This window comes from Podarcis pityusensis (genome assembly GCF_964106645.2).
Source record: "Podarcis pityusensis genome assembly, chromosome: 13".
In the NCBI taxonomy this organism is placed as follows: Eukaryota; Metazoa; Chordata; class Lepidosauria; order Squamata; family Lacertidae; genus Podarcis; species Podarcis pityusensis.
In genome coordinates this window covers 29,375,775-29,447,863 of record NC_138038.1, presented here as the reverse complement: position 1 = coordinate 29,447,863, position 72,089 = coordinate 29,375,775, and the positions used below count along the sequence as shown (strand labels likewise).

Here is a 72,089-nt window from a genome sequence, read left to right as displayed (position 1 = left end):
CAGGGTTAACTGTAAGCAGGACTTGCTGGTTGCTCTTAAGGGCTTGCTAGAAGCTTCTGTGATGTGAGCCAAAGGTCAAGAACTGAAGGAATGTTGTCCTATCACTCTTTGCGTGAGGCTTGTGCACCCTATGAGGAGAAAGAAAGTCCAGTACACTCTTGCAAAGGGACTGTGGAAAGGAGTCGTCTTAAATATCCCACATGTAAGAAAGACACCATAGACAGTGTGGGTCTTCTATGAAACCTATTGCACCACCACTCCAAACGCAACATAGAAGTAATCAGTTTCTCTCTTTGTGGGTGAAAAACTATGAAATAACTTGCAGCTTGGGAGTGTTTTGTTGAATGAGGAAGCCTCTTCTAAGAGAGAGCATGCCAACCGGCACAGGGCTGGTGTTAAGGAGCTATTCCTGATATTTTGAATCACTATGAGATTGCATTGAATTGCATTGTTTTGATGAATTGTTTTGTTTAAATTATTGTTTTTGATATTATAGTCATCATAGTGATCATTTTTTAACACTCTTGTTACTGTGAGCCACTTTGAGCTTAACCTTTGTTGAAAAGCAGAATAAATATGATGTGGCTGAGTTCTGTGTACACCTATGGGATCCACATAACAATCTCTGCAGGTGTTATTTTCAGGCTGAATGCAACAGAAGCATTGGCTACCATTGTCACAAAACATAGATGTAGCTCAGTGGCAGAGCATGCAGAAAGTCCCATTTTCAATCCCTGGCATACCACCCATTCTGTGATTACTTTATGAATAGGCAACATGTGTTGTGAAAGACCTTTGAGACCCCAGAGAGCTGTTACCAGCTAGAATGAACCATACTCATCTAGATGGATCAGTGGTCTGAGTCAGTATGAGGCAGCTTCATAAGTTTGGAAATTCTGCAAAATTCAATATTTTTTATTCACACCCAGTTACCAAAGTAGCAGGAACCAATAAGGTCCCACAATCAACTAAGTTAGCAAATAATACTATTGCGATTACAAGGTTAATTGATAAAACTACCCTTCATTAGAAGACACTTCCAAGCCAATCTCAACATGTTCATCGAGATATGAACATGCTAAGGTATGCTTTCTCAGATCAACTGATTTTTTTTTGCCCAAATTCTATATATACAGTATGTGAAATATTAAGCTTTATATGAGACTGATAATGTTTATTTTATGGATATATATCCTGTCTTTGAGAAGACATTCTCCCTCTTGAACTCTGCAATGTCTGGCTGACATTACATTGCATGCATAGCCCATCCTCTGCTTCAAAGCTCATTCTCCCAAGAAGGTAGAAGCAAAGTTACAGACCCATGTCAAATAGAACATTTTGGTGGGTCACTCCTGTATTAAAGAGTTAGTTTTGCAACACCTGTGGAATTATTTCATCTAACCTCTTAATTTGCCATGTTTCTTACAGATTTCATCCATCTTTGAACTATTAAAAGATCCATGAACAGATTCGATTTTTTAAGAACTGTGTATATGGTTATCTTCACAAGTGTACTTCTGTTTCTGTTATTCATGCATAGTAAATGCAATGGGAACCCAGAACTGGAGGAACCAGACAGACTTTTCAGAATTCATTCTCTTGGGATTTAGTGATGTTCCTGAACTACAGTTAATTTTCTTTTTGATGTTTCTTCTGGTCTACACTGTGACCATGACTGGAAACCTTCTGATTGTTGTTCTTATCATATGTGACCAGCATCTCCATACCCCCATGTACTTCTTTCTGGGCAACCTTTCATGCCTGGAGACCTTCTACAGCTCAACCATAGTACCCAGGATGCTAGCAAGTTTCTTGACTGGAGAGAGGACAATTCCTATGTGGGGCTGTTTTTTACAATATTATTTCTTCGGCTCTCTTGTGGGTTCAGAATGTTATCTGCTGGCTGCTATGTCTTACGATCGGTATTTAGCAATTTGCAAGCCTCTTCACTATTCAGCCTTAATGAATCATACGTTGTGCATACAGATTATGATGGGATCATGTGCAAGCTGTTTTCTACTTAACACTATAACAACATATTTGATGTCCCAGCTATCATTTTGTGGTCCTCGTATTCTTGATCATTTCTTCTGTGATTTCACCCCGGTTATAAAGCTTGCCTGTGGTGATACACAACAGATGGAATTAATGGCTTTCTTCCTCTCTTCCCTAATAGCTCTAGCCCCATTTCTTTTGATTTTGGTGTCCTATGGTTTGATCATCTCCACTGTCCTAAGAATTCCATCAAACACAGGGAGACGAAAGGCCTTTTCCACTTGTTCATCCCATCTTACGGTGGTTATAGTTTTCTACGGAACCCTTGTCATTGTCTACATGTTTCCCAAAACAAACACATTGAAAGACCTGAACAAAGTCTTCTCCATCTTTTATACAGTTCTAACCCCCATTGTCAATCCCATTGTATATTGCCTGAGAAACAGAGAGATAAAGGAAGCTATGAGTAAGCTTATCTGTCAGTTGTTTAGTTTTGTAAGGAGAAGTACATTTTTCCACAGCAGCTTTGGGTAGAATGAATAAAGAATTTCTGATTGTGAACTGATATAGGATAATGTCTGGGTTAGATCCAATGAATTGTTTGGCAGATTAAGGCACTTCTGACAAAAAACACCTTCTTATGAATAGAAGACATTTCTCCATCGGAGAAAACTTCTTAGAACCACCCCTCTATGTTGAGTGAGTGAATAAATATTTCTGGCCATCTCAAATGATATCCAGCTAACTTCATTATTTCCTTCTGACCCAGCTGAAGTTTAACCAATGTGAAGAAAATATTTTTGCTTAATCTGTTGCATGAACATAGAAGCTTCTCTATGTGTTTCATATCAGTGTCACTGAATTGTTATCTACTATTGGAATAAGAAAAATGATGACGGTCATGTCAGCATATGAGCTCATCGCAGCTGCAGACAGCCAGCTTGTTGACATTATGTGATTTGGCTGACTGTGGGAAACAGTGTTCCAGTCAGTTCACAGGGCAGTTCACCGGAATTTGCTCAGAGTGTAATATGAGACCTTCCTCTTGCGATTGTACAGGAAGTCTTTCTTACTTGTTTGCCGATGTTTGAAGAGAGCAGACATGTTTTCTGTAATGCTGAAGAGTCAGAAATAAAGGATGTAAATAAAGGTTTCTGACTATCTCCTTTCCCTGCCGGGGGAGCAGGAAGGAGTAGGTGTTCTCTTCCTACGCTGGGAAGGGTTGCCTATCAAGACCTAGCCTAAGTTTGCTGGGGAATGCAGCCAGGGAGGTCACCGAAGACCAAACCTGGTGCCTGGGAGAGTTGCCAGCTTCTCCCGATATAGGCTTGATTTCCAACATCTGGTAGCACGAGCCGATGTTTTTGCTACATGTGGTAGCAAAGAGGTCGATGGATCGGATTCATCCTCTGCAAGGAGATGAAAGGAGATGTGGTAGCGAGCGGATGGAAGCTATAAGGACGGCTGAGCACCGGTGGTGATAAGCTACATGCCAAGAAACCCCTGAAGGTATGCTGATTTTGTGGCTGAAAGAGTGAACGCGAATTGAAGCATTCTTCGGTTCACAAAGAAGCTGCTTTTGGATAAAAACAGCACTGAGAGACAGCCGCATACTTCACATTCCTGGGCACTGATAAGCTCTGTTGCCGCTGCCTGCCAAGTCCAGTTGCTAAGCAACAAGACGTGAGTACTTTTGAGCTAAATTCTGAGCTAGTTAGCTTCAAAAGCAGAAAAAGAAACGTAAAGAGGAAAATACAAGCCTAAAATACAAGGCCGGGACTGTGAGAGGCTGGGAACTGTTGGAATACCAGCATTTGTTTGTTATCTCACAGACTCTTGGGAAAGGGACTTTCCAAGCAAGCTAGGCTGGCTGCCAGCTGCACACAAAGCAGTAAACAGCCCAATAGACATTTGGATTTTACAGCTCGCTGCTAGAGAGCTGAGGCTTGGATTTCAAAATGGATACCAAGAAGGGGGGAGGCTTACCTTACCCACCTCCACTGATTAATGACAATTATTCCTCGTGGTCTGTAAAGATGAAGGCCCTGCTTCAGAATCAGAGGATATTTGAAGTGATTGAAAATCCTATCCCTGCTGCGCCCACGCCAGCGTGGAATTCACAGAATGTGAGAGCCAGGACGGCCATTATTCTGTGTGTCTCGGATGAGCAGCTTGTTCATGTCGCAGATGAGGAACACACACACAAAATTTGGTTTATATTGCAAAGAATCCACCAAAGAGATGCTGGTGGTACAGCGTTGCTGCATTTTGAAAAGCTGACAAATATGAGGCTAGCGCCTGATGCGGATGTGCAAGCGCATCTGACAGAGATGAAATTCTTACACCAGCAGATGGCGCAACACAATTTCCCTCTACAGGAAGAGATATTCTGCTTTATGATTATTAACAGCCTTAGTCAGACTTACAAAACCGTTGCAAGTCAACTGGGTTCTCTACCTGCCGCGGTGGAGAGAATTAGGCTTGATTTCCAACAGGTCAACCTGCCTTTTAGGAGACAATGTTCCACAAAAATGTGACCCCGCCCCAAAATAAGAGGAACTGGACACAAAAGCAGTAAGGTGAACAGCAAATGATTTAATAAGCATTTTGGACCCTGCTAGACCTTCCTTGGGGAAAAATAAAATAAGTTTATAAAATAATAATTACAAAACAGAATAGGTTATATAACTACCATAACAGTCTTTTTAGATTTCATTACAAGCTAGGAAAAGAAAACAATGTCCTTTTCATGAAAGCATCACAAATAATATAAGTTGATAAGACAAAAGCAAGGAACAACAAATGATATATACAGGGATAGACTGGACAGGATGGGGGGAAATGAGAAAAAATAAAGGTTTTTTTGTAAGACATGGTCCTCAATGGTGGGGAAGAAGAAAGCTCAGAGACAGCATAATTGTAGGAAGAAGGCAAAGTACATAGTGGATGACTGTAATAAAAGGGAATATGGAACAGGAATGCCAGATTCCTGCATGATATGCATAATATACTCATAATATCACAATACAAATCACCTTATAAAATTCCTACTACAAAGCCTTCGGTTACATCCATTGCCTATTGAATTGTACACTGCATTGACTATATATGCCATTTTAAAATAAAATGATAAACAACAGATAATAAAGTACTCATATTCTCTGTGAGAGCAATCTTATACACAAGAAGCTGGTATAAAGCAAGCCAGCATAAGTTAACCCAGTGTAAAGTTATGTCAAAACCATACTCTGTTAAGGAGCAAGGCAGCTGCCAACCCAAGCCTGTCAGAAGGAAAACAAGCTTTTAAAAAATAACCTGACTTGTATTATCCATCTTTCCATGTCATGCTACTGCCTAGCTCTGTCACCGCCATGCCCCCAGAAAGCCCCTTTTGGTGGGAATTACACTGGTCTCAGCCCAGCTGAGTTGGGAATCAACTGGCTGAACTGAAGATCCACCACATCCTAACTCACTCATCCCAGTGAATCTTGCCATAAGATTGCCTCCATCCTTTCTATTTTATATACTTTAATATATCCCAAATACAGATTCACTAAATCCTGCTTTTTATTATTTCTCCACTCTATTTCTCCACTTATTTGTCTTCACATTGTTGTCCATCTCTGGTTCTGATTAAATTCAATAGATTAACCATATATATTAGTTAACCAACAGTCTGTTGAGATTTTGGCATTCAATCCTTCTTCCTGCAGTTAACAATTTCCAATGTTATCCCTCTGAACTCTATCCTTAAGATATTGAAACAATATCACTAGTGGGTCATTGGGAAGATCATAACCCAAAATATCCTTTGTTTCACTCAGAAGTAAACTCAAATATATCTGAATTTTCCTGCATGACCACATGATCTGAAATATGTCAATCACAGGAATTTTGTACTTCCAGCAATTATTTGATGTTCCTATTTAATCTGTTTGGTGCCATCCCAGTCATCACAGAAATAAAGGACCAGCAAATATCAGTATGTAACTCCATCCATTAAAAAGCCCCCTTAAGCAGCTGCTGCTACAGCAACAGCAATCACCTAAGCATGCCTTTAATGAAAAACATGGGATTCTTGTTAGGTAGGTTTGCCATATATTGAACAGCAAAAAAGAGGCCAGCCCAAGCTGCTGCCAGACGGAGCGGGAAAAAGAGGTGCACAGGTCTGAGGGGCTGCCACTGCCATGCCCATGTGCCTCTTTCCCTGGTTCAGGCTGGCAGTGGCCATGGTGTGCAGAGAAACCCGTGCCCAAGCCCAAGCTGGCTCCCAGAGAGGAATTCATACCTGCTATATAACAACAGTGTGGCATGGCAGTTAAACTAAGGATTGTGCTTCAGTTTGTCATCCAAACTGGGAACAGTAGTTAAGATCTCTCCTTAACCATGGTGTATAGCCAATAGGCTATGATTAGTAACATTAACCATAAACCCTAGCATAGATGTGCATATTCACAATGTCACGGTAAAGAATATCTTGGCTTACACGGATGTGAGGACAAAGCTTCTGCAGATTATTCTAAAAGCCTGCATTTGCTTATGACCCTCCGTAAAGATTCCTTCACCTCTTTGTTCCTTAGGCTGTAGATAAGTGGATTGATTAGAGGGGTTAAGACTGTGTAGAAGACTGAAAAGATTTTGTCCACTTCCCGCAGAGCTTTCCTTTTTGGAAGTGCATATACAAATATTAAGGATCCATAAAATATAGAAACCACAATAAGGTGGGAAGAACAGGTTGAAAAGGCCTTTTTCCTCCCTGTTGAAGATGGGATCCGTAAGATGGTGGCTATTATACACACATAAGACATCAGTGTCAAGAGACAAGAAGGAATAGTGTCTATGGCTGAGACTGTAAGGCCCACCAGTGTCACCAAAGTGGTGTCACTGCAAGATAGATTAATCACCGGTGTCAATTCACAAAAGAAATGATCAATTTCACTGGGACCACAGTAATATAGTTGTGACATTAAACTTATTACTATTGTCATAACTGTAATCCCACAAAGCCAGGACCCAGCCGACAAGAGAAAGCAGAGTTTCCCATTCATAAGAGTGGCATAGTGGAGGGGCTTACATATGGCTAAATAGCGATCATAGGACATAGCAGCCAACAGGTAGCATTCAGCAACAACTAGGAATCCAAACCAATATAGCTGAGTGAAACAGCCACCAAGAGATATAGTTCTATCCCCTGTCAGGAAGCTGGCTAACATCCTGGGAAGGAGAGTTGATGTATAGCAAGTTTCCAAACAGGACAAGTTTCCAAGGAAGTAGTACATAGGAGTGTGAAGGTGATGATCAGAGATTACCAGAGTGATGATTATGATGTTTCCAACCACAGTCACAGTGTAGATGATTATGAACACCATGAAGAATGGAATTTGTAATTTGGGGTCATTTCCAAATCCCAGAAGGGTAAATGTGGTTATTGCTGTTCCATTGCTTATTTCAAAATTCTCCATAGGTTCACTGGAGGTTAATTGCTAAAATTGTTGTTTCCCCAGAATTTTAATATTTCAGATTTCAATGATTGCAATCATTCGAATGAAATTTGGAAGAATTTTGCCTGTAGTTAATGATCATGAAGTGATACATCTATTTAAACGATGAATCGTGGATATAGTTTGAACTGGAGATCAACTGAAAATTACAACTCGGTTGTGCAGCTCTTTGCGTCACCATTGACATCTCATCATCAGTATTTTGCAGACCAGCGAATGCTTATTGATGGCACGCTATATATACTATAAAAAACCTTTACAGTTTAAACAGCACAGTAAAAATATAGAACAACAAACTGTTGGTGGTGGGTCTGGTTCTCTGACTCCAATCAAGCAGGACTATGCAAAATATGAGCTCCGGTGCTTCTAATACATCTTCATTCACTACAATGAAAGGAACACTTTTCAGTGCACTGCCCATTTTACTCAGAAGATTGGATACAGACCATGATAGCTACCTTTAGCTCCCTTGGAAATAAATGAGAGATTTCAGTCATGACTAGCATGTCTCATTGATTTCATAGGGACCAAATTCAACTAACTTAGCCTGAATCCATCTCACAGGTACCCCATATTCACTTTCCACAACATGGAATAACTTCCCAGTGATGTGCTCCTACACTGCAAAGCAGGGGTGAGCTGAAGATAATGGCTTTTGATTCCCAATTGTTTGGCATCAACATTAAATTCACCTGCTGAGAGATAGAAAACTTGAGACAACCTGAAGTATACTCTTATATGAATGGACTGCAAACTCATTTATTTTTTGGTAATGAAAACAGCTTAGACTTGTTCCTTCATTCTATCTGTACACATTTAAAACTAACTGTGGTTGGTATATTCTTTAGTTCTTGTTTTAAGTAGATTATGATTCTGGCCATGCTTCATGTAGGGAGAAAATATGACTAAACATTGCCACAGAGGAAGGGCTGTTTATGTTGGGGTTTTTATGCCTGCATGCCATTTGATGCAGCTTCTCACAAAAGCAGTTAAGAAGTTGACTGAAGGCCAAGAAGACTGAGCAGAGGGGGTTATTCTGCCTAGAGATATGGGAGCTTGGATACAACTCTGCTATTGGTCGAGGTCTCCACATAGGCATGATGACTCATGACCTTCCTTGGCTGGATAGTTGGTTGGTCAGTGTATGTTCTGAGAGCCATCTGGAGTATGTTAAGTGAGAGAGTTAAGATCCGTGTCTGTATCCTTTATATAGTAACTTGTGAGTCTGCTGTAAATAATAAAACACCTATAAGTTACTGGTAGCAGCATCTTGTTCCTGCTTCATCCTTCCTACCCACAACTGATTGCTTCTGGAAGTCCGCGTATGCTCTGCTATACAGTGGTACCTCAGGTTAAGTACTTAATTCGTTCCGGAGGTCCGTTCTTAACCTAAAACTGTTCTTAACCTGAAGCACCACTTTAGCTAATGGGGCCTCCTGCTGCCGCCCTGCCGCCGGAGCTTGCTTATCCTGAAGCAAAGTTCTTAACCTGAAGCACTATTTCTGTTCTTAACCTGAAACACTATTTCTGGGTTAGCGGAGTCTGTAACCTGAAGCGTATGTAACTTGAGGTACCACTGTATTCAACTGCAATCCTGCAACAGGTTAAAGTTGTGAAATACCAATAGTTTACAAGGGTCTTTCCTCCTTACTGGCACCCTCTCTCTCAATTGAATAACAGTTTGTAAAGAGGGACACACACCAAAGAGTAAAATCCAAGGAAGCAGAAGACCATCAGTTGCTGCAGATGTTTGAAGCTAAGCAAGATAATTCAGAAGTGATGAAGTGATAGATAAGTAATTGCAAGGAGAACAAATGTAAGAAGTATCAAATAACAGCATATTATTATTATTATTATTATTATTATTATTATTATTATTATTTGTCAGAGCTGCTTCCAGATCCTAGCTCACAGAGGATCACGCTAGCCAGCGATCATTAAATAAAAGTCTTTATTGAGTTACAGTTTCCATTCTCAAGCTGCTGCGTGCAACTCTACGTCTCATGGTTAGATCGGCGAAGCTCCATCTGAGTCTCCGCCCCTTGTACACCAACTTAATATCCTAGCCTTGCTCCACCTTTTCCGCCTGACTGTTCTTCTCTGGGTCCCTCTGCCCCCCGGGGTCTCTTCCTTCCGGGATTCCTCTGACGCTGACGCTGACCCCCCTGACTCTTCTCCCTCCTTTCGGCGGGCTTTAGGACCTGGCTCCCTTTCCGGGCTGCCTACTGCGCCACCTTCCTGTGCATTTGAACTTGGTACGCGCGCCCAACCTTCCACCTTCCGTCTGACCGTTTCTTCGCTCCCCGATGGAGGTGTGGCCACTCCTGACTCGTGCCCTCCCCCCTGTTGTGAGCTGCCAGCGCTTGATCCCTGGCGCCCTTCCTCTTCCCTGCTCTCTGGCGGTGACGCTGGTCCTGATTTCCAACTGCTCCCCTCTGAGTCCCCTCTGGCTCTATCTTCCTGGGGTGTCCCCCTAGGCTCCCCCCTTGCCCTGGCCACTGGTGCTCCTTTCTGTGAATCTTCTGATTCACTGGAAAGACTCGGAGATCTCGGGTCGTCGTCATCACTCATCTTTTCTTCTGCCTCCTCTCCCTCGCTCTCTGTTTCCTCCCTTGCCCTTGCCTCTGCTCCTGAACCCCTGACATCCATCCCCCCCTCGAAGCCCCCTCTTCCCCCCTCCCCTCCTTCCGGTGCGGGATCTGGGTGCTGCCGTGTCAGGGGGACGAATGTCGGATACAGTTCGCTTCCCGTGGCGGGCCGCCATCCGAAGTCTTCCGGTTCTTCCTCCCTGCTCTCGTTGACGACGGTCACCTCCGCTTCCATCTCTGTGCCGCCGTGCTCAAAACCCGGGTCGTCCCCGAAAACGTCCATGTCCGTCTCTCCCTCGTTGCCTTCTGGAGACGTTGCTCGTCCTGGACCCTCCAGCCACCTTCTGCGGAACTGCTCCTCTGGTCGATCATCCCACCAATACGAGGGTTCTGAAGCAGATCCCGAGGGTGACCCCTCCGGGGAACGGGCGTCTCGTGTCGGTTCCTCGTCCGAGTCGAACCCCCGGAACGTGCTGGCTGAAAGCGTGGGCGTGAAAAGCCAGTCGTCGAAAAAGTCTGCTGGCATTGGCCTATGTGGGAAGAGGGCATGAAACTCTTCTTTGAGCAGAGGTTCGTCTAAAGCGTAGCCCGGCACCCAGCTGTTGGCACTGGCCGGGGTGCCCTCCTTGGCGAGAAGGTATTCTACCCCCTCTTCCCCCCATCTGGAGTCCAAAATCTCCGTGACTTCGTTGATGCGCTCCTCCTGTGCCACTCCCCTTTGCCCGGTTCTCTCTCGGAGCGGACCCGGTGCCGTTCCTGGTTCCTGAAACCTGTGAGGTGCCTTGTAGGGAGTGAGCACCGATCTGTGGAACACCGGATGCATTCTGGAACCCTCCGGAAGAGCCAGCCTGAAAGCCACCGGGTTGACCTGTTCGTCGACTTGGTAGGGCCCCAGTTGTTTATGCCCTAGTTTCTTCTTCACCAACGACCTGGCCGGCACTGCGTGGGCTGCTAACCAGACCCAGTCTCCCACATGGATCTCTTCGCCAACCCTTCTGTGTTTGTCCGCTTGTACCTTGTATGCGTGTTTAGCCAGCTCCAGGTGCCGCCGCAGCTGATCGTGGACCTCCTGCAACTCCGACGCGAACGCATCTGCTGTCTGCGGCTCCCCCTCCCCCATTCTTTCCAGTCCCGGGAAGGTTCTAGGGTGCCTCCCGTTGTTGGCGAAGAACGGCGTGACCCCCGTGGACACGTGCTTCGTGTTGTTGTAGGCGAACTCGGCGAGAGGCAGGTAATCCACCCACGTCGCAGGCTGTTGATTCGCATAACATCTCAGGTACTGCTGCATGATGGCATTGACCCGCTCCGCTTGCCCGTTGGTCTGCGGGTGTCTAGCCGACGCCAGGTTGATCTTGACGTTCAGGAAGCCCATCAGCCTCTGCCAGAAGTTTGAGATGAACTGTCGCCCTCGGTCGGACAGAATAGACCGCGGCAGACCGTGAACCTTGAACACGTGGTCTATGAACAGTTTGGCGGTTTGTTCCGCCGTGGCCACCTTCGCACACGGAATGAAATGTGCCATCTTGGAGAACAAATCCACCACCACCAGCACAGCCGTCTTGCCCCTCGAGCTGGGCAGATCCGTGACAAAGTCCAGGGCCACTCTCTCCCATGGCTCGAACGGAGTTTGCAGCGGTTCCAGCAGTCCGGCCGGCGGTCTGTGCACTGGTTTGGACCTCTGGCAGGTGTCACACCTCGCCACGTAGTCCGCGACTTCCCCTCTCATTCCGGGCCACCAGAAGTCTCTGGCTACTAATTCCACCGTCTTCTCCTTGCCAAAGTGCCCGGCAGTGGGCGCGTCGTGCAGCTGCTGCAGTACCTTGGCGCGAAGTTCGTCTCCCGGCACGTAGATGGCCCCTTTACGGATGAGCAAACCATCTCGCAGCTGGAACTCGTCGGTCGCTGCCGTGCCCCTGTGCACCTCTGCCATCTTTGCTTGCGCGAAGGAGTCATCCTGCAACGCTCGTCGCACCGCATCCAGGTCAACTGTCGCCGCCGCGCACGCCCACACTGTCGGTGCGAAGATGTGCATGGCGGCCGCTGGCGTTGCCTCCTCCAGATACTGTGGCTTACGGGAGAGAGCATCCGCCATGATGTTGGTGTCCCCCGGGACATACTCTATTCGGAAGTCGAAATTCGCAAAGAACTCAGCCCAACGTATCTGCCTCTGGTTCAGGAACTGTGCCGTGCGCCAGTGCTCTAGATTCTTGTGGTCCGTGCAGACCTGCACCGTGTGCTTGGCGCCGATCAGGAAGTGCCTCCACGCTTTGAACGCTGCATGAATGGCCAGCAACTCCCTGTCCCAGATGGTGTAGTTCTGTTCGGACTTGCTGAGCTTCCTTGAGTAAAACGCTCCCGGCCTCCAAACCCCCTGCGGGTCTTTCTGCAGCAGGACTGCTCCCACGGCTCTGTCCGAAGCGTCTGTCTCCACCCTCATCGGCCTGCTGGGGTTGACATGAAGCAGCTGCTCTTCCGACGCGAAGAGACGCTTGAGTGCCTGAAAGGACTGCTCCGCCTGCTCTGTCCAGATGAACTTCTTTTTCTTGGAGCTGAGCGTGTCCGTGATGGCCGCTGTCTGCATCGCAAAGCCTTTGATAAACTTGCGATAGAAGTTCGCGAAGCCGACAAACCGTTGGACCTCCTTCCGGTTGCGTGGGCTTTTCCAATCCAACACTGCTCGGACCTTGGCGCTGTCCATGGCGAGCCCTTTATCAGACAACTTGTAGCCCAGGAAATCCACCTCCGTCACGTCGAATTGGCACTTCTCCAGCTTGGCGTAAAGCCTATGTTGCTGTAGCCTGCTCAGCACTTCCTTGACGTGTCTGTCATGCTCCTGCTGCGATTCCGAAAAGATCAGGATGTCATCCAAGAAACAGACGCACGTCTTGTAGAGGAGCCCCGCCAACACGTGATGCATGAAAGCTTGAAAAACGTGGGAGCCATTTTGCAATCCAAAAGGCATAACTCTATATTCGTAGGTGCCCAGGGGCGTGAACATGGCTGTCTTCCACTCATCTCCCTCCCGCATGCGAATGAGGTTGTATGCCCCTCGCAGGTCCAACTTGGTGAACACTCTGCCCTTCCGTACCTTTGCGAGGAGGTCGTCGATTCGGGGCATGGGGAAGTCCGATGGCTTGGTCACACTGTTCAAGATGCGAAAGTCCACTACAAGTCTTTTTTGGGGCGTGTCCCGCTTCTTAACAAAGAATACCGGACTGCCCCCCGCTGCCTTGGACTCTCGGATGAAACCGCGCTCCAAATTATGATCTATGAACTCTTTGAGTTCCTGCAGTTCGTCCTCAGACATGGAATACAGCTTCCCTTTGGGCAGCGCCGCCCCCGGCAGCAGGTCAATTTTGCAGTCATATGGTCTGTGGGGGGGTAGCCTGTCTGCCTCTTTCTCGCAGAAAACCTCCAAAAATTCTGCGTACTTGTGGGGAACCGCTTGCAGCGTGCCTAGCTGCAACTGTGACTCCTCTTCCCCTCCTTCCTGCCTGGGCACGATGCAGTGTTCAGCGCAAAAGGAAGAGCCGAAGGTCAGCTGCCTCTGGTACCAAGCCAGCGTCGGGCTGTGCTTGTCCAGCCAACTCATGCCCAATACAATGGGCGTGTCCGATAGTTGAGTGACATTGAAGCTGATGATTTCCCTGTGATTCCCAAGTCGCATCACCATTGGTGGCGTCTGCTTCACCACTTGCCCCCCTAGCAGCTCCCTGCCATCCACCGTGACAACCTGCAGGGGCAGCGTGGCAGGCAGCAACTGTATAGCGTGCCGGTCGACAAAGTCCTGCCCTATAAAGTCCGCATTGCTTCCGGAGTCAATGGTGATTGGCACGTCCATGGTGATTCCATTGGGCAGCTGGAGCGACGCGGTGAGCCTCACTACCGGTTTGGGCGGGAGGGGGTCCATGGGCTGTAAAATCTCTGGGGACTGCTTCACTGACACGTCTGGCTGGGCCCCAGTGCCTCTTCCTCCAACCAGACTCCTTCGTTTCCCTGCTGTGGTTGTCCTTGCTGCGTTGCTGCAGTTACCATTGCTGAGGCTGCAGTGTGCTTGTGGAGCCTCTGGGGACACTCTTTCGCCATATGCTGTGGATCATCGCAGATGTAACACTTCCTGTTCCCTCTAGGAGGCTTCGCTTTCACTGCTGCCGGTGCTAGGGCTCTGGCTGCTGACTGAGCCCTTGCACCTCCAACCTCCATAGGTTCCGCTCCTCCTCCTGGCGGAGGCGTGGATTGCGCACGCGCTGCTTCTCTGGGAAGGAAGGAGGAGCCCCTGGCTGGTTCGCGCCCTCCACGCCCTTCGTCCCTGCTCCACGGACGTCCTTCCAGCCGCACCCCCACCGCCAGCGCCCTCTGAACGATCTCCTGCGTGGTCCGGGGTCTCTCCCCCCTCGCAATTTCATCTTTAACCGAGCCGTGCAATCCCTCCCAAAACAGGTCTCTTACAGGAGCCGAATCTCTGTCCCATTCCAGGGCACTGACCAAAGCGAAAAAGCGGGCATGGTACTGCCTTACGCTGGCCCTCCCTTGCTTCAGTCCATGTATCTCCTGCCGAGCAAGATCCACGTCAATGCTTGATAAAAAGCACCCATCCATCGCTTTAATAAAGGCATCCGCATTTTGGAGCGCCGGATCCTTATCTCTCCACAAATTGCGCAGCCATGCTTTAGCATCTCCATGCAAATGGGACATGATGAATCCCACCTTCTCTTGCTCATCTCTAAAGTCTTTGTTCAGCAGTTGCAGTGCACACATTACATCTGCTCTAAAGTTGGGGTACTGTTGCAAATTCCCATCGAAGTGAGAGACCAGACCGCCTGTTCGTCTCCCCAACCCAATCCCCTCCGGTTTGGGTGTCAGTTGCCCTTGCTTCGTAAGCACTTCCAACCTGACCTGGAGATCCCTGTAGGCGGCAGCTGCGTCCTCCTCTCTCTTCCTGGATGCAAGAGCCTCGGCATTCAGTCGCGACACTGCTTCTCTGAGTTCCGCTATCTGCTGTTCGGCCGTCATGTTGTCTGCCGTTCGTGAGCTCGCTAGTAGGCACCCGCTTTCTCTCCTCTCCGCGAGGACGTAGATGCCCACAATCAGTGAGATGGAGCTTACTGTCAGAGCTGCTTCCAGATCCTAGCTCACAGAGGATCACGCTAGCCAGCGATCATTAAATAAAAGTCTTTATTGAGTTACAGTTTCCATTCTCAAGCTGCTGCGTGCAACTCTACGTCTCATGGTTAGATCGGCGAAGCTCCATCTGAGTCTCCGCCCCTTGTACACCAACTTAATATCCTAGCCTTGCTCCACCTTTTCCGCCTGACTGTTCTTCTCTGGGTCCCTCTGCCCCCCGGGGTCTCTTCCTTCCGGGATTCCTCTGACGCTGACGCTGACCCCCCTGACTCTTCTCCCTCCTTTCGGCGGGCTTTAGGACCTGGCTCCCTTTCCGGGCTGCCTACTGCGCCACCTTCCTGTGCATTTGAACTTGGCACGCGCGCCCAACCTTCCACCTTCCGTCTGACCGTTTCTTCGCTCCCCGATGGAGGTGTGGCCACTCCTGACTCGTGCCCTCCCCCCTGTTGTGAGCTGCCAGCGCTTGATCCCTGGCGCCCTTCCTCTTCCCTGCTCTCTGGCGGTGACGCTGGTCCTGATTTCCAACTGCTCCCCTCTGAGTCCCCTCTGGCTCTATCTTCCTGGGGTGTCCCCCTAGGCTCCCCCCTTGCCCTGGCCACTGGTGCTCCTTTCTGTGAATCTTCTGATTCACTGGAAAGACTCGGAGATCTCGGGTCGTCGTCATCACTCATCTTTTCTTCTGCCTCCTCTCCCTCGCTCTCTGTTTCCTCCCTTGCCCTTGCCTCTGCTCCTGAACCCCTGACATTATTATATAAATCTGCCTTCTGGAATGGATTCCTGGATAATTGCAGCTTCTTGAATGCATTTGTATTTCATTTATCAGTGTCCAATACAATGTTCATGAAAATGGTATGCACTGTGATATTTGAGGCCAATTTGGGTGTTTTTCCCAAACAAAAAGGTCTGATGAATTTCAAGGGGAAATCAAAAAAAGGTTAACAAATCTTTAGGGAGAGTCATGTGAGAGCCACAAGAATGCCATTCAGAAAATATATCTCTTTTACTCATGTTCCATGGGCTACAACTCAACACAGTAATGCTAAACTAATTGAAATTAATGCCCATTTCTGTGTTGCCAAAGATTGAAACTATACACCAACTTTCCTGAGAGTGCCATTCAACTTAATGGGACTTAGTTCTGTGTACGCATGTATAGGTCTGTACTGTAAATGTTTGGCAAATAGTGAAATTAATGTCCTGGTTTTTGCATTGCAGACGAAAGACAATTGGAGCGAGCACACACACGGGGAGAGAGAGAGAGAGAGAGAGAGAGAGAGAGAGAGAGAGAACTTTCTCTTTATGTCATTTGCTTTTCCAGCAATGATCTGTAAGGAATGTGAAATTTTAAAATAGGCAGACATCTAGTGAAAATAAGTGATTGGGTGTGAGGAGCATAATAATAATGTTACCATTCCTCTTGACCATCAGATGGAACCAAGGCAGAACAGCTTAGTGATTCATTTCCTCAGCTGTGATGATCACAACTTGTCCAGTCGCTTCACATGACAGCATCTCATGCTAACATGTTTTGCAAGAAGAGGGATTATATAAGAAGTTGGAAATGGTCACAGGGGATCAGTATGAAGATCAACCTCTTGAGTTTTCCAAGAAGAGCTGCACTTAAATTGCTCTTCTGGGAAAAGGAGGCATATTCCCTTTGTAAAATGATGGTTCTACTTTAATTAAGAATGTATTGTAGGTATCAATATTGTGCAGTTTGAAGTGATTGGAAGCTTAATAACGCACTCCGTGTGTGTGTGTGTGTGTTTCTGTAAATGTTTTTTTTATTGATTTTACAATTTTAAGTTCAACAATTATTCTTTGTAAAAAAGAAAACAAAAGCAAAAACACAAAACAGAAACAACAAAAACAACAACAAAAATATAAAAACATAAACATAAAACATCAACACTTTTTCCAATATATAAACATCATCTCTTTCTTTTGGGGAGGTTCTCTTTAACCTCCTGACTTTCCTCCATTCCCTTTTCTGGTTCATTGAATGTATACATTTTCTGCATAATTATAATTAAACCTCTTATTCTTATTCTCATTATTTTATCAACATTTAACTGATTACCATCAAACCTTAATATCTCAATTCGAATTTCCTTTCTTTAACTTTATCTCATTTTTAACTGCTTGCAAATATTTAATCAAAGCCTCCCAATGTTTCTACTTGTTTGCAATATTTTTGTTCATACACAATAAAGGTTTCCCATTTTTTTTTTGAAATTTTTCATTATCAATCTCTCTAAGCTTTTCTGTGAGTTTAGCCATTTCAGCATAGTCCATCAATTTCAGTTCCATTCTTCTATTGTTGGTATCATGTCTTCCTTCCATTTTGGGCTAATAGAATCTGGGCTGTTGTTGTTGCGTACATAAACAATTTATTCTTTTCCTTCAAGATTTGGCTTCCTGTTATTCCTAATTCTGTTTTTTTAATAAAAGTCAATTTAAACATTTTCTTCAATTCGTTATATATCATTTCCCAGTAACTTTTAACCATTTAACGTTTCCACCACATGTGGTAAAAGGTACTCTCTTTTTCTTTGAATTTCTTTGAATTTCCAACATTTATTAGAACTTGTTCTATACATTTAGCAAGTTTTACCGGTGTTATGTACCAACAGTACATCAATTTCATATAGTTCTCTTTCAGTGTTGTACATGCAGTGAATTTCAGATTCACCTTCCAAATTTCCCCCAATCACTCATTTGAATATTATGTCCCAGATCTTTTGCCCATTTAATCATCACACATTGAACCTCTTCATCCTTTGTTTCCCATTCTAGCAGCAAGCTGTACATTTTCTTCAATAATTTTAATTCAATAATCTTTTAAATCTGGATATTGAGTAACTAAAATCTATCTTTTTATCTTCTTTAAAAATCTCATTTAGTTGAAAATATTGTAACTGATCTGTTATCTTTTCTCTTATTTCCTCAAATTTTCTTAATTTTAATTGATTTTTCTATTATTATTATTATTATTATTACTGAGATTTTCAGTTAAACAGAAAACATCATGTTTTAGTTTTTGACTGTTTGTTTTGGTTTGTTTTCTGTTTAATTGATTTTCCATTTCAATTAGGAGCTCTCTATATGTTGACCAATTTGTCCTCATATTTATCTTTTTGAGAGATATTGCTTCCAGATATTGCTTTCAGAGCCATCACCCTTTCCAGATGGTGAATTTGAAACTCAATAGCCTCATCACATGATCAAATGCTACTTTAGTTTAGAGTAACAGAAAACAATCTAGAGGCAATCATTAACCCATTTAGGAGCTAAAAAAACTACAGTGGTAAAACCCTGTGTTAGCAATACACATTTAGACTTTTTTTCATTTTAAAGCTTCATTAATACACAGGAATTTTCCCTTTTTAGTGTCAATTAAACCAATTATACCTAACAGAATGTGTCAGTGGGTGCTGTGAAAGTGTGGCAGTGAGGTAGGAATAATTACACCTCAAAACTTGGTTCATTTGGAGGGCTAAACTGACTTCAGTGTATCATTACTTGATGAATGTGTGGTGCCAGGTGTTGGATGAACAACACTGTGACCATATTGGATTCTGTGGTTTGTAAGAAGTCTATCAAAATTAGCCAAGGACTGGTTCCAATATTATCAATTATTTGAAACCTTCAAATGTGATAAATGTGATAAAGATTTCCAGATTTGAATCAGATCTAGTAAATTCTAAAACTAAAACCCTCTCCAAAACATACCAACTCCTCCTGGACTGGGAAGTCAAGGAGGAGGAGGTTAAGTCCACAATGATCACATGGGTCCAAGACTTTGGTTACAACATAGAGATGAGCCAAAGGGAACACCTATGGAAAGTAAATTGGAACTTTACGGCATGCTACACGTTAAGGGAGAACCTTCAAAAGATGTTATACCACTGGTATCTAACCCCTTCTAAACTCTCCAAAATGTACAAAAGTGTGTCTAATATATGATGGAGATACGGAGAACCAGGTGCTCCATATGTGGTGGGTTTATAAAAAGATCAAAACCTTCTCGAATGACATACATACTCAGCTTCAAATAATGTTAAATGCATCCTCCCCCCAAAAAAACCCAGAATCATTTTTATTGGGTATTACAGGAGCAGGTGTAGTCAGGAAGATAAGGAAAATCTTTCTGTATGCCACCACAGCCACGATAGTACTTATAGCAAAACATTTGAAGAGTGACCAAATCACCATCAGATCAGAATTGGTAGAAATTAGTAAAATTGGTAGAATATGCTGAACTAGATAGTCTCTCAGAAAAGATTAAAGATAAGCAAAAACGGGAGTTCATTGATAACTGGAAACCTCTAAAGAATTACTTAAAAAATAAGTGTTGCAATCTGAATTCAGTGGCAGCTTTTGAATAAGCTCTGTAAATAAAGGTTAAATGGGTTAAAGTAGAGTGATATACATAGATATAAATATATTATAAATATATATGATTATATAAATATAATATAAATATATATGATCTAGAGTAATATACATAGATGCATATTAATATTTTATTATGATTTTGCTGATAAATTTAGGTAATAGGTTGATGGGAGTGAAAAGATGTTGAGAAGGACGGGAAATCAAATTTATGTAGATATATACTTCTTTGTTGGAATTTTTATTTTGATGAGTTTGATCTACAGTCTATAAAATGTCTTTGATGTATGGATGCAACTACAGTTAATAAAGCATAATAAATAAATAAATAATAAACCTACAATTAAATCATCAATTAAAACAGGCAGCTTAGGCAGACAGCTTAATAGGCCAGCTGAATGTTAATATATCAACAAGAAGTGCATTCCATAATACCTATCAGGGACTGGGCAGAGGAGAAATGGTGGAGACCCCCTCCCCAGCTTGACCCTTGTAAGGAGGAGGAAGAGGAAGACAGTTTAGATTTACAACAGGGGTTTTAGGGATGTCATGGCTCAGAGGCAGATGAGGGTGTTAAAGAAATTTGCCCATAAATTGTTGCCTTCCTTAAGTGATTTGCAACTACCAAGAAGGCACGTTTTAGGCTCTTAAATGTTGGGAGTAAAGAACAGAGACCAAACCGGGAAAATTTGTAGCAAGGCGGCTTGTAAGCCTGATCTTTATTGAAAACAAAGAAATGACTGTTGCAACAGGGTTCCTTGCTTCACGAGAAGGAATCCCAAAGGCAAGCCCTGATATTTATACACTTGGTTTTTCATACAGGACAATACAAGTACATGGATTACAGAAGAGACAGACTAGGCATGGCATGAATGGATTTGCAGGTGAGTGACACTTGGGGAAAACATCTGTGTTAACGACAGTTCTTGTGGGTGATTTGCATTGTTTTTCCTGGGTGGTGTCAGTAAGAAGCTTATGCAAACTTGCTTGTGACATATTTACTGATATGTTTTCTTGTTTGCAGAGTGATCGGAGTGACACCTGGAGCGGGCTGATAAGGAGGGAAACAGGATTTGAGCGTTTTGCCTGTGGGCTGTCAAGGATATGCAGGAAGATAGTAATGATCGCTTTTAAATAAAGTTGCATTTTGTGAATGAGAGTACATGTTTTTTATGAATGGATGTATGAGATTCATGCATGGTAGACTCAATAGATGGTGCTGCACCACTGAGGCCACCTCTGACAGGTCTCCGTTACTTTATCTTTCCCTTGCAACATAATAGATACATTTTACATTCGTGGAGTTACAATTTTACACAACTAAAGTTACATTTGGTATAGACACACAAGCTTCTTTAAAATCAAGAGATGTTACAATGTTTCTGTAAAAAGGCAAATTAATATAGTGTGGCAGGAGAGAAGGGGAAGGGAGAAGGGGGAGAGGGACAAGCAGAATACAAGCAGAATACACACATATGTGAAAACATGAGCATGTACAGGCTACAGTACAGTACAAGAACACATGGAAACCTCTTTATTGTGAGCAGGAAGGATCCGTCCTTTATTGATACAGGAACATATACTGTTTTGTTTTAAAATTCTTACAACAAGGGGGAAAGTTGGGAAATAATGGGAGAGTACGAGGAGGAAACACCAGGGGGGTGACAGCTGATAGACACAGTGTCTTTAGAAAGCATTCCAGACCCGGCCCCCTCTCAGAACCCAGCGAGCCTTGAAAGTAGGAGAGCAAAGAGCTCAAAGACAAAGGGCACGTAGCACCACCCACAGGAGAGACAATGAGGATGACAAACGAGGAACTGGGAGAGACAGGGGGTGGAGATTCACTGTGGACAATGCCATTATCCAAGAGGTTGGGTTCTATAGCCTCTTTCTGTAAATACTGAATAAAAAGTGTATGGTAAGAAACATTTCCATGTCTTTGTATGTTCCTGGGCAACTGGCCAGGAGTCACAGGCAGCAGCCTGACAATACCAGTGCTACACTGGAAAAAAAACTTGGATTCAAAGAAATGTTAAATACCACTGGGGGGAAATGGTGCCTTATAGGACCCCGCTGATGATCAGCTGATTGGTGGTGCCTGCAATGTCGTTTTTGACATAGCTAGAACTTTACCTGCCCCACATGTGACATCATGAGTCCCTGTCAGGGGAAAAGGTTGGGTATAACTAAATATATGATGATGACAACGATGATGATGATGGATGGCATCATATTTGCCACATCGTTCAAGTGGGAAATGTGGCTCAAATGAGTAGGCCTTTTAGGTCTAATAAGGCCATGGGCTGGAGTTTCCTCACTCATGTTAATAAGAAAATGCTTGCATATGTGCCATGGGACTACCATACGTTTATCTGCAAAATCAAAACAGTGGCTAAATAAAAGGCATTCTGGCAATCTGGAAAAAAAATAGCTCTACATCTATGTTCACTAATAATAATAATAATAATAATTTATTATTTATACCCCGCCCATCTGGCTGGGTTTCCCCAGCCACTCTGGGCGGCTTCCAAAAGGATATTAAAATACTATGATACATCAAACATTAAAAGCTTCCCTAAACAGGGCTGCCTTCAGATGTCTTCTAAAAGTCTGGTAGTTGTTGTTCTCTTTGACATCTGGTGGGAGGGCGTTCCACAGGGAGGGCGCCACTACCGAGAAGGCCCTCTGCCTGGTTCCCTGTAACTTGGCTTCTCGCAGTGAGGGAACCGCCAGAAGGCCCTCGGTGCTGGACCTCAGTGTCCGGGTAGAACGATGGAGGTGGAGACGCTCCTTCAGGTATACTGGACCGAGGCCATTTAGGGCTTTAAAGGTCAGCACCAACACTTTGAATTGTGCTCGGAAACGTACTGGGAGCCAATGTAGGTCTTTCAAGACCGGTGTTATATGGTCTCGGCGGCTGTTCCCAGTCACCAGTCTGGCTGCTGTATTCTGGATTAGTTGTAGTTTCCGGGTCACCTTCAAAGGTAGCCCCACGTAGAGCGCATTGCAGTAGTCCAAGCGGGAGATAACCAGAGCATGCACCACTCTGGCGAGGCAGTCCGCGGGCAGATAGGGTCTCAACCTACGTACCAGATGGAGCTGGTCCACAGCTGCCCTGGACACGGATTTAACCTGTGCCTCCATGGACAGCTGTGAGTCCAAAATGACTCCCAGGCTGCGCACCTGGTCCTTCAGGGGCACGGTTACCCCATTCAGGACCAGGGAATCCCCCACACCTGCCCGCCTCCTGTCCCCCAGAAACAGTACTTCTGTCTTGTCAGGATTCAACCTCAATCTGTTTGCCGCCATCCATCCTCCAACCGCCTCCAGACACTCACACAGGACCTTCACCGCCTTCACTGGTTCTGATTTAAAGGAGAGGTAGAGCTGGGTGTCATCTGCATACTGATGAACACCCAGTCCAAACCCCCTGATGATCTCTCCCAGCGGCTTCATATAGATATTAAAAAGCATGGGGGAGAGGACAGAACCCTGAGGCACCCCACAAGTGAGAGCCCAAGGGTCTGAACACTCATCCCCCACCACCACTTTCTGAACACGGCCCAGGAGGAAGGAGCGGAACCACTGTATGACAGTGCCCCCAGCTCCCAGCCCCTCAAGACGGTCCAGAAGGATGTTATGGTCGATGGTATCAAACGCCGCTGAGAGATCCAGCAGAACTAGGAAACAGCTCTCACCTTTGTCCCTAGCCCGCCGGAGATCATCAACCAGTGCGACCAAGGCAGTTTCAGTCCCGTGATGAGGCCTGAATCCCGATTGGAAGGGATCCAAATGGTCCGCTTCTTCCAGGCGTGCCTGGAGTTGTTCAGCAACCACTCGCTCAATCACCTTGCCCAAGAATGGAAGATTTGAGACTGGGCGATAGTTGGCCATCGTGGCCGCATCTAAAGATGGTTTTTTAAGAAGCGGTTTAATAACCGCCTCTTTCAGCGGGTCTGGGAAGGCTCCCTCACGGAGGGAAGCATTCACCACCCCACGAAGCCCATCGCCCAGCCCTTCCCGGCTAGCTTTTATAAGCCAGGATGGGCAAGGATCAAGGAGACAGGTGGTTGGTTTCACTCGTCCAAGCAGCCTGTCCACATCCTCGGAGGTAACAGATTGGAATTGATCCCACTCAACTTGACTAGACAAAACTCTAGCACTCCCCCGCCCCGGCCCTGCTCCCACGGTGGCGTCTACCTCTTCCCGAATCTGAGCGACTTTATCTGCAAAAAACTTTGCAAAATCATTGCAGGAGATCATGTGGCCCGTATTGGGCCCCGATGTAGCAGGTGGTTCCGCTAAATTGCGGACCACCTGAAAAAGTCTCCTGCTGCTGTTTTCTGCAGATGCAATAGAGGCGGCGAAGAAAGCCTTCTTCGCCGTCGCTACCGCCACTTGGTAGGCTCGACACTGAGCTCTAACCTGTGTCCGGTCAGCTTCAGAATGGGTCATCCGCCACCGGCGCTCTAGCCGTCTCAACGATTGTTTCATTGCCCTCAGATTCGTGGAAAACCACGGGACACTATACAGTCTTGTAATATATGTATTCTGGGCTGCTTCACATGACACGGCAAATTAAAATGTGGCATGCTGCAAATTGAATAAACATGTTGGATCGCAGCAGCAGGTAACATCAGCTTTACTCTTCCTTATTTACTAACTGCAGAAGGCACAATAGTTAATCTAAAATTTATATTAGTCTGCCATCCAAAATGGGGCTTGTAGTTAAGGATTCTTCTAAAGCACGATATGTAGCCAATGTTCTATGGTTACTGACATGAACCATGATCCCCATTTCAGATAAATCACTAAGGCAAATCTTAGCATAATTGCCATGCTGTGTTGTGGTTAAAATACTCAGAAGTAACAGAGAATATGTGAACTTCTTCCTGGGAGCCTACACATCCACAAGGTTATGGTAAGGCATACTTGGGCTAATATTGATGTGTGGACAAGGCATCTGCAAATTATTCTAAAACCTTGCATTTTTTAATGGCTCTTCTTAAGGCTTCTTTCACTTCTTTGTTCCTCAGGCTGTAGATAAGGGGATTGATTAGAGGGGTTAAGACTGAGTAGAAGACTGAAAAGATTTTGTCCACTTCCCACAATGCGTCCTTTTTTGGAAGCACATATACAAATATTAATGATCCATAAAATATAGAAACCACAATAAGGTGGGAAGAACAGGTTGAAAAGGCCTTTTTCCTCCCTGTTGAAGATGGGATCCGTAAGATGGTAGAAATTATATACACATAAGACGACAGTGTCAGGAAAAAAGAAACAGCATTTATGATTGACAGTATATGAACCACCAGTGTCACCAAAGTGGTGTCACTGCAAGAAAGAATTATCACCGGTGTTAATTCGCATAAGAAATGATCAATTTCACTGGGACCACAGTAATATAGTTGTGACATTAAACTTACTACTATTGCCATAACTGTAATCCCACATAGCCAGGACCCAGCCGACAAGAGAAAGCAGAGTTCCCCATTCATAAGAGTGGCATAGTGGAGGGGCTTACATATGGCTAAATAGCGGTCATAGGACATGTCAGCCAACAAGTAGCATTCAGCAATTGCTAAGGTTCCAAACCAAAAAAACTGTGTGAAGCAGCCACCAATAGATATAGTTCTATCCCCTGTCAGGAAGCTGGTTAACATTCTGGGGAGGACAGTTGAAGAGTAACAGGTCTCCAAGCAGGACAAGTTTCCAAGGAAGTAGTACATAGGAGTATGAAGGTGATGATCAGAGACTACCAGAGTGATGATTATGATGTTTCCAACCACAGTCATAGTGTAGATGATTACGAACACCATGAAGAATGGAATTTGTAATTTGGGGTCATTTCCAAATCCCAGAAGGGTAAATGTGGTTATTGATGTCCCATTGCCTTTGTAAAAATTCTCCATAGCAATGGTCACTGAAATTAAATTGCCAAAATTTTAGTGTCTTTAGGTCATTAGGTGTAATGTTCCAACTTTCATGAATTGCTGTTATTTTAGAAAATCACTTCAAATCGAAATTGGAAGCATAATCTTAATGGAGTGATACATCTTTATCAAGCATGAAGCATGGGTATAGGTTGGACTGGAGAATTAGCTGAAGATTGCAACTCAGTTGTGAAACTTCTTGTTTCACTTTGAGCAACTCATTTTCAATATTCCCTAGATCAGAGAATATTTATTCATGTTAGGCTATATATACTAAATAAATAACAAACTTTACAGTTAGAAGATAAACAATAAAATAATAATATTGTGCAACAAGTTGTGGATTGTGGGTCTGATTCTCTGGCTACAATCCAGTAGGACTATGAAACACAGGAGCTCTAATGAATCTTATGTTTCATTCACTACAATGCAAGGACAGTTCCCATTGAGCTACTCACTATAGTCACAGGGCTGGATACAGAGTATCTTAGCTGCATTAAACTCCTTTTGAAATATGAAAGATTTCACTCAGGACTAGCATGTCCTATTTATTTTACTGGGACCAAAGTTCATCTAACTTAGCTTGAATCTATCTCAAAAATTATTACCCACTGAAGCTTCATTCACATATACTTTCCACAATATGGAAGAAGTTCAATGTCATATGCTCCTGCATTGCAAAGCAGGAGTGAGGTGAAGCTAATGGTTTCTGATTCCCAATTGTTTAGTAATGACATCAACATTAAACTCACCTGCTCAGAAGTAGAACATTTAATATAACCTTGGCTATTGCATTAATGGACTGTAAACTCATTTTATTTCTGGTACTGAAAACAGCTTAGACTTGTTGCTCCATTCTGTCTGTATGGCATTTACAGCTGGCTGTGTTTGGTAAATTCTGGGGTTCTATTAAGAACAGATGTAGATCTTAAAAGCCTGAAGTCTGCCCACTCTTTGTGTAAAGGTAACAGCCATAGCCACAGGGGAAGGGCTGTTTACAAGGGTATTTTCTCCTGAATGACATCCTCCCTCTCAATAACAGTGATAAGGTATGAGAAAAATAATAAAAATATTTACCTTTCCTCTTTACCACCAGGCAGAATAGCTTAGTGATTTATTTCCTCAGCAGTGATGGCCACATTAAGCTGTGTTGCCAATTCAACATAACTGTAACTCATGCTAATATGTTTTACATGAAGAGGGTTTAAAAGGTGGTGAATAGCCACAAGGGATTAGTATGAAGAAAAACCTCTTGAGTTTTCTAAGGACTATGCTTAAATTGTTCTTCTGTGGGGAAAGTTCTACTCTAATTATGCCTGTGCTGATGGGTGCTGTGAATGCATGGCAACGAGATAGGAATCTTCAGAACTTTATGTACTTAGATGGCTAAACTTAGTTTGAGCCATCATAATTTGATGGATATATGGTACCAAGTGGTGGGATGGAACATTGATTGGATGGCACTGTGGCCAGGTTGGATTCTATGGTTTGTAAGAGTCAGGCAAGGGCGTACTACAGTTAAGATAGGCTGTTTAGGTAGGGACAGGAGCAAGCTGGTAGTAAATCAGATTGTGCAAGTTGGAGTTAGCACAACCTGTATATGATGATGGTGATAATGATATAATTATTTATTTCTTATACCCCCACCCCTCTGACTGGGTTATCCCAGCCACCCTGGGCAGCTTTCAGCAAAAATACAGGGGGGAGGGCGGAATCAAACAGTAAAAGCTTCCCGAAACAGAGCTGTCTTCAGATTTCTATGAAAAGTTATATAGTAGTTTTAACTCTGACATCTGACAGGAGAGCATTCCACAGGCCTTCTGCCTTGTTCCCTGTAATTTCAATTATAGCAAGGAGGCCCTTGGAGCTGGACCTTGGAGCTGCCTGCTTTGAACAATGGGGTGGAGCTGTTCCTTCAAGTATGCAGGGTCGAAGCTGTTTAGGGCTTTAACGGTCAACACCAATACCTTGAATTGTGCTTGGAAACATACTGGGAGGCAATGTAGATCTTTTAGGACCAGTGTTATATGGTTGTGGTGGCCACTCCCAGTCAGTAGTCTAGCAACCACATTCTGGATTAATTGCAGTTTCTGAGTCACCATCAAAGGTAGCCCCACATAAAGTGCAATTGGGAGATAATAAGAGCATGCACCACTCTGGAGAGGCAGTGGGCAGGAAGGTAGGGTCTCAGCCAACATACCAGATGAAGTTGGTAGATAGCTGTCCTGGGCACAGAGTTGACCTGCACCTCCATAGCTGTGAGTCCAAAATGATATCCAGGCTGTGCACCTGGTCCTTTAGGGGTCATGGGATTTTTGTCTGTCACAAACTGTGGAGTTTTGACTCCACAAAGTGGGAAATGACAGAGACAGGATGTTTGTGTTACTGTGTTCTGTGAAGTGGGACTATTATCCTTTGTTCTTTCTCTTTGCTGTCTGATGCTAGAGAGAGATGGAGCCATTTTGCAGTGCTCCGTGTGTGTTTATATGTAAATAAAGTAGATTAGCCAAAATGCTGAGTTGCTGAGGTCTGTTACGCAAGCTGCAAAGACTCTACGGATTCCCTAAGTGTTCCAATATCTGTTGGCATCGGTCACTGTCATGTTCGGGCTGAAGAAAGCTTTTGAAGCTTTTGAACGATTGACCAGGAGAGAGATAACATGCTAGTTGGGCATGTGTCTCTGCCAGGGTCCTACTTGAGTGTAGGACGAGTTCCTGACAGGGAGTCCCTCACACCTGCATGCCTCCTATCCCCCAGAAACAGTATCCCTGTCTTGTTGTGATTCAATTTTGATCCATTAACTACTAGACTTGCCAGAGTGTCAGGCCTAATAAGCACAGCAGCTCATCCCTACAGGTCTTGTCCCATGAATCAGTTGCCAAGACTGAAGGTCATTGTCTTCCCAAAGCCATCTAAGTTCCCTCCTCTCCAGGGATTTTCCCAACAATCAGAGACTGAGCCTGTGTGAAGCCAACATCTTCTACACCCTATTCATACCTCTACTCATTCTGGGAGACTAGCAGGGAGAGGAGCTTGTCACAGCAGGAGGGGGAGACACCCATGACTATGCACAAGCCTGATTCATCTCTGCCTCTTGGCCTCTGTCCTCCCCTGCTGCACTTTCCGGGCTTTGAGCCTTCTTCCCTTGGTGGTTCTCCAGCTGGTTCCTCCCATTCTCTGTGTCCAACCAGTCCATGGCAGGTAGAGACATGAGAAAGTTGGCAGAATGCCCATAGAGATGGAGCCTCTCATATTTCAACAGGAAGTGCATTCAATAACCAACTGAAAAATCTTGATGAGTTCAAAGAAATGTTGGAGAACATTGGGGGGGGGTAGTACCTTGCAGCACCCCAGTGCTGATTTGCTGATCAACAGTATGTGCAAACACATTTTTGTGGTAACTTTAGCTTCCCCACATCTGGCATCACAGTGTCATGCTTCCCATGCCATGGAAGTGGAAGTGGTAGGCCAAATGAAAACACTTTTTAGGCTGAAATCATGTTATAAAGAAAACACTGGAAGGAACTGATACATACTGATACTATTATAGCGATGCAGAACCCTTTTCAGCTCAAGTAACACATTCCCTTCTAAGCTTCACAAATGATCTTTTGCCGTGGGGGTTCAGCCACAAAACCCAATGAGAGATCTTACAGTTTGACCCACTTGCAAGCCAGGCTTCACAGAAGATGATTACATAGTGCTGGTTTCCCAAAACATCATATAAGGACAAACGTTACTCAAAGGTTCACCACTTGCAGAGCATCATCTGATTCAGTTGATTGATTGATTACATTTATATACCAGCCTTTATCCAAAGATCACAGGGTGGTTCAGAACATAAAAATACAAAATGTGAGCACAAAATACATAATAAAACAAATGAAAACAAACTAATAACCCCACTCCCCCAAACATATTTAAAAGGCCATAGACTGTTAGTCAAAGACCTAGTTATAGAGAATACTATATACTATATAGCTTAAAGCTATATAGTAGAGGCACTAGGCAAGTCTCCTTGGTGAGAGTATTCCAAAAAGAGGGAACAACCACAGAAAAGGCCCATTCTTGTGTTGTCACCTTCTGGACCTCTTGTGGATGATGGAGTGATACCTCTTTATGAAGAATGGATATAGTTTTGACTGGAGAATCCACTGAATATTACAACGCAGTTCTGAAACTGCTTGTGTCACCTTTGGCAACTCAATAGCTCCTAGAACAGATAATATTTATTGATGGCAAGCAATGTGTACTAAAAAAGGAAGCGGGGGCCTGCCAAATCAATAGATTCAGTAAAGGGTTAGAATTTAAGCAAACTCATAAATACAAGAATTTTGCAAGGGCTGGAAATAACACCAGTTAGCTTCCTCATGAGTAGAGTTGCCACCTTTGTTCTGGCAAAATACAGACCAGGATTGGGTAGTGATTTCCCCACCCAGTGCTGGAATGACTTCAAAGCAATCCATTACAACAACATACATGGTTTACAGTGTTTTATTCAATGGAAAAACATAGCAAAAGCACTGTTTACAAGTATAAGAAAAATATTGCATATTACATGTATAGCTTGGCTTGTAATGCTAGCTGGTTTGACACAAACCAGGATGAAACATCACAATGACGATGTATATCCCAATTCAGTGGAAACTATCAGGAAATGTTCCAACAATGATATTGAAAGGAAACAAAAGCAAAAAACCTATTTGTTTTGGCTGAAAGAAAGTCACTCTGTGTTGAGTCAATAATCTCTCCCTCTCTCTCCTTGACCCTTCATGAGGATATTTTGTCAATCCTTGCCACATTAAACAGTTCTTCAAAATAATTGAGTGGAAATTGACACAGGACAGATGGAGGTTGACTAAAATCAGATCATCACTTTTTATCAGTTCCTCAGAGCACCAGTTCTGAATATCAGCACACCCGTTCCCCATCGCAGAGAAGATCCTCTCCATGCCCCCTAGAATACTCAGAATGTCGGAAACAGCATAGTAGGTAGATCAGATGTCTTAAAATACAACCACCCATCTTGCACCCACTCGTTTTCTCTTGGCTAGGGGCAGAGCAAGCATGAGCTTCTCTGTGGGAGCCTGCCCATTCACAAGGTCATTTTAAGGCATATTTAAGGCTAATAGTGCAAATTATGTTAAAACCCTGCATTTGCTTATGACTCTCCTTAAAGCTTCTTTCACCTCTTTGTTCCTCAGGCTGTAGATAAGGGGATTGATTAGAGGGGTTAAGACTGTGTAGAAGACTGAAAAGATTTTGTCCACTTCCCACAGAGCTTCCTTTTTTGGGAGCACATATACAAATATTAATGATCCATAAAATATTGAAACCACAATAAGGTGGGAAGAACAGGTGGAAAAGGCCTTTTTCCTCCCTGTTGAAGATGGGATCCGTAAGATGGTGGCAATTATACACACATAAGACATTAGCGTTAGGAGACAAGACGGAATAGCATCGATGACTGAGACTATGAGACCCACCAGTGCCACCATAGTAGTATCACTGCAAGAGAGATTAATCACTGGTGCCAATTCACAAAAGAAATGATCAATTTCACTGGGACCACAGTAATATAGTTGTGACATTAAACTTACTACTATTGTCATAACTGTAATCCCACATAGCCAGGACCCAGCTGACAAGAGAAAGCAGAGTTTCCCATCCATAAGAGTGGCATAGTGGAGGGGCTTACATATGGCTAAATAGCGGTCGTAGGACATGGCAGCCAACAGGTAGCATTCAGCAATTGCTAGGGTCCCAAACCAAAAAAACTGTGCAAAGCAGCCACCAACAGATATAGTTCTATCCCCTGTCAGGAAGCTGGCTAACATCCTGGGGAGGACAGTTGAAGTGTAGCAGGTCTCCAAGCAGGACAGGTTTCCAAGGAAGTAGTACATAGGAGTATGAAGGTGATGATCAGAGATTACCAGAGTGATGATTATAATGTTTCCAACCACAGTCACAGTGTAGATGAATACAAACACCATGAAGAATGGAATTTGTAGTTTAGGGTCATTTCCAAATCCCAGAAGGGTAAATGTGGTTATTGGTGTTCCATTGCCTTTGTCAAAATTCTCCATAGCTTTGGAATTGAAATTAAAATGCTTAATTTCTAGTATCTTTAAGTGTAAATTACCAACATTCAAATGTTACTAGAATTTTTTTTTTAATCACTTCAGATATGCAAGTATTTCTCCTAAGGTTAATCTTGATGGAGTGGTATATCATTATGAACAATGAATCATGGATATAGTTTGGACTGGAGAATCAGTTGAAGATTTTGACTTAGTTGTGAAGCTCCTTATTTCACCTTTAGCAACTTGTTAGTAGTATTTCCCATGTCAGAGAATATTTTTTGATGGCTATATATACTAAATAAACAACATACTTTATATTTAGAAGATGAAACAATATCATAAAAATTGTGCTGCAAATTTTTGTATGTGATCTAGTTCTCTGACTCCAGTCAAGCAGGACTATGCAGCGTATGAACTCTTCTGCATTCACTGCAATGGAAAGAACAGTTGTCAGTGTGCCACCCATTATATTCATAGCACTGGATACAGAGTAATTTAGCTGCATTAGACTCCCTTTGTAATAAAGGAGAGATTTCAGTCAAAGCTAGAATGTTCCATTGATTTTAGTGGGACCAAAATTCAACCAAAATAACTTGTATCTCCCTGAGGCTTCATTCACATACACTTTTAACAATATGGAGGAGCTTCTATGTGATATGCTCCTAGGTTTCAGAACATGGGTGAGCAAACAGTAATGGTTTCTGTTTCCACATTATTTAGTAATTCATCAATATTAAATTCACCTGCCAAGCAGTAGAAAATTTCAGTCAACCTGACTTTTGCATGAATTCATTTTATTGCTGGTACTGAAAATAACTTAGAATTGCTATTCTACTTTATGTGCATAGTGGCTGGTAAATTTTGGGGCTCTATTGAAAAAAATCAGTAGATCTTAAAAGCCTGACATTTGCCAACCCTTTGTGGAAAGGACTGGTTACAAGGGTCTTTCCTCCTAACTTGCACCCTCGATCTCAACAGATTTAGAAATTCATAGGGAAGGTGTATGTTATGGACCTGATGTGCATGTTCTTACAGTTCATTCAACCACTTTTCACCCTACAAGGTAGCTCCTATCACATTGTAAAAAGGGGCTCATGCCAAAGAGTAAGATCTAAGGAAGCAGAAGAACATCAGATCCTGCAGATATTTTGAGCTGAGCAATCTATCATTTAGAAGGGATAGATAAGTTAATTGCATGGAGAACAAATGTAAGAAGTCTCGAATTATAGCATATTGAATTAAATGAAATAAAATTCGCCTTCTGCGGTGGATCCCTGAATGATCACTGGTCCTCCAAAACATTTCTAGTTCATTTATCAATGTCCAATATAGTTCTCATGAAAATGTTGTGCAATGTGACATTTGAGACCAATTTGGGTGTTTCTCTAAAGGAGAAATGTCTGAAGAATTTCAAGCAAAATCTAAGAAACAACAACCCAGAAACAAAATTTCTATGACATGTCATGTGAAAATGTGAGATCCATGAGAGTGTCATTCAGAAAATATATCTGGTGTATGGGCTACACCTCAACACAGGCATGGTTAAGCTCACTGAAATCAGTGTCCATCTCTGTGTTGTCAGAGGTTAGAAAACATACACCAACTTTCTTGAGAGTGTCATTCAACTTAATGAGACTTAGTTCTGAGTAGGCATGTATAGGTCTCTATTGTAAATCTTTAGCAAATAATGGAAACAATGGCTAGGTTTTTGCATCACAGAGGAAAGACAATTGGAACACTGAGAGAAAGACACAGAGAGATATAGAAGACACAGAGAGATATAGAAGACCTCCCCTTTGAGTCGTTTGCTTTTCTAGCATTGTTCTGTAAGGAATGTCAAATCTTAAGTCATTTAGTGAAAAACAGAGATAGGATCTGAGAATAAAAAAGCTACCTTTCCTCTTGACCATCAGATGGAACAAAGGCAGAATAATTTAATGATTCATTTCCTCAGCTGTGATGACCACATGACGCTTTTCTTGCGTGTCTTACATGACTGCATCTCACACTAACATGTTTTGCATGAAGAGGGATTAAAAGGTGGGAAATGGGCACAAGGGATTAATATGAAAAACAACCTCTTGAGTTTTCAAGAAGAACTGTGCTTAAATTGCTCTTCTGGGGGGAAAGTACACATTCCCTTTGTAAACAGATGATGCAACTATAATTATGACTGTGCCAGTGGGTGCTGTGAAAGTGTGGCAATGAGATAGGAATTATAAATCATCATAACTTTATGTTCATGGAGGGCTAAACCAAATTAGATCTATCATAGTTTGATGAATATTTGGTGTCAAGTGGTAGGATGGGACATCTATTGGACAGCACTGTGGCCAAGCTGGAGTCTGTGGTTTGTAAGAAGTCTATCACAGTCAGCCAAGGGGAATCCTCATCCTCATCCTCATTTAAAGTATATAAATTGTGCAATTTTAGAATTCTAAAACCAGTAACTCAAATAGTAAAACGTAAACACCCATAAATATAATATAACATCAAACTACAAAACAGTTGAGATAGGCAGCTCAGGCAGAAAGATCAAAAAGCTGGCAGAATGCCAATAGACATGGAGTGTCCCATATTTCAGCAGGAAGGGCATTCCATAACATTTCAATGACTTCATAGAAATGTTGAAGAGCATTGAGGGAAGAATAGTGCCTTGCAGCACCTCACTGCCAATCTGTTGATTGAAGGTACCTGCAGACACATTTTTGGCCCAGTGGTGACTTTAGTTTCCCCAGATCTGGCATGATGATATCATATTTGCCAAGCCATGGAAGTGGGAATGGTGGGCCAAATGAAGAGGTATTTGGGGCTGGAGGTTCTTCAGCTCATGTTATAAAGAAAACACTTGAAGGAAACTGACCACATCCTCAAAGATGCCATCTAGTATAGAGGTGGGGAACCTTTTTCCGGTCCATGAGCCACATTCCCCTTTAAGAGCTTCATGACCACAATACATCAAGGACCACCTCTCTCCATATGAAACTTTCCAGACCCTGAAAGGGGAGAGTTAGCAGACAGGGGAGGAAGTGGAGAGGTGGCAGGGTGAAGGGTGTCTAGACCCATTTTTAAAAATTCAAAATTTTACATGCAAAACTTTCCTCACAGCAGAACAAAAACCAGTAAATGATACATCCAAACTGTTCCATAAGACATAGGCTCAGGATCTTCTTAGAAATAAAATAAAATAACATTAGATCTGACAAGCATTGCTCTCTCTTATACAGGCTACATTAGCCCCTAAGTCTGTTGAGTTCCTGGAAGACACCTCACTCTCACAGAGCCTGAGAACAATGTCTCAGCTGCCACCCTAACAAGGTGGTGAATTTGCAATCTAGGGTTAATCACTCACATGATTGCTGCTGGAGAACAACAACAGTTAATTATGAACCTATCAAGGAGCTCAGAGAGCTCTTTTTGCTGTTCTTATAGCTTCAATGGAATCTTCCAGTGAAACCCTTTCAGTAATACACATCACCGTTCTTCATTTCGGTGCCAATTAAACAATTATACTTAACAAAGAGTGAACAGGACTGTAGATAAAAGGCATTTGCCCAGGAAGGAAGACATGAAACCAGGACTGAGGTGGAATATTTATTAATTCAAGACATCAAGCCATTTGCAACCAGAGCAACTTTAACATTTTTCTGCTTCCAGCAGTGCTTTCTAACTTGATGGAAGAGGAGGGATAGACTCCCTCTGTCTCTTCTCATGAGTGACATAAGCTGGCCACAGGCCCAGGACAAAGCACTTGACTGGTGTGGTAATGACAGGCTGGAAACATTGCATTGCTGTTTTAAGTTTAGTTCAATAATAACTAAATAAGAGGGTTCAAAATGTATTTCATACAGAATGTGAAATATATTAGTTTCACCTTCAACCATGATTAGAGAGTAAATTTATGAAGAAAATATCCTAAATTTAGATCACACCAGTTTGCATAAAAATCGCGCTCTAGAGTTATATTCAGGCCTTAACATTATAAAATATAACACTTTGGGGAAATGATACAGCCAAGTGATCAGGAATGTTTCAGATGAAAATGACATAGCTCCATTTGATCCCAGTATGACTCTATAGCAATTAATAATGCAAAAAAGTCATGTGGTTTCATTTCATCTCCTTAAAAAAAAAAAAAAAAAAATATTGATTTTCCAACCATTTGAACACAATAAAGCAGAAAAAACAAAAAAGAAAAAGAAAAAGCAAAGCAAAAAAGAGAGAAAAAACATAAGATTAACAAAACAAGACGCAAACCATTTAAAACACAAAAACAATTTCAATATCTTAACTTTTATTCCCTTATTTCCACGACCTCCTCATGCCTCCCTTTCTGTATTCCACTTCTATTAATTGTTTCAGCAATTCCTTTCCATCTTCCTCTGTTTTCTATCCTATAATTATCTTAACATATTCTAATCTTATTTTTCCCTTTAATACTCTATTTCTATTTATACTTAATTCCTTATAACATTTCTACTAAAGCCATATAACTTCATTCCAACATTTTTCTAACAGTCATTATTTTTACAATATTTCTATACATAGTCTTAAACTTTTTCCAGTTTTCTTCCACCGACTCTTCTCCCTGGTCTCGGATTTCTGCCAGTCATTTCCGCCAATTCCATATAGTCCATCAACTTCATCTGCCATTCTTCCCAGATAGATAAATCTTGTGTCTTCCAGTACTTCACAATAAGTATTCTTGCTGCTATTGTTGCATACATGAAACAAATTCTATCCTTCTTTAACACCAATTGGCTGACCATGCCCAGGAGAAAGGCCTCTGGTTTCTTCAAAAGGGTATATTTAAATACCTTTTTCATTTCGTTTTGAATCATCTCCCAGAGTGTCTTAATCCTTGGGCATGTCCACCAAAGGTGAACTCTAATCCTCAAATTCGTCTGTTTTTCCTTAAATTCAGTCATAGCGAGTGTCAACTTATGTTCATCAAATTGCCTCTGTAGGGCTGGGGCTCTCTTTCTCTTTCTTTCCATTTGTGTTTCTGTACCTTCAACAGCAACAGCTTTTTCCTTAACTTCCTCCACAGCTTGCCATATCAAAATAGGTTCTTGTATCAATTTCTGGGTGGTTTCTGTATTGGTATTGTCCATACTCCCTGCTTTCAAGTCAACCTCAACAATTGAAACATCCATCTTCGCATTTATCATGTCCATTTTCCTGTGAAGCTGATCCAATGAGTCATTTATTTTATATAATGCCGCCACCAAAGCCTCTTCTGTCAACATTTCTCTTAGTTTCAAATATACTAGTACAGAGACAGCAACAAAAAGAACAAGAGGGCTTAATAATAGACCCCTCCTGGATTGTTACCAAGTCCTCCCAGACCTTAATGTTTTATCAACAATTGACTGGTCTGTTTTTCCTCTTCCATTTACCATACCATTTGAAAGATTCAAGGTCAGTCCCAGAGTCTCACGGGTTTTAACTTGCAGCTGGAAATTCCCCTAGTCCAACTCTTGTAAATCAACCAGTTTCAAAGGCTTCCACTAGGGGGAAACAGTTTCTATTTGTAAAAGTCGATAGTATCCTCTTTTAAACAATCCGAAGTTAGTTTCAAATTAGTTTCAATTTTCAGTTACTTTTACTCCTTTTTAAAGCAGCCGGAAACAGTAGAAACAATGTATTTCTCTTATTTAGCTAGCTGTCAATGAACGTTCTAAGCGCTGTCAATGAACATTAAAAAAAAAAAAGTCAGTCTTACTAGCAGCCCGTTTCCAGGGTAAGAGTGGCGGTGTTTTAAGCCTCTTCGCTCTCTCCTGCAGGCATACCCAATCTGCAACTTCCCCCTCTCTTCTCCTGCCTCCAAGAGGGGGTTTAATGTTCTTTACCATTGGAAATTTGATCTTTTACAAAAGACCTTCCAGGACTCCAGCTTGCAACTTCGTTGCCTCAGTCTATTTACAAAAAGGGAAGGCGGACTTCCTGTTTTGAACCTCCCCGTTACGATACCAAATTAAACTTTTAGAAATCCAATTCTTCCGTTTCAGCTCTACTCACGGGTAATTACTTTAAAGTCAAATTGTCCACAGGAAAAGGTCAGTGCTCTCCGGCAACAGCGATGCGGCTTCGCTCCGTGGAAGAAGCAGACGATTCGATGCACCGTGCCGCTCACCCCACGTCGCTCTGGAGCCCCAAAAACCGGGGTTCCCCGCGAGTGGGGGAGGTGCAAAAGGTACCCGCCGAATCCCACATTCACAGGCTTCTCCTGCCTGTGATTTTAATGGGTTTCCGCCTTCGCCGTGGCAGCCAGACCCAGATTTCCACAGAGCAGATTCCTCCCGGTCAGAGGAATTCTGCCATTATCGGAGGCGCCTCCCCCGGAAGTCCTCATTTCATCTCCTTAATCAGGCCTTAATATTATTATAAAATATGTGTGTTGGGGTGGGGAGTTCTGATCCAAACATTGATCCAAGGAGTGTGACCTGATGGCACCCAGTTCTATTTCTCCATGCTCTTTGAATCAGAAGAATCGTAGGATTGTGGAGTTGGAAGAGACTTCACGGGTCATCTACTGCAACCCACTGCAATGTCGGAATCTCAGCTAAAGCATTCTTGGCAGATGGCTACCCACCTCTGCTTAAAAATCTCCAATGAAAGACAGTCCACCACCTTCTTATGGAGTTTGTTCCACTGTCAAACAGCTCTTACCACCAGGAAGCTCTTCCTGATGCTTAGTTGGAATCTCCTTTCTTGTAACTAGAAGCCATTGGTTTGGGTCCTAACCTCTGAAGCAGAAGAAAACAAGCCTGCTCCATCTTCCATCTTCTCTGTGCTTCTTAAATTGTGGCACCCAGAACTGGATACATTTCTCCAGATGTGGAGGTCTGACCAAGCATAATACAGTGGTACTACTACTTCCCTTCATGACAGATCGTGAAGCTGAGGCTCCAATACTTTGGCCACCTCATGATAAGACTCCCTGGAAAAGACCCTGATGTTGGGAAAGATGGAGGGCACAAGGAGAAGGGGACTACAGAGGACGAGATGGATGGACAGTGTTCTCGAAGCTACGAACATGAGCCTGACCAAACTGCGGGAGGCAGTGGAAGACAGGAGTGCCTGGCGTGCTCTGGTCCATGGGGTCACGAAGAGTCGGACACGACTAAACGACTAAACAACAACAACACTACTTCCCTTGATTGGGACACTATACTCCTGTTGATTCAGCCTAGAATAGCATTAGGGTTTGTTGCTGCTGCATTATACTATTGACTCATGTTAAGCTTGTGGTCTACTAAGACCCCTAGACTCCTAGGTCCTGGCAATCCAGGTGTCCCACATCTTATATTTGTGAAGGTAGTTTTTCCTGCCTAAGTGTGGAACCTTACATCTGTTCCTGTTGAAATTCATTTTGTTAGTTTGGGCCCAGTTCTCCAATTCTCCAAAATATTATCATTATTATCAACATTAGCATTATCATAATTGCTGGTGAGTTTTTGGTGCTGTACAAATGCTGACAATGTCCTAGTAAGGTTCATGGCAGGGGCACACATTCTGTGGTTCACCTCCATTACCAATATGTCTTGGGCCGGCGCTGCTACCTGCCTATTTCAACTTTGCAATTCTGGATGGCATCCCCTGGGGGATCATTTTGGATCACTGAGTTTGTGGCATGATACTAATGAGGCATCACAGGAAAGGTCTTTGTATTGCCTATAGTGTCACTATGTGTGAGTATGCATCCAAAACAGAGAGAATAAAGTTCAAGATGTGATGATGAGTCAGCCACTGCCCATGATGACAGAATATCAGAATCTTTTTTTTTTTTTTTTAGTTAATTCATCCAAAAGTTAGTTCTCATGGGTGTGTATGGCATTATTTTTAATACTCATCCCCCGAACGCTACAAGGAAAATCATGGAACAAGAACCAAAGGGAGAGCCAAAAGAAGCAACATCCACAGCACTTTCATAATGTAACACTTGGCCAAAGCTACACTGTGCCATGGAAATCTTACCTGAAGTATCTTGCTCCTTATTCTCCTTATTCATCATGATAATAATAATAATAATTTTAGCTGCTCAGGGCAGGCTAACACCAAATATAAATTACAATAAAACGTAATAGAAAACAACAACAACAAACAGTTAATTAAAATACGGCTTAAAATACAGATTAAAATGCAGCCTCAATTTTAGTAGTAGCCCATAAATCAAGACCATAAAGAGAGGAAACATCAGATATTCGCCGGAGCCAGCTATCCATGCTGGTCCTACATGGGCCAGCAAAAAAGCCAAGGGAAAATTTATATACCAAATTCTAGATAAGGGGTCAGAGTGAGTCTAAGCCGAAGGCCAGGCCAAAAGTTGTTTGGAGGAATCCCATGACTCCCAACTGAGTCATTGTGGATGTTTAATGGAAATGCATTTAAAGTGTTGTATTTTTAAAAATAAAATACATTATACACCTTCATTACACACCTTTAGGCACCAGGCAAGAGCATTCCTTTTTAACCAGGCCTTTGGTTGATCTTATTGACACCCAACACCCTTTTAGAATGTAGCTTTTTTGGGGGGGAGGGTTATTGGGTTACTGCTTTTGGTTTGATTTTATATGCTGTGATCTTGTGAATCGCCCTGAGACTTCCGGGTATAGGGTGGTGTAAAAGTTGAAATAATAATAATAATAAATGCTCCCCACATCAAATGGGGGGCGCTTTTTGTGTGGTCGCACACAGCCCCTCTCCCAGTCCCATGCGGCTCCTGGCAGTACAGCCTGGATTCCCCCCCCCCCCGACTGGACACCTGGAGGTAGCCGCCTACCTCTGCCAGTAACCCAATCCCAGCTGGGGAGGCATTGCCAGGAGAGAGTTGGCCAGGTAAGGGGGAGGGATCAACCTGCCCACACAACCGTGGGCGGAACTTACCCGGGAATTTTCGGTTGGCTTCAGAGCTTCTCCCACCCTGCCCTCCCTCAGTTAAGCCTTCTTTTGCAGGTTAACCTCTTCTTCACAAGTACACGGGCACTGCTACGTTATGGTCACTGCTGAAGGGCTGGAAAGGAATTTTCCTGCATTGGCAGGTTTTGTCTTCCCGTAGCAAAATGTCACAACTTTGGCAGTTTCAGGCATTGGGCGGAATCTTGTAGTCTATCTTCCCTAAATGGGTCTCTCTCTCTCTCTCTCTCTCTCTCTCTCTCTCTCTCTCTCTCTCTCTGTGTGTGTGTGAAGCAGTGACCCACACCCCCCCTGCAGTGGTGATCCCAGGGTTCCCCGTTAAAGGGGTTGTTTTGAAGGGAGGCATTGGCCATATGCCAATAGGTTGTCATTGCTCTCCCCTGCAAAGGCCGCAAAATGGGGGGGCGGGCTCTCTGCTTGAACAGACGTACTCCAGAGCCAGCCCAATGCCCACACATTCTGGATAACCCTGATGTTCCCCAGATCCCCTGCCGGGGACTGGGAGGGATAAACGTCCAATGCCTAAGTCAAGGTCTCCCTACATCTGAAGCTTTAATAAAGTTTTGGCCAAATTTTAATCCCATAACACGTTGTCTTGAGTCATTATTCCACTCAGGTGTTGCCTGGGGTTGGGGGGGTCTCCGCCTGTCCGTGTAATAATAATAATAATAATAATAATAATAATGTACAGTTTATTTATCGTTTCTTCCTCTGCCACAACCATAAACTATCTCAGGGAGTGCAAGATTCACATCAAAATTGTTTGAAAGAAGAATTTGATTTTTGAAGTATATACACTTTTTTGTTCCTCTCATGTCTGAGTACAATAATGTAGCATTTTGGGGAAAAGATAAAAACCAGCAAAGCAGAGCTAGAAGCCAAAATGGCAAAAATTTCCACAGCTACTATATACTTCCCCTTGCTGCTCAAATATGTAGGCACGAAAGACATCCAAACACAGCAAAATATCAGCATGCTGAAGGTGATGAATTTGGTGTCGTTAAAACCATCAGGCATTTTCCTGGCCAGGAAAGCAACTGTGAAGCTGATAATGGCCAGAAAACCCACGTAGCCTAGTACAATGTAGAACATGGAAACAGATCCTTCATTACATACAAGCATGATTTGACCATGCATGGATGTCTTGTCCACATCTGGAAATGGAGGATATATTCCAAGCCAGACACAACTAATGCCAAGCTGAACAAGGGAACAGAAGAGAACAATTGAGTTTGCCAGTCTTTTCCCTAACCATTTCTGCATATGATTCCCTGGATTTCTAGCCATATGAAGATGAAGATCAGAATAAGTGATTCTTATTTCTCCAGTCCTGGTGTCTGTCAGGCAAACCTGATTAAACCAATTGTGATTGTGAGATTTTAAGAAATGGGTGAAAGAGGAGAAGGGTTATCTAAAAACTCTGGCAGGAAGTTTACAGTGGTCCTGTTTAGCAACAATCCTTGTTGAACTCACCAGCTAAGTTTGCTATTACAGGGAGTTGGGGTACAGGGGTGTGTGTGAGAGAGAGAGAGAGAAAGAGAGAGAGAGAGAGAGAGAGAGAGTGCGCAGTGTGGAAGAATGAGTGAGATATATTTTTTTAGTCTTTTGTGGTCTAGTGGTCCCCCAACGGAAGGAAGCCAAAATCCTATAGCGCTAGCTCCAAAACCTTTGAGATTTCAAATAAATACAATGAAATCTGAATATCATATCCTCTATGGGATTGTTGATTGTTTATTCACCTGCTAGCTTCAGTCTTCAAAATTACACTCCATTTTGCCTTCCCACCACGGGAATATTTGCTGTGTTATTGTATCATCCTTGCTGTCTCAAGTGGTTCATGGTTTCATTGTAATCAGTGATTGGATAAAGTGTTTACTTCCACAGTGATATATAGAGTCAATATGATTACAGGAGTGTGTTTATTCTTCAGGTGAATCTTGATGCTACACTGCAGTATTTGGGAATTTCTCTTGCTCTTCTAATTTTGCACTTAGCAAGTCTTTATCCCTTTCTTTACTTCCCAGTTTTTCACCATCAAAGAGAGGAGAAACTGAGCTTTACAGGTACATAATGGGGAATAACTTTGGGAAAGAGAAGAAGTTCTCTTGCAGTTAAGTTCACTTGTGGTGGTCACCAACTTGGATGGCTTTAATAGAGGATAAGAAAAATTCATGGTGAATAATGGCTACTAGCCACAATGCCTATGTTCTACCTCCACTGCTGGAATTGGTATGTCTCTAAATGCCAGTTGTCTGGAATCACAAGTGAGGAGAGAGCTGTTATATGGTCCTGCTTGTGGGCTTTCTGTATGCATCTGGTTGGCCTCTATTAGAAAAAGCTGCTAAACTAGATGACCTTTTGTCTGATCCAGGATGTTGGATTAGATGAAGTATTCTCCTGTCACATCCTTATGGTCCAGGGAGGAGAAGGGGATCCAGGAAGGAGATTCAGGAAATCTGGAATAGATAGGGTAGTCTCCCACCCCATCCATCTGATCCAGAATGCTTGATGGGCCTTTGGTCTGATCCAGTAAGGTTCATCTTATGTTCTTAATAGACTTTCTGTTAAGGATGACCACCAACACCACAATCTAGCATTCAAGCCTGCAGAGGTGAGCTAACAATTCTTATTAAAGATTCCTGCCCCCCTAAAAATCACTTGAATTTTTGTTGTTGCTGTTGAGCACCTCTAGAGCTGTTTCAGTCCTCCCCTGGAGAATAATGGGCAAAATAGTTGCCCTTCCCATTTTATGTTACAAATATTTTAATATCGTTACACAAGTCAAAGCCTTTACCACCGCCTACTCCTCCCATTCTGCCTTAGTTCATTGCTTCCTTTATCCATAAATACGATAACAGAAAATTCTGCCTCAGTGCTTTCATTTTGGCAATCACATATTTACAGCATCTATTCTCTGGCCTGTGAAGATTTCTTGCATAATCCAAATATGGTAAACGTATTTGGATTGTTGGCCACAAATGAAAGGGAGGGTTGTTAGATTTATGTGCTCCACTTTCTCCCACACCAACTCTATGAAATTGGCTAGGTTTGCCCAAAGGCCATTGTGTCAACTTCATAACTATCACAGTAGGGAACATGTCTGGCCCTCTAGTATCCGAGACCAACATTTTTTTACTAGGGCTGTCTGAAACATTCTGAGAATTTGTTTCCAACCCCTTAAGACAAATCAGCTGTTTTGCCACAGAGTGTGTGTGTGTGTGTTTATAGAACAAATATAGAATCATAGAGACTCTGAGTATCATCTAGTCCCACCCTCTGCAATGCAGGAATATGCAGCTCTCCCATATGGGGATTAAACCTGCAACCTTGGGATTATCAGGACCACACTCTAACCTACTGAGTTATATGTTTCCTTAGAGCTGGGACAACATTTATAGGAAGTTCTTTTTTGACCAATCATGGGTCAAAGGTTTCGGATGCAGATGGTTTATGCAGCTTCCTACAAGCTACCCTTCCTGCCAAGCCTTTGTAAGGTAAGTGCCACCCCACCTCCTGAAATTTATGGGGAGATTTATTTTCCCCAAGAAAGCAGCACAAAATCCAACCCCACCCCACCCTATTATGATTGAAGGGCATATTTTCAGGAAATTGGGATGGGGAAGAAATTCAGAGGACCAAAACTATTTGATTTTTTTCTGGAGTTTTTCTGCCAACTCTTTAACCAAAATTATAATCATCTACTTGGCAGGATGCAGACACCTGTTGAAGTGTTTTCAGCAATATTTCATAGTGGAGAGTGTGGACTCCCAAGAGGATTGTTAGTTTGAGCATAGGTGTTGCAATTCTCTCTGAAATGTAAGGAATCACATATTTCTTAGTCTTCTTTATATATATTTTTTCCATATATAATCATGACATTCTAAAATAATTCTTTTATCTGCTTTTTCTAAAAATCCCAGCAACAATGGAGAATCAGACACAGAGCACTCACTTCATACTCATGGGCTTAACAGACCAACAGGAAGTTCAAATGGTCTTGTTTGTTTTCTTCTTCCTCCTCTATCTAGTAACTGTGTTGGGCAACAGTACTATTGTGTGTGTGGTGGTGACTGAGACCAAACTCCACACACCTATGTATTTCTTCCTCGGTAACCTTTCTTGCTTGGACATTTGCTACTCTACAGTCATCCTTCCCAAGATGCTATCTGGATTCCTGTTGGCTCATCGAAGAATCTCCTTTGTTGGATGCATCACCCAGCTTCATTTCTTCCATTTCCTAGGAAGCAGTGAGGCTCTTCTTTTAGCTGTCATGGCTTATGATCGCTATGTGGCCATATGCAATCCATTGCACTATCCAGTCATTATGTGCAGACGTGTGTGTATTCTACTGGCTGCCACCACTTGGACTATAGGGTTCTTTCATGCCCTGATGCACACAGTTATGACATCCCAACTTCATTTCTGTGGCCCCAATATCATCAAGCATTTCTTTTGTGATATCAAGCCACTACTGAGACTGGCATGCAGTAGCACACAACTCAATCTTAGTCTCCTCAATGTAGTCACGGGCTCAATTGTCATGATCCCTTTCTTCTTGACACTCCTTTCCTACCTCTATATCATCATCTTCCTGTTACTGAAGGTCAAGTCACACAGAGGGAGATGGAAGGCCTTTTCCACCTGCAGCACTCACCTCACAGTTGTAGGTTTGCTCTATGTGCCAGTTTTGTTCAATTACCTCCCTCCAACATCAGGAGACTTACCTCAGAGAGACATGATAGCCACCCTCATGTACAGTGTAGTTACATCTTTCTTAAACCCTTTGATCTATACCCTGAGGAACCAGGATATGAAGTCAGCTCTGAGGAAAAGCCTGGGGAGATTGCTGATCACTGTGAGGATACAGCTATTGATGTGAAATTTATTTCTCAGTTTGTAACACTGTCAGCTGAAATAGGATTGAACAATCTGATAAATGATGTAGGCATGTAATGAGAAAATAGGGTTTTGTTTCTGGTATTGAGAAGTGCATGGTGGAGGAAAGAGATAAAGAGAAATACAAGCCCAGACCCTGCTCGCATTATCTAGGGCATTCCACTTTACATTTGCCCTTATTACATTAGATGATTAGGACATATCTGGCAACCTAATCCACCATGTATTTTCTTGGGAGTTCTGCCTGTCCAGTGCATTTCCCTGTGCGGAAAACACTGCTTTTCCCTCTGCGCAATCTTCTGGGAAAAACTTCACCTAAGGCAGAGTAGCAGGGTAGCAGCGGTTGCCTTCATGTGTAAGAAGAAGGAAAAGAGAGTCCAAACACTGTACTTCTATTCTACAGCGTTTATTTACAAGCAAAGCAGCAAACTCCATCAGAGCTAGAACACATAAACTAAAATACACAGACATGCCTGACTTCCGTAGAAGTCCCTCCCAGGCACAGGGCATACCAGAGGTTAACCCATTAACCACCATACTCCACATATTTTATTTTATGTATTTTATTTATTTGTTTATAAAACAATCTGACCTACCTTTGAGTTATGTGGCCCCTCCATAATTTGGGCCCCAAGCTGCTCTGTATATATTGAGTCTCTGTCCCATATTCTCTATAACGGGGAATCCAAAAACGGCTATAAAATTCCAAATTTTGGAAATTTGTAGAGACAGGAGCTCCTGCAAAGTGGCTTAAGCCTGCCAAACTGCACACAAATAAGCGCAGGTGTTTTTTTCTTCGAGTATATAGCACTGCCTGGCTGTGGTTTTGTTGTTGTTAAGGCAGAGAAACCTGATTTTTTTTCCAGCAGCAGCAATTGGAAAAGTGTTCTTTTAAAATAATGATAATTGAAGGGAAGTTTTCTTTCTGCAGTTCTCTTGCTGCACATAACTGTGGCATTGTGGGAAGTCTTGCTACGAAGTCTTGCTATGAGAACTATTGCTTCTTTTCTCTTGCATTCTGGGAAGTCTCGCTCATAATCTTTTCTCTGCTTCTGCACAAGAGTCTGAGAATGTTCTGAACAGTTCCCATTGAGTTCATGAAACAGTGTATCCTGACCTGTTCTTAATGCATTGCTGACCACATCTACGGAACGTGATTGTTGTATTCTTTCATGTTATGTTCCTTCAATATCAATCTTTAGTTATAATTTAATTAGGAGGTTTCATGCCTGTCTAGTTCCAGCTCCGTTTCCCAGTCTTTGATCTATCAGTGATAAATGCTCATATGTAATTCCCGCCTTGTACCTATGTTAACCAATCAGCAACAAGATGCTTTGTGTTTGTATCAACCAATCAGCCACAAGCACACCTGTGGCAATGTTTGTAATATTCAATAAAAGAGAGTTCCCGGGGCTCGCCCCGGAGAGACGCCTCTCATATGACACCTACCACTCGTCTGTCGTGGATTCATTCCAACAGATAATGATAATAAAAATAAATCCAGACATGTTTAGTGTTACAGAGGCAACATTCAACATTTGGATAGCCTCACTTCTTGCAAAACATGTGGACTTAAGGAAACAGAAATATAGGGAAACATAATTTGATAGTCAGAAAATCCACAGTGACAAAGAAATAGAATTTTTTTTCTGGGGCCCTTGATTTGACTTGTGGAGTTTATTAAGATCATGTTTCAACTGGGGAGAATGCCCCCAAATCATCCAAATTTACCTTGTTGGGAAGCTTCTCTCAGCATTATGATAACAATGGAAAGGTGGAATATACATTCTCTCTCTCTCTCTCTCTCTCTCTCTCTCTCTCACACACACACACGTGTGCATATCCCTTAATTTCCAGGCTTTATTTTCTAGTCTGAACTATTGCTTGATCAACAGATCCTCTAATAAAGTTGCCAGTGAACCACAACAAGTTTCTCCTCTGTTTTTATTCTTCTTCTGAATAATTTAATCAAATATTATCTAGGAACTTTTACTGGAATTGTTTGCAAGAAAAATATTATTTTTGGAAGAGCAATATTTTTTCCAATGTTCTTATTCTGGAGCACCAAAGCAATAATTTCACCCCCCCCCCCCCGAATTCAGAAAAAAGAATTGCATTGTGAATAGTGTTTTGTTGTTTCCTTTTCAGCCTGCTGCACAGTGCCTGTTACTTAGATTTGTGGACAATCACAGATATAAACTGGCAGCCCTGAGTAGCCTGACTGATTGACCAGTGATTGGAAACCCCACAGTCTATTGTTCTCTAGCATCATATACCATCTGGATGCATGTTTGGTACATGTCTTTGGGGCGTGCCAGTTTCAGAGCCAAGCTGTCATGTTTATTAATAGGTTAATTTGGCACTTCATTGAGTCACTTTTGAAGGTTAGATACAGGAAGGGAAACAGTTAAGTTTCAGGTAATAACCTATTATTGGCACCTTTAAAGGTGAAGAGCTGGCCTGATGGTTTGCTCTCTGGGCTATGGGGCCCTGGTGTAGGGTGGTTAAGTTCTATACTGCTCTACCCAGTATTTAGAGTAAGTTAGGTCACTTAAAGTCCAGAAGGTTAAAAGGCTGTTTAGTGAAGACAGAGATAAAGAATAAAATTAAAAACAATTTTCTGGCAATAGTTAAGTAGTTAAGAAGGAGCGAGTGGTTTTGCTGGTTCGCTTGCCTTACTTCTTTCTCATTCTGTATATTGCAGTCTGCAGTGCCTACTGATGTTCATGAGAATTTTGGTTCTGCAAGCCACCAAGGTGGGAATGGATGGTGATTCCATTGCTGCAAGAATATTATGGAAGTTGTGCAACTAATTCCTTTGTCACTTTTAGAAGCCCTTTCTTAATTAATGTATTCCACATCACTACTACTACCAGTTGAAATGGACTGAGTAATTGGTCTCCAGTGCATATAATAATATGGTGTGGGACTCATGAAGCCAGTTCTTATATACATTTTGCCTCAAGGGGCTAATGTGCCCCTGGCCATTACAGCTATAGAGATATAACTACTTTTATTTATAGCACCGCATTGTTAGCTACATTTCAGCAGCATAAGCACTTGGATAGGAGGTACACTGTCCTTCAATGCATCTTCAACAGAAATTCAAACAGATTGGTAAGTTTCAAGTATGGACAAATGTTGAGATCAAACATTCAGAAAATATCTCCAAAAAGAGAGTCAAAAATGCATCAAAAATAAGAATCTTAAAAATGAGAAAGGGGTAAAAATCCAAATTGATTACTGTGAATGCAAAACCTGTAAGGATGTGATTAAATTGGTCCGTTTTGTTTAGTGGGTTAGATCCAGATTTAATCTTCCTTAGTGGAGATCCATTGAAATAAATGGGATTTGAGGTATTTAGCAGTACTACATGGAAAAAGGCATCATGCATATCCCTACTAGAGGCTGCAGTGGAGGGCTTATTCACACTTGCTTTTCCTTGACTCTTTCTAGGCATGGACCACACTTTAAAGCTCCATGTCTGAGTAGCTCTTCTTTTTGCTCTGGACCTTTCCCCATGAAAACCTGCTCTTAAAGCTCAATCAGAGCAAATAGCAATCCATGGAAAACTCAAATTGATTGAGCACTAAAGAGCATGTTTTTTTCAGGGAAAGCTCTGGGGCAAAACAATAACACTTAGACACAGAGTTTTTAGGCACAGACTTGTGTCTGGAAACAGTGGGGTAAAAGTTAAATGTGGATAAGCCCTGGCAAGACATTTCAGTTATTTATGTTGTGTCCTTACTAAAATCTACACGTTTTAACAGGCTACCACTTCTGTGAAAACAGATGAAGAACCAGACAGAAGTGAGCCAGTTTATCTTACTAGGCTTGACAGATCTCCAAGGACCGCAACCTTTTCTCTTTCTACTCTTTTTGATGTTGTACCTCATCAGTCTGCTAGGAAACAGTATCATTTTGATTGCAGTGCTGACTGAAGCTCACCTCCACACACCCATGTACTTCTTCCTCAGCAATCTTTCGTGCCTGGACATTTGCTATGCTACAGTCACTGTGCCCAAGATGCTGGCAGGCTTTATATCTGGACCTCAGTACATTTCCTTCAGCGGATGCCTAACTCAACTCCATTTCTTCCACTTCACTGGAAGCAGTGAAGGTGTCCTTCTAGCAGTTATGGCCTATGACCGTTATGTGGCTATATGCAATCCTCTGCGTTACATTGTTATTATGAACAAATGCACATGCCTATTGCTTGCAGCAGCTTCTTGGGGCACTGGATTCTGCCATGCACTCATGCACACTGTGATGACCTCCCGGCTGCACTTCTGTGGCCCAAACCTTGTCGAGCACTTCTTTTGTGACATCAAGCCACTGCTGAAGTTAGCTTGCAGTAGCGTCCAGCTCAACATCAGCCTTCTCAATACAGTCACTGGCTTAATTGTCATGATCCCATTCATCCTCACACTCTTCTCCTACCTCTATATAATATCTTTTCTCCTTCTGAAGGTCAAGTCAAACAAAGCAAGATGGAAAGCTTTCTCCACATGCACATCCCACCTCACAGTTGTGCATTTGCTCTATGTGCCTGTTTTATTCAACTATTTGCCTTCCTCGGGAGATATACCACTGTCGGACATGATATCCACCCTCATGTACAATGTAGGTGTCTCAGTATTAAATCCCCTTATTTATACCCTGAGAAACAAGGAAATGAAATTAGCCATAAGGAAAATACTGGTAGCTTGTTGCTGTCAAAAGGTGAGATGACATGTCTTCCTGTTTGCAGAGGCCGATAGGTGAAATGTGAGAGCAATAGTTCAAATGTGAGGCTGTACAGTGATATAGCATCTTCTTTGGATGCAGGGGGTCTCAGATTCAATCACCAGCATCTTCAGGTAGGGCTGAGAGAGAATCCTACCTGAAGAGAGTGGCTATGGATTATAGACTATGACCCCAAGATTTCACTTCTGGTCAGTTCCAGCCAGCATTCAGCCAGCATTCAGCATGAATGTGTGCATATGTGAAGTTAGGATTCTCTCCACCCTGCAATGTGCATCACATTACACTTTGTTTGGTGGCCTGGCTAGAGGGCAGGGGATTGAGGCGCCCCTCAAGCCATCCCCTGGCCATGTCACACTACCCGGCCAATCAATGCTGGCAGGGTGTATGGCTATGGGTGTTTTAAACCACAGCACAGATGGGGCGCTAGGGCCATGCCATGACCCCAAGGGGTACCGCTCAGGGTGGCCCTATTTGATGTCAGTCATAGGGCTTCCCCTTCTGGTGGTTTACCATTAGTTTGACTCTCTGCAGACAGGCGGGAGACAAGATATAGTTGGGCTTCATCCAATGCCTAAGCCAAACCACTCACATCTGTAACCAAAAAAGTTATGGCCTGTTTTAGCCCATTAACCTACATACTCGTGTCTGTGTGTTTATTAATCAATAGGTAACTGTGGGGCACGGGACTTTGGCACACAAAGCATGAGAATTAATCTCAGGGTTCTTGGTTTGAGCCCCATGTAGGGCAAACGATTCCTGCATTGTAGAGGATTGGACTAGATAACCCCTGTGGTGTGGTCCCTTCCAGCTCTACAATTTTAAGATTCCTCAGACAATCCCCAGAACTCTACTCAAAGACTGCCATTCCACCTCCTATGGTGGTCCGTAAAGGACAAAAGGGACTGTGATCTGGGCACTCTAAAGGGGACTTCCATACTCAAATTATATATGGGGTCAGTGAATTATAATGTGAATGGAAGTTATTCAGGGTGATTTTGCTGGAAGTTAAAAGCTTTATTTAACTCTGTTATTATTATTTTATTTATTTTTTATAAAAAAAAACCCCGACATGGAATGGGGGCTTCCCAGAGCTCTTAAACACCTTTTTATTCTTATGCTTTCTGAATAATGGCCCTTTCCAGTAGATATGAAGTTGCTAATGCTATGTTAAGAATATGTAGAAGCAAGAAAACACATGACCCAGGAATCTCTGAAAGTTGCTATATTTTGCTTCCCCCCGTTCCTCCAGTATAAATTGCTGGTTTAACTATTTTTTTTTTTTTATATAATATTTATTGGAGTTTACAATAAGAATAAATGTAACAGGCAATATAACAAAAATCTTAACATAGTTTCACATTTTTTTTTTTTTTTGGACTTCCTCACATCTCCCGCTCCCACTTTCATCGTTATAACTTTTTACCAGCAATTTGTTATCTTATTTGCATTCTTATATCCCTTCTATATTTCATAATCTTCTAGTTCTCAAAAAGAGTTATATTTTCTCAATCTCACTTATTTTCTTAGATCATCTAAGTTAGTGGTGCTCAATTATTTATGATCTAGCATCCTGCTTAGCATTCGCTCAAGTTGCAATGTTTTTGTAAATAATTCTTAAATTTCTTCCAATCCTCCTCAATCCTCTCTTCTCCCAGGTCACGAATTCTGCCGGTCATCTCAGCCAGTTCCATGTAGTCTATCAGTTGCATCTGCCATTCTTCCAGTGTGGGTAGCTCTTGAGCTTTCCAGTGCTTTGCCAGTAGTATCCTTGCTGCTGTTGTTGCATACATAAAAAATGTCCGGTCCTTCTTTACCACCCCTTGGCCGACAATACCCAAAAGAAAGGCCTCTGGTTTCTTAGTGAAGGTATATTTAAATACCTTTTTCAGTTCATTATAAATCATTTCCCAGAACGCCTTCACTTTAGGGCAAGTCCACCAGAGGTGGAAAAATGTTCCTTCACACTCTTTACATTTCCAACACTTATTATCAGACAGGTGGTAAATTTTTGCAAGTTTGACTGGGGTCATATACCATCTATATATCATTTTCATTACATTTTCTTTCAAAGCATTGCATGCAGTAAATTTCAATCCAGTACTCCACAACCTTTCCCAGTCTTCAAACATAATATTATACCCAATGTCCTGTGCCCACCTTATCATAGCCGATTTAACCATTTCATCTTGTGTATTCCATTTTAACAGCAAGTTATACATCCTTGAAAGTACCTTAGTCTTTGGTTCTAACAATTCTGTTTCTAGTTTCGATTTCTCCACCTGGAACCCTAATTTCTTGTCATTTTTAAAAACTTCTTTAATCTGAGCGTAATGTAACCAGTCTCGCACTTTATCCTTCATTTTCTCCAAACTCTGCAATTTCCAATTGTCTCCATCTTTTTCTAGTATTTCCCAATATTTAGGCCATTTAGCCTCCATATTGGGTCTTTTTCGGGCCTTGGCTTCCAAAGGTGAAAGCCACCTTGGAGTTTTATTTTCCAGCAAGTCTTTATATTTTGTCCAGACATTAAACAGTGATTTTCTGACAATATGGTTCTTAAAGGCCTTATTTGCTTTAACCTTGTCATACCATAAATATGCATGCCATCCAAAAGCATTGTTAAACCCTTCCAAATCCAACACGTCAGTGTCTTCAAGAAGTAGCCAGTCTTTTAGCCAGCAGAACGCTGCGGCCTCATAATACAACTTTAGATCTGGCAGGGCAAAGCCCCCTCTTTCTTTCGCGTCAGTTAATATCTTAAACTTAATTCTGGGCTTTTTGCCCTGCCAGACAAACTTAGAAATATCTCTCTGCCACTTCTGAAAGCACTCCGTCCTGTCCAGAACCTGAAGTGTTTGAAATAAAAACAACATCTTTGGCAATACATTCATCTTGATAGCAGCAATTCGGCCTAACAAAGAAAGTTTCAATTTTGACCAACTATCTAAGTCTATTTTAACTATTTTAATTGAGATGCTGTTTTAATAGATAAACTTACTGTACATGTTAATGATTGGTGTTCAGATGAAATTGATTTACTGTGTCTTTTAATTACATGCGGTGATATCTCAAAATTGGTTTTGTACTTAAGTCATTTGGGCGAGTAATGCCACCACTGATCATGTTTATGTGAAGAAATTTGTTCCAAGTCATTTAAAGGTTTGGGACCCACACAAGGAGGAATCATCTGACTTGATAATTGGATCCTCATTCAAGTTAGGATTCCACTGCACAATTAAACAGGAATTATTTTGGCAAACTAAAGTGAGAACTAAATTGAAATGAAATGTTTCTGGCCAAACCCTGCATACAAAAACTGAAGGACAGACGTTTGCTTAAGCAGGTACCCATGGTTGAATTCTTATGACACCCCTCCCACCAGCATTTCCAATGACCTACATACACAAGCAGAAAGAAACATATGCACTCACGTTCTTTTACTTTTTTCTGCTGATTAGTTGTTCCCTGGTGTTCAGCTCAGGTCTGAATATAATAATGTAGCATTTTGGGGAAAAGATGCAACCCAGTAATCCAGCACCAGAAGACAAGATGGAAAAGATCTCCACAGCTACCATGTATTTTCCTTTGGTGCTCAGATAGGTGGGAACAAAGGACAACCAAACGCTACAAAACACCAGCAGGCTGAAAGTGATAAATTTGGCCTCATTGAAGCTGTCAGGTAACTTCCTGGCAAGGAAAGCCAAGATGAAGCTGACAATGGCCAGCAAACCCATATAGACTAAGACACCATAAAACATGGCAACTGAACCCTCATTACATTCAAGTATGATTTCCCCATGCAGTGAGTGCATATCGGTATCTGGGAATGGAGGGGATGTACTTAACCAAAGAGTGCCAAGGGAAACCTGAATAAAGGAGCAGGAAAGGACAATAGAATTTGCCAGCCTTTTCCCTATCCATTTCCTCATCCTGGATCCTGGTTTGGTTGCCATGAATGCCAGAAGCACAGTAATGGTTTTTGCCAAAACACTGGAAAGGGCCACAGAAAAGATGATGCTAAAAGTGATTTGTCGGAGAAGGCAGGTCACCTTTCCAGGCTGTCCAATGAAGAGAAAGGAGCAGAGGAAACAAAGCAGGAGGGAGATGAGAAGGATGTAGGTGAGAGTCCGATTGTTGGCTTTGACCGTTGGAGTGTTATTGTGCTTCATAAAAGTCCCAAGCACAAATGCTGTGATCAGAGAGAAGATAATGGTCAAGAAAACTAAGACGAGTCCTAAATCTTCTTTATAAGAGAGGTAGCTTGGGACCTTGGGAATGCATTGGGTTTGGTCATGGTTGGGATACTCCTCTTCTGGACATTTCACACAGGTATCCATATCTGAAATAAAGGAAGAGCTGTTTAAATATTGCAGACATTGATCAATATATAGCTAAAGCATTGGTTCTTAACCTTTTTAGTGTCACAGACCTCTTTTAGATTCGTATCATGCACACCCTCCTCTGAAATAAATGCTAATATAAAGAGATAAATAGAAAAGTTTGCATTCAACTTATTCAATTGCTTGGGAATCCCCCAACCCCATAAGAATGTTTGATGTTCTTCATGCAACAGTAAAACATTGGGTGGTTCTGCTATACCGACAATTTATTCTGTTCTTTCTTTGAAGTCTTAATCCTAGAAGCTGTATTGCAGGATTATCAAAGTGGTGAAAAAATAATGGTGAGATTATCCTGAAAATGTAGGTGATATTATCGTCTGGCTACGTAAAATATACTTCAAGGCTGGGATTCCACAAGTGCAGGCTTTTCAATGCTGCTGAGTAACAAATGTTCCACAATGAGTTCTCACATCCAATATTGGATATGCAGAAAGCAGAAATGTCCTATATTATGCATTTACTAAAATAATATATAACCCGCTCTTCATTGAAATGAGATTATAAAAATCAATTAAATGAAATAATATTAAATGAAATAATATTAAAAGCAGAGTATATATTTGAACTGCCATATGGTCCACTAGGAAATATTTATTTATTTTGTATTTATTCTGTGAGGTTGCTTAGACTGAGAGGTAGTGATGGACACAAATTCACTTGGTCCCAAACTCTTAACAATTAATAATAATAATAATAAGAGTTTGGATTTGATATACCACCTTTCACTCCCTTTAAGGAGTCTCAAAGTGGCTAACATTCTCTTTTCCCTTCCTCCCCCACAACAAACACTCTGTGAGGTGAGTGGGGCTGAGAGACTTCAGAGAAGTGTGACTAGCCCAAGGTCACCCAGCAGCTGGATGTGGAGGAGCGGAGACGCGAACCCGGTTCCCCAGATTACGAGACTACCTTTCTTAACCACTACACCACACTGGCTCTTAATAGTAAGTTCCTCTCGTTTGTTTAAAATTTTGCATTGCAAACTGCCTCCATGTGCATTCAAGGGATTACACTTTTTGTTGTGTTATGCAAATGCCAATAATATAGTTGTGCCCGCTGTTTCTCCCACCTTTATACTGAGAAATCATTCCTTCTGGACAGGGAGCACAATCATAGCAGCAAAATTTCTCTCCTTCCTTCTTTTTCCTGCTGTAGCCAGGATAGCAGTAGTCATTGCACACAGAAAGTGGAAGCACCTGTACAGAAACATTAAAGAGAGAATAGTAATGAGTACCTAATAGATCACACAAAAAAGCAGGTTGGAAAAAAAAGGAAATCCTCAAGTGAGAGCAGGGAGGGTTCACCTTTATCTGTGTTGCCTAGTTAAGATTTACTTTGTATGTTTCTATTTCTGTTCCTCTTTTTGCTTTTGTTTATATTGGCTAGAATGTGTCCTTGAACTTTTATATTGCCTCATCAGTGTGTCTACAGAGAGATGTATGTTTGGTAGTGTATTTAGAAACTTATATAGCTCCTTAAATATGGAAATATCTATTAAAATGTAAAGGGTCTATTAAAGACCTAGCCCTTTAACCCGAAACCAATTCATGAAATAAGAAATTTATTTATTTACTGGAGGAGAGGAAAGATAAAGCATATAACAGGAATCCACCAAAATTAGAACTGCAATATAATGTTGTCTTCAAAAAGGTTCATGAAATAATAAAACAAATGCTTGAAAGCCTTTGAAAATTTTGAGTCAAAACATCAAATGCCTCAGAGCAGTGTCTCACCTGATTAAAAACTTTATGCCACACAATTTTGTCATCATTGATGCTTAACTGTTTTCCTAAAGGTGCCTGAGAGTCCAGTCTTCCAACTTTGACCCTAAACAATGAACCATTCGGGGAAATAATCCAGTTTGTTACATCAAAACCTATAATTAATTCTCCATAACCATCAAAACACACTGAATCCCCAGCACTATTGTTGAACAACATGGTCCTTAGAAAGTGATGGACCTAGATAGAAAGAAAGTATCAGCAAAGAGAGGACTGTTTCAAAACTCTTCAACAATGTATGTGGTGATTTCATTCATTGGGCAGTCATTCTTGCTCTTGAATTGGAAAGCTTATATGATTATCTGATATTTCTAATGATCATTGCTCTCCATAAGTTCCAAGTTGGTGGGTGACTATGAGTTGAAATAACAATATTTTGTCACGGGACCACTAATATTTATCATAATGGATTTCCAAAAGGGGAAAATCCCCTGAAAGGAAATGAAAACCCCCACTGTAATAAGAATTGTATCATGCACACTTAGAATTCATTGTGTTTCCAGAAGAAAACATAGTGTTTTTAAAATGTTCAGTTGTAATTACCTGCCATGGTTGCACATTCTGAAAAAACAGTTCCTGTCTTTCTCCCAACTTTCTATATTTGGAACTGGATTTGTAAATGGCTTGCAAAGCATGAGCCACAGCATAGACAGCATTGTAGACATTGTAGCTGTGGCCAGTCATTTCCATTTCAAACAAGGTCCCAGGAAGACTCTCCAGCTTCTCTCCTCCAGAGCAGTATTTAATTTTCTGATGCTGCCCATTAGACATTTCTAATGAACAACTGAATGCCTGTTCCCAAAAGTCCTGGATAAAACCATCTCCGTGGGCCCATGAAGGGCTTAGTATCTGAAGGAAATTTTGGAATCCCAATGGCTGATTTGAGTGAACCGTGAAGGATATAGAACCATGGAAGGTTTGTAAATCCCAAATCTTCTGAATGGAGTGTGATGCAAAATCCCAGTGGGTTGTAATAATCCACACTTTACCCAGAGGGGGCAAGTCTGCTATGGGTGCTAGAAACAACATCATTCTTAGAACTTGAAAGGATGGAGGTTCTCCATATACAAAGAATACATTGGCTTTTCTTTCAAACATAATGAGATAGGCATCCAAGTGCTGAAAAAACCATTCTAGCATCTCATCCATATAACTCCATTTTGGTATGTTTACTATGAAGTCATAACAGATGCCATTCTGTGTAAGCATTGGCACTATTGTCTGTAAAAACCTATTCCCTTTGTCATCATCCACGGCAAAAAGCCCAACCCAGGTCCATCTGAAATGCTGAAGTAACTGGACAAGTCCTTTGTGCTGCTGGGCTTCATTGGGGACCATCTGGTACAAGAATGGGAAAAGCATTCTTGCACTTTGTACTGGTAAAAATGATCCATAAGTGAGCTGTAAAAATATATATGAATATTTCTCAGACGGATTACAAGAGAATAGTAAATCAATATTTTGGAGTTGGTCCTGTAGGTCATCTAGTTCAAATAAATGGATGTTTCATTTGTCCTATCATTGAAGTATTTAAAATGTTGACCCTTAAACAAGTACTACCTTTGCAGCAGTCCAAAAGAAATCTTTGGACTTTTCTGTTTGGGAGTTGTTTACGTCTTTGAAAAGTGTTGTAATGTTTCACCTTGAACTCATTTTAAAGAGACACATTTCTTTCATCCTTTCCTATATGATGTGTTTTCCATACTTCTGGCCTTATTCACTCACCTCCTCTTAACCCATTCTGAAATGAGTGCATTATTATTTAAATCTGCCAATTAGAACTGGACACAGTAGTCAGCATGAGATCTTCCTAGTGCAAAACGAAGTGGAATTGAAATTATTGGAGCCTTGGAAACTGTGGGCTTTATGCAGTTAAAGCCAAATGAATGGGTTAAAAGTAGTCATGTAAAATAATTTCAGTGTTTCTGCTCTAAATATGATTAGCATTGGATCCAATTCCTTGATTCTTTTAATTCAGCCCAAACTTGAATTTATCTGTTTACAGGCACATCACAAAGCTCACATATATCTAATGTTCATACCCCTATGCACACAGGTTACCTGTGGAGTCTTGTGAATTGCTGAAATGGTGGCCACATTGGCAGATATTCCAGAGAGGCATCCTCCAACAATAGCTATCAATTTATTCTGATTTTGACACTTGAAGTTAGGAGAAAATCTTTTTTGTTTAGAAAGTAGGCTGAGGGTGGCCTTATATGTCATCCTAGCACTGTAGTAGCTATTGAGAATGTGGAATCCCAGAGAAATGTTTGGTAAGATGTTGGGGTTCTCATTTATCTCTTTTACAGCAAAGGCTAAGGCCAGGATGTGCTGGTAGTTCTTAGGCATTGAACTGTAATGTAGGTTACAGCTATTTAATAAAACAACAGTGACAGAAGCAATAAAACAAATTTGTATTCTTCATTTGTCATCTGCATCTGTTCAAGACTATAGTGAAACTGCTACCCTTAGAAGAAAATAAACTCAAAATAAAATGAAAATTAAATATCTTTTTAAAAAAGAGATAAATACTCAAAATGTTCCTGCAGATCTCATACCTTAAAAAAGCATAAAAGAAGAAAGTAAATATTAAACATCCACCACCAAATTTGAGGACATTCACAACAGGTATCAAATTCCTTAGTAATCATATTTATTATCTCCCTTATTATATTTTTCCATATACATAAAGGATTTCATATCAGTTTATATATATATATATATATATATATATATATATATATATAGGTTTGGTGGCTGTATATTTTGCTTAATTATCAACAATTTATATATATATATAATGCTTATTAGCATGTAAAGAACAACATATTTTAATCAAAAAGATTTTATTACTTATATTATATGTGAAATACCCCATAAGCTGATGTTAGATCTAGTAATTAATATTGGCTCATTTATTATATGGATATATTAATGCTACTCGAGATCATCTATGATTAGGCGAGGAAAAGAGAAGATTACAAGTAGAGTGTACAATCACAAGTCTTAAAATATTCTATATACATTCTATATACATTTGAAAACCATACTACAGTTACTTAGGGCCAATTAAAAAACCCGTTTAAAAACCCACAAACCCCTATAATATTTTATCTGTTCACATTTAAATTTATTTCAAAGAGCTGCAATGAACCTATCACACAAAAAGTCTCCTTAGGCAGTGAGGTATGATGTGGGCCTAGGGACATTAAACTGATTTTTCCCTATGTAATCTGGGAGTCGGCTGGATAAATTACAGCCTGAAATCAGCAGGAACAATTAAACAACATCTGTTTCTAAAATATAATAATGTGAGATGAAAGCACAATATGATTAAATAAGTCATATGTGGGACAGAGATGGGGGTGAAGAATAAGGGATCAAAAGTCTTGAAAAATAAGAATCAATGTGGCCAAAAATAGAGAAGGACATATTCCTTGATGAGGTAATTCCGTAGAGGAAAACAGAAATGCACCAGATCCATTCATTTCACTTACACTTGTTAGGGAAAGCTTATTATTTCCTTGTGTTTAACAACGTTATCTAGAAGATAAAGTACATATTAACAACTCCAAGCGTGGCCAGCTTATCATTTGTTCACACCCACAATAAATAAATGCAGTATTCCTAAAATATGTGTTCCTTGTAATTAAGGCCTGAACATATTACAAAAAAGTGAGGGGAGATGAGCAGGGAGATGGTGTCTTACATAGGTTCATGAGTCACAATATGTGTAGGCTGCTCCAAGAGAGAAAGTAAATCATAGAGGTAGAAGACTTGAGAAACAATCCCACCAATAACAAGGTCACCTGGCTGGAAAAATTCATGAGGAATAGAGAGCAGATCATCACGAATGCTGCAATTAATAAAATGTGACTTGCATACAGTATGACACAACAGGAGAAGCAGCAACACCATCACCGTCATGATCCTTTTGGCAAAACCACCCATCTAAATGGCAGTTTTGAAAGCCTCAGTTGCTACAGCCTTAAATGATAATACTCTGGCTGCATGGATCTACAACTTGGTCTGTTATGGAATGTGGGTGCCAGTACCCTTTTTTTTTCTAGTTCAGGGTTTCTAAAATTGCTGTTTGCAGACCACCAGTGGTGTGCATGCTACGTTCAGGCTGTCCACAGCATGTCTGAAACAAACAATTATAATTTGAATTCTATAGAATTCAAGCTGCAATACAATAAAATATACGATTCAAATTAAAAGAAGTGGCCCATGGTGGGGGAATGACTACTGTTCTAGTTATATTGTTCCTCTGCTTTTTCTCTTTGAGCTGGAGCAAAAATAAGTTAGTTGAATGTGTCCCCCACTGATATAAGTGGGAGTCATACAGTCTAGATCCAGATCTTTATCCCCTCACTTTACTTTGAGTGATTTTTTTCTTTTGTTTTCTTTTGTTTTTGTTCTAAAGAAGAATAATCAGCTTGTGGAAATATATCCTAACATATAAATGAGAGATTATCTAACAGAAGAATGACAGAGCCCTGCCTCTACCTAGATCTAATTCTGAAGAATACAAGTGTTTTATAGTTCTTCTTCAGACACTTGTTTTTGATCTTGCTAGCATGTGCTGATTGTCAACTGCATAAACCAGCAATTATGACTGTTATGATTCTCATTTCCCCAATGTGTCATCGACTTCCGACGTTGTATCATGAATAACAAAATTGGTAGAAGTTCCTCCCTTCCCCCACCTTTGTCAGACACTTCTTTCCCCTTATGGGATAAAAAGTAGCTAGTTTTATGTAGATCCAGATCTGTCCAGTTCATCCATGGTCATTCATATTTGGCATAAATTGAAAGCCCAGTCTGGGGGAAGTGAGAGTCATAACTTGTCATGTTGATGGCTACAGATTATTCCCCAATATTGTTTGTCCCACATATTTTTACTGATAGTTAATTTACTTAGTAAGATTCTTTATCATTGCAGTACTTATAATGTTCATGATTTTAACATATTCTAAATGTTGTGCATTGTATGTATCTGGGAGTAGGTTCCATAATATGAATTTAAGGACCCTGGAAATATATTTTTCATGTCTTTTAACTCAGTCCAGTGACTAGCAAAGGATCTGCTACATTTTAAGCCAAGCTCGTTTATCAGCTTTGCTGCCAGTGATCCTTTGTTCTGCTCCCTGTGGGCAGGGAAGGTCCACAGAAGTTATATTACAGGAATTTAATTTTGAGGTTGCCAATGCATAGATCACAGTATCTAGGCTACTGGAATAGTCATATCCAGTTTGCCAGATGAAGAAAGTTTAAGGTGCTCCTTGCTGCTTACATCACTTGGGCTTTCCATTAAAGAGAAGGATCCACAACATCCCTAGACTTTGTACCTGTTCCTTCAAAGGGAGTACAACTCCACCCAAAACAGGTAAATCTCCCATTCTCTAAACTTGGGAACTGACCAACCACTGTGCCTCTGCCCTACCAGCATTTAACTTCTGATATGTGGCCTTCAGTCAGCCCACCACTGCAGCCAGATACCCTTTTGTGTTGTGGCTGGCAACTGCTGACTCTTATGTAACAGTGGAATAGAGCTGAGTTCCGGCAACACACTGATGACTCCTTTCCACATACACCTTCTCCCTCCCAACCTTACTTAGCATTCCCTGATTGGGGGAAGAATGCAAAACTGGCACTGGAGAATTGTAAAGCATCCCTCTGACCCCCTTGCCCCAGCTCCACATTTAAGAGTATGGCTACTATCACTCTGTGCTCCAGCATATAGTCAACATTGTAGTGACGACAGTGTTTATTTAATAAATTATTTATTTAATATATTTTTAGTTTTTTAAAAATACTTGGTTTACAAAAGTATGAGCAGTGTCTCTCTCTTTTTTTCTTTTCCAAGTAACATTTTTACAGATCAGTTTCGTTTGTTGAGACCTTAGTGTTACATTAGGAAGAAAAGGAGGAAAGAGGTGGAGGGGGGGAAAGGCGAGTGGGTGTGGGGTCAGGTGGCAAGGTTTCTATTTTATTTAATATATGTGTGGGGTTTTGTGTCAGAGTCACTTGTGCAGGTTCTCTGCTATTCACTTGTGTTCCTTTGGTGGTGAGAGAGGTTGGGCTTGGCCTAGGGTGTGGTTTTTCATTTGTGATTGGTTATGGTAAGCTTTGTTTTCATGTGTGAGGGATAGGTGGCTGTTGTTCACTTGCTTCACCACTGGGAGATGGTGCAACCCCAGACCTGTGAGTTTCCTTCTAGCCAGGCCTAACTCTCTCCTTAAGTGCTCTTACAGTTACAGTCATACCTCATGTCATGGACACTTCAGGTTACGTCTTTTCAGGTTGTGTCCCGTGGTGACGCGGAAGTACCGGAAAGGGTTACTTCTGGGTTTCGCCACTTGCGCATGCGCAGAAGCGCTAATTGCACTTCTCGCATGCGCACAAGTGCCAAATTGCACCGCACACCTGCACAGATACAGCACTTCAGGTTGCGCTCTTTTCAGGTTGCGAATGGGCTTCCAGAACAGATCCCGTTTGCAACCAGAGGTACCACTGTACTTCACTGCAGCCTTGATCTCCTCCCTCCTCATCATAATTTCCATTACTCATCCATTCGGTGCCCCCACCTTTATCCCTCTTTTTGTTTGGTCAATATCCACTTCAGATGCTCTCATGCCTTCTCCTGGCTGGTCTCTTCCCCTCTTGCCTGCACAGCATTCCTCAATCCTGAGTATCATTGTATCTCCCAGCTACTTCTTTAAATCTCCCAACTAAAAAAGGTGTTGGTTTTCATAATCCACCACACCACTTCTAGGTTGCCAGGCTTGGTGTTTGTGTGGTCCTCTTTTCTATCAACTCCCTGAACCCTCCGTGGCTACTCTTCCCCTTCACATGGCAGGGAGGAGAGGGAAGGAACCAAGGTGAACCATTCCAACTGATATAGAGTCCTGCTCTGGCTCATTATTTCTACATCCCTTATAGTCTTTAGAATCTCTTTCCTCTCCCAATTACTTCAAACAATTCTCCCCAGAAAATCCGCAGAACAGTACTGAAAAAAGCCTTTCCATGCCCTCTGGCAGTCTCTAAAGGAAAAACAGGGTTGTGCTAGTCTGGGCACCCTAAAGGGGACTTTACTACGCAAATTATATAAACCTTCACTGCAAATTATATAAACCTTCACTGAGGAGGATTTTGCTGAATGTTAGAAACTGAATTTAACACACACACACATCCTGTATAGGGTCAGGATTTCCCAGAGCTCTTTAGCAGTCCTTTTTTTTTTTTTTTTTTTAATGCCTTTTGGAGGATTGTCTTCCCAAAAAAGGCAAGGGAAATCTTTCCAGAAATATGAAGTTGATTATACTACACTAAGAAAATGTAGAGGAAAGAAAACACATGACTCAGGAATCTTTGGAAGCTACTATATTTAGCTTCTCCCAGTTTCTTCAGAATAAATCCCTATTTTAAATATATTGATTACTATGGTATATTTCAATCATTGGTGTTCATATGAAATTGATTTACCTTGTATTTTAATTACATGTGGCTATAATTTATAATAGGCTTTGCACTGGTAAACCATTTAAAAGTTTTTTTGAGCCACAAGCAATTTAAATGCTTGGGACCCTCAGAATGAGGAATCCTATGAGTTGATAATTGTGTCTAATTCGAGGTAGAATTACAGTGAACAGTTAAATAGGAAATTCTCCATTCAAATGCAGGAGATGTCAGCAAACTAAAGTAAGAACCAAATTGAAATGAAATATTTCTGGTCAAACAATGCATACAAGAATTTAAGGAAAGACGTTTGCTTAAGCAAGAACCCATAACCCATTCTTATGACATCCCTACCACCAGAATTTCCATTGAACTACATACACAAGCAGAAAGAAACATATGTACTCATGTTCTTTTACTTTTTTCTGCTGATTAGTTGTTCCCTGGTGTTCAGCTCAGGTCTGAATATAATAATGTAGCATTTTGGGGAAAAGATGCAACCCAGTAATCCAGCACCAGACGACAAGATGGAAAATATCTCCACAGCTACCATGTATTTTCCTTTGGTGCTCAGATAGGTGGGAACAAAGGACAACCAAACACTACAAAACACTAGCAAGCTGAAAGTGATAAATTTGGTCTCATTGAAACTGTCAGGTAACTTCCTGGCCAGGAAAGCCAAGATGAAGCTGACAATGGCCAGCAAACCCATATAGACTAAGACACCATAAAACATGGCCACTGAACCCTCATTACATTCAAGTATGATTTCCCCATGCAGCGAGTGCATATCTGTATCTGGGAATGGAGGGGATGTACTTAACCAAAGAGTACCTATGCAAGCCTGAATAAAGGAGCAGAAAAGGACAATAGAATTTGCCAGCCTTTTCCCTATCCATTTCCTCATCCTGGATCCTGGTTTGGTTGCCATGAATGCCAGAAGCACAGTAATGGTTTTTGCCAAAACACTGGAAAGGGCCACAGAAAAGATGATGCTAAAAGTGATTTGTCGGAGAAGGCAGGTCACCTTTCCAGGCTGTCCAATGAAGAGAAAGGAGCAGAGGAAACAAAGCAGGAGGGAGATGAGGAGGATGTAGGTGAGAGTCCGATTGTTGGCTTTGACTATTGGAGTGTTATTGTGCTTCATAAAAGTCCCAAGCACAAATGCTGTGATCAGAGAGAAGATAATGGTCAAGAAAACTAAGACGAGTCCTAAATCTTCTTTATAAGAGAGGTAGCTTGGGACCTTGGGAATGCATTGGGTTTGGTCATGGTTGGGATACTCATCTTCTGGACATTTCACACAGGCATCCATATCTAAAATAAAGGAAGAGCTGTTAAAAAGATTCTGACATTGATCAATATATAGCTAAAACATTGTTCTGAAGGCACCCCTGTTTAGGTTTGATGTTTTATTGTGTTTTTAATATTCTGTTTGGAGCCATCCAGAGTGGCTGAGCAGACGGTCAGTTGATTGACGGGGTATATCATCATCATCATCATCTTAACTTTTTCAGGGTCACCATCCTCAGAGAAAAAAAATCACATAAATACATAAACAGAAAAGTTTGTATTCAATTTATTTAATTGCTTCAGAAATTTATTTTTCCCCACATGGACAGAATCTAAAAACCATCTTCACAACGTTACATGTTGTTTCATGCTATAGTTAAACATTAAGTTGTTCTACTATGCTGTCAATTTATAGTGGGTACCTTGGGTTACATACGCTTCAGGTTACGTACGCTTCAGGTTACAGACTCCGCTAACCCAGAAATAGTACCTCGGGTTAAGAACTATGTTTCAGGATGAGAACAGAAATCGTGCTCCAGCGGCGCGGCAGCTGTGGGAGGCCCCATTAGTTAAAGTGGTGCTTCAGGTTAAGAACAGTTTCAGGTTAAGAATGGGCCTCCAGAACAAATTAAGTACTTAACTCAAGGCATCACTGTATTCTGTTCTTTGTTTGAAATATTAATCCTATAAGCGGTATCCTATAAGCGGTATTATCAAAGTGGAGAAAATAAACGTCAAGGCTGGGATTCCACAAGTGCAGGCTTTTCTATGCTGCCGTGGAACAAATGTTCCACAATAAGTTCTCACATTCAGTATTGTATACTGAAAACAGAAATGTCCTATATTATGTATTTATTTAAATAGTTAATAACCTGTTCTTTATTGAAATAAGATTATAAAAATCAATTAAATTAAACAATATTAAAAGCAGAGTATATTGATGAAATGCCAGATGGTCCACTGGGAAAAGGTTCCTTTGGCTACCCTATTGGGACTGGAAAAATCAAGGAAAGACTTTCAGTGACAGTGGAACCTGGCAAGAGATCTTCACACCAACCCTGTGAGGTTGCGTGGACTGAGAGATAATGATGGACACAAATTCACTCAGTCCCACACTCTTTGAAACTCTTAAAAATTAATTATTAGGGTTTTGGTGTGTTTTTTGTTTACAATTTTGCATTGCAAACTACCTCCATATGCATTCAAGGGGTACACTTTATGCTATGTTATGGAAATGTGAATAAGATGATTGTGTCAGTTATTCCTCCCACCTTTATACTTCGAGATCATCCCTTCTGGACATGAAGCACAATCATAGCAGCAAAATTTCTCTCCTTCCTTCTTTTTCCTGCTGTATCCAGGATAGCAGTAGTCATTGCACACAGAAAGGGGAAGCACCTTATAGAGAATCATTATAGAGAGATTAGTAATGAGAGCTAAAGAGAGCACAAACAAAAGCAGGTTGGAATAATAATAATAATAATTTCTTATTTATACCCCGCCTATCTGACTGGGTTTTCCCCCGCCACTCTGGTCGGCTTCCAACAAAATATTTAAAATACAATAAAATATCAGAGTTTAAAAACTTCCCTAAACAGGACTGCTTTCAGATGTCTTCTAAAAGTTTATTTCCTTGACATTTGATGGGAGGGTGTTCCACAGGGCGGGCACCACTACCAAGAAGGCTCTCTGCCTGGTTCCCTGTAACTTTGCTTCTCACAGTGAGGGAACCACCAGAAGCCCTTTGGCGCTGGACATCACTTTCCAGGCTGAACAATGGGGGTGGAGATGCTCCTTCAGGTATACTGAGGCCGAGACCGTTTAGGGCTTTAAAGGTCAGCACCAACTCTTTGAATTGTGCTTGGAAATGTACTGGGAGCCAGTGTAGGTCTTTCATGAACAGTGTTATGTGGTCCAGGTGGTCACTCCCAGTCACCAGTCTAGCTGCCGCATTCTGGATTAATTGCAGTTTCCAGGTCACCTTCAAAGGTAGCCCCACGTAGAGCGTGTTGCAGTAGTCCAAGCGGGAGATAATTAGAGCATGCACCAATCTGGCTAGACAGTCCACAGGCAGGTAGGGTCTCAGCCTGCATACCAGATGGAGCTGGTAGACAGCTGCCCTGGACACAGAATTGACCTGCACCTCCATGGACAGCTGTGAGTCCAAAATGACTCCCAGGCTCTGCAACTGCTCCTTCAGGGTCACATTCACCCCATTCAGGACCAGGGAGTCCTCCCCCGTCCCCTAAAAACAGTTCTTCTGTCTTGTTAGGATTCAGTCTCAATCTGTTAGCCACCATCCATCCTCCAACGACCTCCAGACACTCACAGAGGACATTCACTGGCTTCACTGGTTCCGGTTTAAAAGAGAGGTAGAGCTGGGTATCATCCGCATACTGATGGACACCCAGCCCAAACCCCTTGATGATCTCTCCCAGCAGCTTCATATGGATGTTAAAAAGCATGGGGGAGAGGACGGAACCCTAAGGCACCCCACAAGTGAGAGCCCAGGATTCTGAACACTCATCCCCCAACACCACATTCTGGACACAGCCCAGGAGGAAGGAGCGGAACCACTGTATAACAGTGCCCACAGCTCCCAGCCCCTCTAGATGGTCCAGAAGGATGTTATGGTTGATGGTATCAAAAGCTGCTGAGAGAGCCATCAAAACTAGGAAACAGCTTTCACCTTTGTCCCTAGTCCGCCGGATCATTGACCAGCATAACCAAGACAGTTTCAGCCCAATGATGAGGCCTGAATCATGATTGGAAGGGATCCAAATGGTCTGCATCCTCCAGGCATGCCTGGAGTTGTTCAAAAACCACCTGCTCAATCACCTTGAAACAGATTTGAAATGAAAGAAAGAAAGAAAGAAAGAAAGAAAGAAAGAAAGAAAGAAAGAAAGAGCTCCCAAGTTAGAGCAGGAAGGGTTCACTTCTGTCTGTTTTCTCTAGTTAAGATTTAAGCTTTGTATGGTTTTCTCTCTCTCTTCCTATTTCTTGCTTTTGTTTTATTTTCTAGAGTGTGTCTTGAACTCATCACTGCCTCTGCAAAGAGATGTATGTTTGGTAGTGTACGTAGTGTACATAGAAGCCTATACTTTTTAAATAGGTGGATAAATATCCCTTAAATATGGAAATATCTATTAAAATGTAAAGGGTCCATTAAAGATAATACCTAGCTCCCTATCCCAAACCAATTCTTAAAATAAGTAATTTATTTATTTATTGGAGGAGAGGAAAGATAAAGCGCATAATAGGAATCCAACAAAATTAGAACTGGAATATAATGTAGTTTTCAAAAAGCTTCAGGAAATAATAAAAGATCCTGTGGGATTTTAGGAATGTTAAAGTTGGAATGTAGTTAGATTTCTTCAAAGCATTTGAAAATTTTGAGTCAAAATATCAAATGTCACAGTGCTGTTTCTCACCTGATTAAATACTTTATGCCACACAATTTTATCATCATTTAAGCTTAACTCTTTTCCTAAAGGTGCCTGGGGGTCCAGTCTTCCAACTTTGACCCTAAACAATGATCCATTCGGGGAAATAATCCAGTTTGTTACATCAAAACCTGTAACTAACTCTCCATTATAATCAAAACACACTGAATCCCCAACACTATTGTTGAACATCATGGTTCTTAGAAAATGATGGACCTAGATGGAACGAAAGTATCAGCAAAGAGAGGACTGTTTCAAAACACTTCAACAATGTATGTGGTGACTTCATCCATTGGACAATCTTGTTTTGCTCTTGAATTGGAAACCTTATATGATTATTTGATATTTCAAATGATCATTACTTTCCATAAGCTCTAAGGTGGTGGGTGATTTTGAATTGAAATAACAATATTTTATCATGGGACCACTAATATTTATCAAAATGGATTTCCAAAAGGGGAAAAAACACTGATAGGAAATGAAAACCACCAAAGAAAGAGGAATTGTATCATGCAGACTTAGATTTCCCTATGTTTCTTGATGAAAACATAGACTTTTTAAAATGTTCAGTTGTAATTACCTGCCATGGTTGCACATTCTGAAAAAACAGTTCCTGTTGTTCTCCCAACTTCCTACCTTTGGAACTGGATTTGTAAACAGCTTGCAAAGCATGAGCCACAGCATAGACAGCATTGTAGACATTGTAGCTGTGGCCAGTCATTTCCATTTCAAACAAGGTCCCAGGAAGACTCTCTAGCTTCTCTTCTCCAGAGCAGTATTTCCTTTCCTGATGCTGCCCATTAGACATTTCTAATGAACAACTGAAGGCCTGTTCCCAAAAGTCCTGGATAAAACCGTCTCCTTGGGACCATGAAGGTCTTATCATCTGAAGGAAATGTTGGAATCCCAATGGCTGATTTGAATGAACCGTGATGGATATGGAACCATGGAAGGCTTGTAGATCCCAAATCTTTTGAATAGAGTGTGATGCAAAATCCCAGTGGGATGTAATAATCCACACTTTACCTAGGGGGGGCAAGTCTACCAAGGGTGCTAGAAACAACATCATTATTAGAACTTGAAAGGATGAAGGTTCCCCATATGCATGGAATACATTGGCTTTTTTTTCAAACACAATGAGATAGGCATCCAAGTGTTTTAAAAACCAGTCTAGCATCTCATCCATATAACTCCATTTTGGTATGTTTACTATAAAGTCATAACAGATGCCATTCTGGGATAGCATTGACACTATTGTCTGTAAAAACCTATTCCCTTTGTCATCATCCACGGCAAAAAGCCCAACCCAGGTCCATCTGAAATGCTGAAGTAACTGCACAATTCCTTTGTGCTGCTGGGCTTCATTGGGGACCATCTGGTACAAGAATGGGAATAGCATTTTTGCACTTTGTACTGGTAAAAATGATCCATAAGTGAGCTGTAATAAAATCCATGAATATTTCTCAGACAGATTACAAGAGAATAGTAAATCATTACTTTGGAATTAGTCCTGTAGGTCATCTAGTTCAATATCCTTTTGAAAACACGAATCACAGTTTCTGCAACAAATGGCTGTTTCATTTGCTTTATAATTGAAGAACGTTTGGTCCGAATTTTGAACCCTAAACAAGTAGTACGTTTGCAGCAATAGAAGCTTTGTCATCTTCGATGTGGCAACTGCTTAAGTCTTTGAAGTGTGTTGTAATGTTACACCTTGGACTCATTTTCAAGAGACTGAACATACCAATTTCTTTCAACCTTTCCTTATATGATATGTTTTCCATACCCCAATGTCTCTATGAAGACCACGTCCCATACTGACCCTGTTCAAGCTGCCTGTCTAAATAGTGTATTTGTACCGTGATGATGCCTAAGCCTGCTAGAGGTGGAAATAGTTGTGTGTTCTCTGGGTGTAAAAACTGCTTGCTCTTGTGTTTCTGGAATATAATGGAATGTCCAAAGGTAAGAGTCACATCTCTTGATCCCTGCAATCTTTTGCCTTTGTTCCCGCACCCCTGACATTAACCCCTAGAAGTTTCCATAAAGTGAAAAAGTGTTCCTGCCCACCCCCTGCCCATGATCCAAAAGACTGCAGACACATTTTCCTTTAATCATGATGGTGTACCACTATTGTAAAAATAAATCCATACCCCTATGCACACAGTTTACCTGTGGTGTCTTGTGGATTGCTGAAATGATGGCCACGTTGGCAGAGATTTCAGAGATGCATCCTCCAACAACAGCTACCAAATTGTTCTGATTCTGACACTTGAAGTTAGGATAAAATCTTTGCTGTTTAGAAAGCAGACTTAGAGTGGCCTTATTCGTCATCCTAGCAGTGTAGTAGCTATTAAGAATGTGGATTCCCAGAGAAATGTTTGGTAAGATGTTGGGGTTTTCATTTATCTCTTTTACAGCAAAGGCTAAGGCCAGGATGTGCTGGTAGTTCTTGGGCACTGAACTGTAATGTAAGTTACAGCTATTTCATAAATCAACAGTGACAGAAGTAATAAAAGCACATTTGAATTATTCATTTGTCATCTGTATCTGTTCAAGACTACAGTGAAGAAAACATACCTCAAAGTATAATGGGGGTGGGGGAATATCTCAAGTGAAGAACAAAATGCTCAAAATGTTTTGGGGTCATGCTTTTTTTTAATAAACTGAGGAAAAGGGGGAAAGGACATGGTGTCTTACATAGGTTCTCCAATCATATTCTGTGTAGGCTGTTCCAGGAAAGAAAGTACATTATACAAGAAGAAAACTTGAGAAACAATCCCACCAATCACAAGGTCCCCTGCCTGGTAGAATTCATGAGGAATAGGAAGAGGATCATCACGTATGCTGCAATTAATGAAATGTGACTTGCATACAGTATGACACAACAGTATAAGCAGCAACACCATCACTGTCATGATCCTGTTGGCAAAATGACCCCACCAAATCTCAGTTCCCATGGTACCCTCTATATGTTGCATTGCATTTGCTACAGCGTCAGTCAAATCATAGATAATCCTCTGGTTGCACTGATTTACAACTTGGCTCGTTATGGAATTTGGGTGCCAATACCCTTGTGTTCTAGTTCAGGGCTTCTCAAATTGTTGTTTGTGGACCACCAGTGGTCTGCTTGCTTAGTTCAGGCTGTCCACAGCATGTCTGTAAAGAGCAATTAGAATTCTATAGAATTCATGCTGTAATGCAATAAAATACAGAATTCAAAATAAAAGAAGCAATAGCATACCATTTAAAATTACACAGCCTGCAAAGTGGTCTGCAAAGAACCTCAACAATTTTTATGTTCTCCATGGCAGGACCACTGTCCTATTTAATATTGTTTATATGTTCTCTGTGTGAGCTGGATAAATTAGTGGAATGTGACTCCCACTGATATCAGTGGGTCTCATATAGTCTAGATCCAAGTCTTTAGCTTCTCACTTTATTTTGTATGGGTTTTTTTGTTTGTTTGTTTTTAAGAAAAAAAGAATAAATCAGCTTGTGGAAATATATCCACTTATATCCATATAAGTGAGA

General features: G+C 41.8%; 7 protein-coding genes across 7 annotated transcripts; 3 read left to right on the top strand and 4 right to left on the bottom strand.

Annotated features, from left to right (window-relative positions):
- Positions 1–1,671: 1,671 nt before the first annotated feature.
- On the top strand, positions 1,672–2,529 carry LOC308460772 (olfactory receptor 6B1-like; the record flags this gene model as incomplete). The annotated part of the gene is made up of 1 exon (XM_080977296.1): positions 1,672–2,529. The coding sequence occupies one exon, from the start codon at positions 1,672–1,674 to the stop codon at positions 2,527–2,529; it is 858 nt and encodes a 285-aa protein (XP_080833422.1).
- Positions 2,530–6,509: 3,980 nt separating this feature from the next.
- Positions 6,510–7,457, bottom strand: LOC308460771 (olfactory receptor 5AR1-like; the record flags this gene model as incomplete). The annotated part of the gene is made up of 1 exon (XM_080977295.1): positions 6,510–7,457. The coding sequence occupies one exon, from the start codon at positions 7,455–7,457 to the stop codon at positions 6,510–6,512; it is 948 nt and encodes a 315-aa protein (XP_080833421.1).
- A 17,116-nt stretch (positions 7,458–24,573) lies between these two features.
- Positions 24,574–25,518, bottom strand: LOC308460770 (olfactory receptor 5B21-like; the record flags this gene model as incomplete). Its single annotated transcript, XM_080977294.1, has 1 exon — positions 24,574–25,518. The coding sequence occupies one exon, from the start codon at positions 25,516–25,518 to the stop codon at positions 24,574–24,576; it is 945 nt and encodes a 314-aa protein (XP_080833420.1).
- Positions 25,519–30,677: 5,159 nt separating this feature from the next.
- LOC308461515 (olfactory receptor 5B21-like) lies at positions 30,678–31,625 on the bottom strand (the record flags this gene model as incomplete). Its single annotated transcript, XM_080978511.1, has 1 exon — positions 30,678–31,625. The coding sequence occupies one exon, from the start codon at positions 31,623–31,625 to the stop codon at positions 30,678–30,680; it is 948 nt and encodes a 315-aa protein (XP_080834637.1).
- Positions 31,626–44,466: 12,841 nt separating this feature from the next.
- Positions 44,467–45,420, top strand: LOC308460769 (olfactory receptor 12D1-like; the record flags this gene model as incomplete). The annotated part of the gene is made up of 1 exon (XM_080977293.1): positions 44,467–45,420. The coding sequence occupies one exon, from the start codon at positions 44,467–44,469 to the stop codon at positions 45,418–45,420; it is 954 nt and encodes a 317-aa protein (XP_080833419.1).
- Positions 45,421–49,103: 3,683 nt separating this feature from the next.
- LOC308460768 (olfactory receptor 12D1-like) lies at positions 49,104–50,168 on the top strand (the record flags this gene model as incomplete). Its single annotated transcript, XM_080977292.1, has 1 exon — positions 49,104–50,168. The coding sequence occupies exon 1, from the start codon at positions 49,230–49,232 to the stop codon at positions 50,166–50,168; it is 939 nt and encodes a 312-aa protein (XP_080833418.1). The 5' UTR covers positions 49,104–49,229.
- A 3,452-nt stretch (positions 50,169–53,620) lies between these two features.
- Positions 53,621–69,224, bottom strand: LOC308460767 (vomeronasal type-2 receptor 26-like; the record flags this gene model as incomplete). The annotated part of the gene is made up of 8 exons (XM_080977291.1): positions 69,139–69,224; positions 66,417–66,513; positions 60,071–60,174; positions 58,423–58,732; positions 56,905–57,762; positions 56,314–56,541; positions 55,650–55,776; positions 53,621–54,522 (listed from the first exon to the last, which is right to left on the bottom strand). Exons 1-8 carry the CDS (start codon positions 69,153–69,155, stop codon positions 53,621–53,623), a joined length of 2,643 nt encoding a protein of 880 aa, XP_080833417.1. The 5' UTR covers positions 69,156–69,224.
- Positions 69,225–72,089: the final 2,865 nt, after the last annotated feature.